Here is a 72,089-nt window from a genome sequence, read left to right on the forward strand (position 1 = left end):
GCCAGTTCTTCTCTTTTGCTCCCTTTACTGCCCATATCTCCGCTCCATACATCATTATTGGTCTTACCGCTGTCTTAAAATCCTTACCTTTAACCTTTACCTTAATTCTTCGATCACACAATACTCCAGGACGTTCTTCCAATTGTTCCATCCATGCTGCACTATATGGGTTATTTCTGAATCTAGTTTTCCAGGGCTAACAATGATATTTAAATTTATCCACTCTTCTCAATAGATTTCCCTGCAGACTAATTTCAAAATCTTTGTTGCATTATATTTCCATTTATCTTCACCCTCTACCTTCCAAAGCCCTTCTACATTCTTCCAACTTCCTCTACACTTCCACTTTTCTGGTGCTGCACAGCACAATGTCACTATCAAAAAGCATGCACTAGGGGGGCTGGTCAACACATCCATAACCAGATAAAAGAGACCGAACCAGAATGAAAGATGATCTAATTAATTATATTGCCAAATTCTTTTGGATATATTTGCCAATTGCCTTGATTTCAGGTCAAGAAGCAGAATAAATCTTCCTTTAGGTGGGGTTGTTCCTGGTAGAAGATTGATGGTGCAATTACATGGATGCTGTAAAGTAAGAATCTATGACTGCTATTTAATAAAAACATTAGGAAATTCTCTGTTTTTAGGAGATAAAACATATAAGGGCTACACATACACTTTTGTATGATAATATTTGAAACAATTGTTTCCCCCAAGCAGTACATTCTTTTTTGGACAATCTAGGCTGGGAAAATGCTTACCAAGCATTTAGGCTCTATTATTCTTCCAAGGGCAAACACCCAAACTTCAAATTCATAGAATAGATAGAATTCTTTATTGTCATTATGCATACACATAATTAAATTTTTTTTGGTAGGACTCAGCTTCAAGACAGAATACCTAAAATACACAATACACTATAAATAATAAAATAAACATAATAAGTATAAAAGACAGCAACAATAAAACATCATCAAGTCCAGACTTTTCCTGAAGTAGTACACCTGCAGAGACCAATGATCTGTGTGCGTGGATCTTCAACTTTTCAGCATATACAGAGTCCAGGTCTAGGAGAGGACTTCCCACGATCCCCTGTGCTGTTCTCACCACCCATGCCATCCTTCCTGTCCTGTGCTGTGCAGCTGCCATACCACACTGTCATACTGTGACAAAGAATGCTTTCTATAGTTTATCTGTAGAAGTTTGTGAGCAGCTGAGAGGAGAATCCAGCACATCCCATCTTCCTGAGGAAGAAGAGTCTTTGTTGGACCTTCTTTACCAGGTGAGATGTGTTCAAAGACCAGGTCAGATCCGATGTGATGTGGATACCCAAAAACTTGATATTGTCCACACACATTACAGCCTTCTCATGTATGAATATAGAAGCATGTTCTGTTCTTCTGGACCTCCTATAGTCCACAATGATCTCTTTGGTCTTGCTGGTGTTCAAGATGAGGTTGTTGGCTGAGCACCATAGTGCTAGGTGTTGTATCTCCTCTCTGTAGTGAGTTTCATCATTGTCTGATATGAGACGCACCACGGTCATATCATCCACAAACTTCACAACCATATTTGTGGCATGGACGGCAGAGCAATTGTGTGTAAATAACATGGAGTGCTGGGCTGAGCACACAACCCTGTTGTGTGCCTGTGTTCAGAACCAGTGTGGCTGATGTACGATCTCCAATTCTAACCACCTGAGGCCTGTTGATGAGAAAGTCCCTGATCCAGAAACACAACGATGTGGACAGACCCAGATTATGAAGCTTTTGTACCAGCTTGTCTGGGATTACACTGTTAAACGCTGAACTAAAATCGATGAATAGCATCCTAACATACAGTAAGTGTTAGGGCACTGCAGATGAGTCAGGGCTGTGTGAAGTACTATTGAGACGGCATCCTCTGTCGATCTGTTCCCCCTGTAGGCGATGGCTTTAGGAGGATTCTCTCAAAACACTTCATTATTACTGTGGTCAGAGCCACAGGGTGGTAATCGTTAAGGCAGGTGACAGCTGATTTTTTAAGTACTGGCACAATAGTGGAGGAATCGAGACAGACAGGGACCGTTGCAAGTTGTAGAGAAAGGTTGAAAATGTCAAGAATGACTCCTGCCAATTGATCAGCACATATTTTTCACCCTGTCTGGTCCTGCAGCTTTGTTGGTGTTGATCCTCCTCAGGGTGGACCTCACTCGGTGTGGTTTCAGGACTATAGGCTGATGCTGCTCCTCCAGCCAAGGGAGATGTACAGTCTCCCTGCTGCTAGATCCATCAAAGTGTGTAAAGAAACAGTTTAAGGTGTCAGGAGACTAGGGTCATAGCTGACCTGCTGATCACTGTGCTTATAATCCGTTAAGGTCTTTAAGCCTCTCCACATGTTCCGTGGGTCATTGTTATCAAAATACTCCTTGATAAGCTGTTTGAATCTGTATTTTGCCAGGTTTATTCCTTTTTTAAGTTCTTTTCGAGCTTTGCTATATGCCAGCCTGTCACCTAACCTATATGCAGCATCCTGGGCTTTAAGCAGGGACCTCACTGTACTGTCCAGCCACAGTTTATGATTTGGAAACTCCTTAAAAGTCTTCGTGGGCAGGACAGCATCAGTACAGAACTGCACATAGGATAGGACAGATGATGTATATCCCTCTAGATCTGAGCCCTCTTTGAACACTTCTCAGTCAGTATGCTCAAAACAGTCCTGTAATGCTGAAGATACCTCCTCAGTACATACCTGTACTGTTCTGATAGTTGGTTTCATCTTGCAGATTATGGGAGTATAGGCTGGGATCAGCTCCACTGCAATGTGGTCTGACATGCCTAGATGTGGAACTGCTACAGCCTTGTATGCTGCAATGAACTTGATCCAGAATGCTATTGTCTCTAGTTGGAAAGTTTATAAATCCTCGAAATTTGGGAAGCACTGCTTTTAATTCTACATGATTAAAGTCAGCAGCCACAATCACAGCTGTGTCTGGATTGGTATTCATTTGTCTGCTAATCAGGCAGTACGGCAATTCCAATGTCAATTTAGTGTTAGCTTGCGATGGGATATAAACAGCCACTACCAGGATGGAGGAGAACTCTCTTACTGTCTTGAATGGTCTGTATTTCACTGCCAGATATTCCAAGTTGGGGGAGCAGTATGTTCCAATAATGTTTGTAGCTGTACACCAGGATTTATTAATATACAGCGCCAGCCCTCCACCTGTACATTTAGCGGAAGCTGCAGCCCTGTCTGCCTGGAACAGAGCACCCCCCTCTAGCTGCACCACAGCATCTGGGATATTATTATCCACCCAGGTCTCGGTAATAATTGCAGCACAGCTGTCCACCCTACGTGAGGCGATCTTCAGCAGAATCTCATCCATCTGGCGTTAGTGAGGTTGAGACTGGGAAGAGTCGGTCTGTATGGGTTAGCATATAGCCTAGCGTGTAGTCCACTCCTTCTGACCAGCTTTTGTTTATGGTGTCTCCTCCTCTGTCTCGGCCACAGAGGAAGGATGGTAAAAGCCTCAGTAGTCCGCTGTACCTCTGATGGAATAAAGTTCAGCCGTGGGGATGCGTGGAGCTTAATCTGCTGCTCTATATTAATGAAATCAGCCCTTCCATACTGGATTAATGCTTCGAGTGGTTTAACTAACAGTAAAACCTTACTTACAAATAAAACAAAGCCATGTTTAACAAACTATTCATAAATTAGTCCAGCACTACAGTAGATGGACAATTGTATTATTATAGGCACCCCAAATAATTGAGCTAAACCTATATTTATAAACGTCTCAGTGAAAACAACATCTATAAAAGCTAGTGCTCCCTTGTTTCCTAATTGTACTGGTAAATATAAGCTGTTTTTAGATAGAGATTGACTCCAAAGGCCCACCCCATTAACCCCAATGTGATTCTGACATTTCAGTTTCCCTGTAACTAAGTGGCTACCAATTGTCCAGATTCTCCACAATAAAAACAAACCTGATGTTGCATACTATGAAGAATTGGTCATGATGGTAGTGAGTCCCATGGTTGAAACAAAATGTTGACATCAGTAAGAGCCAAAATTGTGCTCAAAAAAATATGTTATATTTTCAATAATAAAAATAACATTAAATGCACAAGTATTACTCAAAACAGGACAAGAATGACAAAACTATAACACCTCTAGGTAATTTTTTCCTAAACTTCAGTTTGTGTCTGCCTTGGGGAGTCAATAGTATCATGTGAAATCATGTTGGTAACTCCCATAGTTCAATCCACAAAATCAACTACATGTTCTAATACTTGTAGGAATTTATTTTTTTTATGTTGGAGAGATTTGCTCCCTCACATTTAAGAAGGACAAGTCAGAAAATAAAATTCCAGGGGCCTCATGCATAACGCCATGCGTAGAATTCACACTAAAACAAAAGCGGAAATGTGCAAATGCACAAAAAAATCCTGATGCATAAATCTGTAAATACTTCCCAACTTCCATGTTCTTCCGCTCCATAAATCGCGGTCAGCATGAAAAGTAATGCATGTGCATGCGCCTGCTGCTACTTCCCAACTCCTTCAAGAATTACGCCTCTTTGAATATGCAAATAAATATAAATAGCCCTGAAGCTCAATGTTCTGTGAAAAGAATATGGCAAAAGGTGGAAAACAGAAGAATTTCTGCAAATACCAAGTGGAGGCAAGGAAAATATGTACTATTTGTTGGTTTAAACAGTGGTATAAACAACAAAAGGAAGTTGATCAAGTGACATAGAATGTTGGAGAAACTCGAAAGATCACAAAGTTGCACAGTGCCTGAAATAAAAATGAAGTTGTCAGATATCAATGTCACCGTGAAAAGGAGAGTCGTAGCCCACCATCTGAGTGTCATATGGAAGCTTATTAGGGTACAGAGAAAAGAAAAAAAAATAGGGACACAGTGGGCAAAAAGCTCAAAATGTCAACTGTGATATATGGCCGGCAGTTTATCCCAGCCAATACCCCCATGCCACTAGATGGAGTCCTCCCTGCAACATGGAGGTGCCCCGAATTCCAGCAGGGCATCATGGATCATGGAGTTCAGCTTCACAGCCCTGCTGGATACTGTGGGGACCGCCAGGGAACGCTGGGAGACATGAACATTGTTTCTATTATAGCCCGAAAGTACTTACAAGTCACGGGGATGGAAGAGCTAAAGTACTTCTGGGCTGAAGAAAAGAAGTTTTCATCTGACCCGGAAGTGCTATGAAATCACATGGACTGAGGGATAGAAGCACTTTCGGGTCAAGGACTATAAAATGTGGGAAACCCAGCAGACTGAGCCGGAGTTGGGAGGAAGTGTGACAGTGCTGCTGGGTGGAGAGGAGGATTTATTGTTATTGATTATTGTGTTCATTATTATTATTATTGATTTATTATTGAGTATTGTGGAGGTGGAGGTGCTTTGTGCACAATTGAAGAAATATTAAATTAATTTCTTTATTTTACCTGATGTCTGTTTAATTGTTCTATCCATCTATCCTTCCAGTATGTGGATGTGGATCTAAAAAAGAAAGGGAAACCACACTGGAGTAAAAGCACTGTTTTGACACTGGGTGGTTTCACTTGTGTACTCAAGGGATTGAGCTAGCATGAAAATGTGCGACGGCAAGTTTAGTTTTGATACCTGCTGTCACAGAACTTTAATCCCGTTAAGGATTTTGATAGATTTACGAAAATTCAGGTTAGAAAATGGATGGATGGATGGATGTTTGGGGTTTAATAAATGTTTTGCAAGGTGGTGTAGGTTTTGAGTCAGTCATGTGCCTTACAGTGTTAAGTCCACACTTGACACTTCCATTATAAACTACAGTACCTACAAACCTTGGTAGAAGAGCAGTGAAACTTTTAGATGATTTTATGTGCGTTATTTGGTCAGCCTGGATGCTGGACAGGTGGAGACTGAAATCCAATAATATATATTTGTTTTGAAAACCAATGTCTTAATGTTGCAATCATGCAAGACAAACCTCCATCTCACTCTTTGCTGAATGAAAAACATGGCACAAAAGCAAAAGAAAACTTACCGTTTTAGGGCCCGAATCACTGAATTAACACATAAAAACAGATTTTAGATTTAAAAACGGAAATGGAATTTAGAGACTGAAGGGATGGCTGTTGCAAAACCTCCCAATAAATTAAACAATTGAATAATCTGTATTTCTATCACCTCATGTGAATTAGCCAGCTGTATGACACAGAAAAAGCCCATTGTAAACAAGGAGGCGCACTGCCAAAAAATTAGAGCAGTTTTCATCAAACTCATTTGCCCCGTGTCTTTAAACAACACATGGACGATGCACATAGTTCTCCATTTTGAAAGGTGAGTAAAAGCCTTGTTATTAGTGGTGCATTGGCTCCAGCAGACCCCCGTGACCCTTGTGACACTTCCGTTATAAACTCAGCACACACGTCCACCTCAAAGCCCATCAGGGTGCACCAAGCCTTTGGTGTCTTGTGCACACAGAAAAGTACAAAGGTGTATGCACAGCAGCTATGAAAGTTGCCTGCTTTTTTGGTTCAACCTATCTCTGTGAATCAGCCTTTTCAGATATGAACTTCATCAAAAACAAACACAACACAACTTACTGATGCACATCTACAAGACTCACTCAGAGTTGCAGTGTCAATTTATACCCCAGATTACAGTATACTGGTGAACAGCATGCAATGCCTGGCTTCCCACTAACAGATATTTACAGACAAAGAAAGAGATAACAGATGTTTTCACTGAAAAACCATGGTAACGTTAAACTCAAATATTGCGCAAAAATGTGAAAAATAATTTGTTCAAAAGTATAACAGATGTTATGATTTGTTTAAAGATTTGGTGATTAGTACAAATGTGATAGGTTTCATTTAAAAATGTGAAATAATTGATGTTTTTAAAATCTTACATAACACATAATTTGTACAAACATTGGACAAAGTTCATGATTTGTTCAAAAATGCTACAAAGGTAGTGGTTAGTACAAACGGGACTTGAAATATGAATATTCATTATTATTGTTATTATTATTATCTTTAAAGGTGAACCGTGCAACTTTATGTTATTCAGGAAGTTTGTATCAAACAACTAGCCCTTCGTATTACTCTGTACCCTTGAAGTAGCTCTCAGTTTTGAAAAGGTTGGTGACCCCTGATGTAGAGTTTACTTTGTCGTGAATTCAGTAAAATGGAAATGTTCAGGAACTTTGCTGAACTCCACAAAATGCATTGAAGTCAATAGGGAAGGAGGAACTGAACTAGTTTTGAGATTATAATCATTCAGTGGTGGTTAATTGTTTTTAATGGCATTTTTCACTTTAATGAAGAAGAAAGAACACCTTTAAAAGAGTAATATATCTTTCATTTTTACGATTATTTCACAATGTCACATGTGTTTTCTTTCCTGGGGAGAGTGAAGGCTCCTTTTAAGACTTGTTTTTCAAATTTGAAAATTAGCAATGTGGAGCTGAACTGCCAGCTGACAGGGATCAGTGTTATATATCCAGTGGTGGTACTCATAATATTCTGATTATGGTCAGCTCTTGTACCCCTCAGAATAACAATACTGACATACTGATCGGGTTGCGATATCAAGCCAGAAGCACAATGGCAACAATCTTTCAGTACACATGCATGAAAGTTCTGTGAAATCTGCAGCAGCTCTTTGTAGCTGGCCTTGTGAAGCATCATGGGGCACTGGAAAAAACATTCTTATCTAAGCCAACTATAGAGTGAATTTCCAGAAAATATATTTGCCAACAAGGTCACCAGTGAACACAACATATTCGCTGCAAAATGCTTTGGCAAGTTTTTCTAATCAATACCAGTCATAACTTTCAGTCATAATGGTGCTTCCAGAATGGTGTTAATTCAACAAGTGAAAAATATTTAGAACCTCTAAAACAACCCAAAATAAACAAAACAATTACTGAATTAATTTTTTATATCAAAACATCCAAACAGTAAGAAAAAAAAAACTAGGGAAATGTGCGCATATGAAAACTACAGTAGAGAGGTCATAATGACAGAAGTGAAAGAATTGCAGTAGCTGTCACATCTATTTGGTAAGTGAGGCCTGTGGTTTAGGAGACTGTTGGGGAAAATCATAACAGGCAGCAATAAAATGAGATTCTGAGATAAAGCAGAAGACAAAACCAAACGGGGCACAGAAAAAAGCAGAAAAAACAGCTAAAGCTTCAAGTCCAAGTTCAAGGTACGGCCTTTGAGAAACCGACCTGGAACAGATAGGCAAAAGCACAGATTTCCTGTGACTGGACGCTACTGTATAATCTCTAGTCGAGAGCGAAAGTGGGAGTGATTGTACTAATGAATCGGGCCAGGGTACCGCGTCGATTCCAGAAGATTCATTGAAGCTGAAAATGGCTTATCCTTCTCGTGAGCTGGAACCATTGACTTCAACTGGGCTTGCCACCTCAGCTGCGGAGCATGGAGAGGATCAAAATTGTCTGTCCGAGCTGAAGGTAATGGCCCAAGATATAAAGAAAGAAATAAAGTGGATACACAAGACAAACAAGAAGCTGCTTCAGGGTATTAAAGACCAACAGAAACGTTTAAATAATTGTTTTGAGGCAGCCTTTAAAGGTATGCTAGAAAAAAGTGAGGAACAAATAAAGGAAAATGCATCTAAGTTTGAAAATAAACTTAAAGCACTTGGTGCTCAGCTGGAAAACGTTAAGCAAATATTCACGATTCATATTGATACAGCTCAGCAACTGGGATCTACCGCTGACGAAAAAGTAATGGCCGCAATTTCCGAATGCAAAGCACTCCAAGACAGACTAGCTGCACTGGGAGATGGATGCAGAAGGAATAATGTTAGAATCAAAGGTCTCCCTGAGAATTGTGTAAATCCAAACCCAGTGAAATTTGTAGCTGAAATATTCTCTAAAATAATTGGAAAGGACTTCAAATCAGATACCGAGATAGCAGCAACTTACTGCATACGGGGATCACGGGGGGGTCAAATCCCTCTAAACCTAGGACTCGCATCATGCATTTTGAAAAATTATAATTTAAACTACATTTAATATTACTTTTCAGACAGAAACATGATTATATTTGAAAATAACCAGATTTATATTTTCCCGGATTTCTCACCCTCAACAGCTGCTAAAGATGCAGCATTTTACAACATTAAACAGCGCTTACAGAAAGCCGAGAGCAGATACAGTCTCTTGTATCCTGCTAAGCTAAAAGTGGACATTCAAGGCAATCTCTACTTTTTTACTTCTATGGAGGAAGCAGAAAAAGAGCTAAAAAAAACTGATCCTGACACTTTTTTGAAACACGATCATGGGTCTCATTCTGTCTTGGCATGGCTGTTTAATCCATTTGGAGTGATACCGGTACTGTTATACATCCTATTTACATCTCAGCCACTTTTTGTTTATGTTTTATGTTTTAATTACAATTATATACATATATGTATGTATGTATACTTTTTTTTCTTGTTTAACATCATACCCTTGGTTTATTGCATTAGGGTTTAGTATACTTATTCAGGGCTACTGCTTAACATTATTCCCTAAGTTTACTCTCTCAAGACTGTTTAACACTAGAAATACCAAAGCCAACGAAAAAACTTCCAACCCACCTTAAATCCCTTTGCACCTCTCCATTAGCGTTTTTTGCTTTGTAAATTTGTTAATCAGCACAAGTAGCAAGCAGCCTAGTATCCCATTCCACCTCCCACCACTGCAGTTCAATTTGCAAAGAAGGTTTTCAGTGGTCAGTGTTTATCTTGGAGTGAATTGCCTGGAGTTGTATTGGGTAACATTTTATGAGTGTTCCGTGTCTACAACAATCTATGTAAACACATCATTAAAACAGAAAAGTTTTTCATGTCCCAGCAATAAACAAAACAATGTAGACATGAAGTGTATAATGTGTGAAGCCTGAAGTCCAAATATGAAATAAACACATTCACAAAAGGTAAAAGTATAATATGACAGCTTCCGTGGTGCATCAGTAAGAACTGCTGACTTGTAATCAAGATGTCACCAGTTCAATCCCTGATGCTTCCCACATTTACCATTTTGAGTAGTGAGCTGCTCTTATTGTTAAAATTATACAATAAAAATATACATCTGTAACAGCCAGTATACATTTATAGGACTTGTAAAAGATAGTGTTTTTTTTTCACTTTTATTCATTCAGTCATGATCACCATATAATGCCCCCCCAACCACCCCAGATCTGACACTGTAGAATTCACACTAAAACTTTTCATACGGACAAAAGTGGAACTGTGCATTCACACAAAAAAATCCAGATGCATAAATATGTGCGTATGCCAAATACCACGTTCTTCTGCTCCATAAATCCCAGTCAGTGTGAAAAGTAACACACTCACCCATGATTCCTATCCTCCTTTTGTTTCTCCAAATAACCAGTCGCCACACAATCACCTATTTAATAAATGTCAAGCCATCTGTAAGCTTAGAACGCATATTCTTCAAAACTTTTAAGACACATTGAAATATCTTCGTAGTACATGTTTAATTATTCCATCAATCTATCCATCCAGGTCACGCCAGTCCCAGCAAGCATACAGCGTGAGGCAGGAACAATCTCTGAATGGGGTGCCAGCTCATCAGTACCAATGCCCAATGCCGAGTCCTCACATATTTAATCATTAACAATTTACATTATTTAAATGAAGTTAAACATTTATCTGTATAATGTAACACATATACTTTACTGCATTTCATCTTAAAAATTATATCAAGAACTCCAAGAAGATAGCGCCTGAAAATCTAAATCAACTTAGAAGCCAGTCACCTGTAAATACACGCTCTCAATTGAATTCCTTTATTGTTATTGTATGATACAATAAGATTAAATATGCACTCCTCTCTGATCATATGCTTTTCTTGCATCCTCATATAATTCAAGTTGATACTAGCACTTCTGTTCTTGCCATGTGATGCCCAATCTTTTCCTCAATAATCCCTCTCATTAATTTACCTGTAATACACAAAAAGCTTACTGGCCTATAGTTGCTATTTTCCAGTTCTTAGGAATTTTCCCAGTGTGCAGTGACTATATATGTACCCAACTTCCATAAGCACTCTAGGATAATTGTTATCTTATGATTTATTAGATTTCTGCTTATTTAACCTAAGCAGTACTTCTCCCTCTACAATTTCCATATCCTTAATAATTTATTTTTAGATTATCCCCTTCTTCACATGTAAAAACATCAGAAAATGCAAAGTTTAGAGTTTTTTCTATTTCATTTACATATTTTACTTCTCCCTTTCTGTTTCTAACACGACTCGCCTCCTCCTTGACCACTCTTTTTCTGCTAAAACACTGGAAGGATCTGTTTGGATCATCTTTAATTTTTTGAAATAGTTCTCTGTAAACTGATTCTTTGCTTCTCTAATGTCTTTTTTAATGCTTGTTTTCATACTTTAATACATCCTTTGGTTAGCACTGGAGTTATTAGTCTTATATGCACTATACAGGTGTTTTTATGTTTGTAGCTTCTTTTTCATCTCCTTATTTGCCCTTTGCAGTTTTCTTTAGTTTATTACTTTTCCACATTGTGGGATGAACTTGTCCTGTATTATATGCAAAACATTTTAAATGTGCTCCGCTGCTCTTGAACTGTCCCCACACCTAAAAGCTTATCCCAATTTGTCCTTGTTAGACTTTGATACATCTGCTCAGAATTTGCCCTACTAAAATTATACTTAACAGTTGTAGTTAATATTTGGGCAATTAAAGTTCCCCCATGACTGTAATAACCATATTAAACTTGCTTTTTAATATTATTAAAAAGGTGCACATTGAAATTTTTGGGGGATCTATAACACCCTCCTAAAATAAGGCCTCAATCCCTGACACTTTTTAGTCAAAAATGGAAATCCATGTGACTCCAATTGAAAAAGACATCCATTTAAATTGTTTTACATAAATGGCAACCTTCCACATCTTTTCGTTTTTGTGTATACTTTTAAAAATTTGTACTATGTATTATGTTATACTCATCCACATCTCTGTTATTTGTCCAGGTTTCTATCATTGCTACATGCAGAACAAATTTACTTATTTTATTTTTCAGACTTTTAACATTAAAGCAGGTAATTTTAAAAAAAATGTTTCTTATTATATTTAGAACTAGATAACATTCCATACAGTCAAGTAAAACGTAACAAGGCAAAGCAAAATTCTACCCCTGCCCAAAAGAAAGAAAGGAGAGCCAATAATAAAACTCTACTCTATAAAAGAAAGAAGAAAGGAAATGTATCCTTTTCCCCAAAAAAGAAGCTTATTTTAAAATGTTATTGATTAGATCCTGCCATATTTTTAAAAAGTTTGGAGTTGATCCTCTAAGTGAGAATTTGATTTTTTCCAATTTCAAGTAGTATATAACATCAGTTACCCACAGACATAAAAGTCGTGGGGTGAGATTCTTCCAGTTGAGCAAAATAAGTCTGCATGCTAGTAGTGTAGTAAAGACAATTACAGTTTTTTTGTCCTCCTCCACTTTAAGCCCATCTGAGAGTACACCAAACACAGCTGTTAATGGGTTTGGGTGATTGTGACACTGAGGATGTCTGACAGGCATGCAAAGATTTATGCCCAAAATGTTAATTTGGTGCACACCCAGAACATGTGGCTCAGTGAGGCTAGGGCTAGATTGCAACGTTCGCAGGATGAATTTTGCCCTTGAAACATTTTTGACAATTTTAATCAAGATAAATGAGCTAGAGTAAACATTTTAAATTGAATGATTGAATGCTTTGTGCATATGGAGCTACACTGTATTCTACACATGGCTACCTTCCACTTCATTTCTGAAATATTAAGTGACAGATCCTTTCTCCATTGACCTCTGGGGCCATTGAAAGGAAGGAACTTTAAGATATTTTTATAAATTGTAGAGATGCTATCTGAGTCTTCAAGACTGATCATTATTTCTTCTGGAATAGAACAAGGTAGGAGGTGAGGGAAATTGGGCAGGTTCTGTTTAGCAAAGTTTCTAGCTTGAAAGTAGTGGAAGAATTATGTTAAGGAGAAGTTGAATTTGAAGCGTAATTAAAGCTTCTCTGTTTTAAAGTGCTTCCTACATCCATCCATCTTCTTCCGCTTATCTGAGGTCAGGATGTGGGGGCAGCAGCTTGACCAGAGAGGCCCAGACGTCCCTATTCCCCGCTACTTCTTCTAGCTCTTCCGGGAGAATCCCAAGGTGTTCCCAGGCCAGCCAGGAGACATAGTCCCTCCAGCTTGTCCTGGGTCTTCCCCAGGGCCCCCTCCCGGTTGGACATGCCCAGAACACCTCACCAGGGAGGCATCCAGGGGGCATCCTGATCAGATGCCCGAGCCACCTCATCTGACTCCTCTCGATGAGGAGGAGCAGTGGCTCTACTCTGAGCCCCTCTCGGATGACTGAGCTTCTCACCCTATTTTTAACGAAAAACGCCCAAACACCCTGCGGAGGAAACTCATTTCAGCCGCTTGTATTCGTAATCTCGTTCTTTCGGTCACTACCCATGGCTCATGACCATAGGTGAGGGTAGGAATGTTAATCAACTGGTAAATTGAGAGCTTTGCCTTATGGCTCAGCTCCTTTTTCATCACGGCAGACCGATGCAGAGCCCGCATCACTGTGCATGCCGCACTGATCTGCCTGTCGATCTCACGGTCCATTCTTCCCTCACTCATGAACAAGACCCGAGATACTTGAACTCCTCCACTTGGGGCAGGCCTGGTAGGCCCAAACATGTTGTGTGGGTCTGCTGGGAATGTCTGGCAGAGTCCCCTGTCAGAAGTAGCTTCAACTCCCATCTCCGGCAGAACTTTGACCACGTCCCGAGGGAGGTGGAGAACATTGAGCCCGAATAGGCCATGTTCCGTGCCTCTATTGTTGAGGCGGCTGACCGGAGCTGTGCCCGTAAGGTGGTTGGTGCCTATCGTGGCGGCAATCCCCAAACCCGTTGGTGGACACCGGCGGTGAGGGATGCCGTCAAGCTGAACAAGGAGTCCTACCGGACCCTTTTGTCCTGTGGGATTCTAGTGGCAGCTAATAGGTACCGACAGGCCAAGGGGAATGCGGCTTCGGTGGTTACTGAGGCAAAAACTTGGGCATGGGAGAAGTTTGGGGAGGCCATGGAGAATGACTTTTGGACGGCTTCGAGGAGATTCTGGTCCACCGTCCAGCATCTCAGGAGGGGGAAGCAGTGCAGTGTCAACACTGTATATGGTGGGGATGGTTTGCTGCTGACCTCGACTCGGGACGTTGTGGATCGGTGGGGGGAGTACTTCTAAGACCTCCTCAATACCACCAACATGCCTTCCAATGAGGAAGAAGAGCCTGGGGACTCGAAGGTGGGCTCCTCAATCCCTGGGACTGAGTTCACCGAGGTGGTCAAAAAACTCCTTGTTGGCATGGCCCCGCGGGTGGATGAGATACGCCCAGAGTTCCTCAAGGCTCTGGATGTTGTAGGACTGTCTTGGTTAACACGTCTCTGCAACATCGCATGGACATCAGAGACAGTGCCTCTGGATTGGAAGACCGGGGTGGTGGTTCCCCTCTTTAAGAAGGGGGACCGGAGGGTGTGTTCCAACTATAGCGGGATCACATTCCTCAGCCTCCCTGGAAAAGTCTATTCGTGGGTTCTGGAGAGGAGGGCCCGTCGGATAGTCAAACCTTGGATTCAGGAGGATCAGTGTGGTTTTCGTCGTGGTCGCGGAACAGTGGACCAGCTCTACACCCTTAGCAGAGTCCTGGAGGGTGCATGGGAGTTTGCCCAACCAGTCTACATGTGTTTTCTGGACTTGAAAAAGGCGTTCGACCGTGTCCCTCTGGGAATCCTGTGGGGGGTGCTCCGGGAGTATGGGGTACCGGACCCCCTGATACGGGCTGTTCGGTCCCTGTACAACTGGTGTCAGAGCTTGGCCCGCATTGCCGGCAGTAAGTTGAACCTGTTTCCAGGGCTGTCCTTTGTGATGAAAAACAGTAAAAAAATATACAATATGAAAGCATAAGTGGCTCAGGTATTACAATTATCTCAATATTACAACTATAATGCAAGTTTACAGTAAGGCAATTATACTTATAAGTACAAGCAGTTCTACTGGGAGCTCTATATGGACTGATTGAGTGCATTTATATCTCTTGGGGTAAAACTGTTTCTGAACCGTGAGGTCTGTACAGGAAAGGCTCTGAAGCGTTTGCCGAATGGGAGAGTTCAAATAGACTGTGAGCATGGCTGAGGCCGCGTGTGCTAGATGCTGTACCCCAATATTTCTCCCCGCTCTTGACACAATCTGTGGTAAAGCTTTCCAATCGGCTGCTCTATAGCTGTGATTCCACATTCAGATAAACTTGGTTAAAACATCTGTACGCAACATTTTTGTGCGTATGCACTATTTATACATGAGGCCCCAGGTCACTTTAGTTTGCATATTTAATAAAATTGAAAGTTAGGTAGTGACATAACCACTTCTTCTTAGGTCATTGTAGAGTCGGCTTTTGGATACGTGGATGTTTCAGTTTTCTAATAAATGAAGTTATGATTGAGTCTAATTTCTTAAACAATGATTTGTTAATGTATTTGGGGTTGCTTTGAAATAGGAACAGAAGCTTGGGAAAGATTGGAATATTAACAATGTTGATTCTACCTGCTAAATAAGACTTGTTTAATTTTTCCATGAAGACAACAAAATTTTGTTGAAAAAGAGGTTAAAGTGGACATTTCGAGATTAAAGCCGAAATTTCCACTTTAATCACAAAATACATGTTTTCACCGTGTCCTTTATTTTTTTCTCAGTGGTTCAAATATAACGCTATACATTATGTTGCTGTTGTTAAGTTGCAAAAATAAAAAAGACAACACAAAAGATGGTATGTGAGACTTTTAAAATGTATCGTGTCATTACGTTCGGGTACTATCTACATACCATACCATACCATACCATATTCATTTGTTGAGCGCTTAAAAACACAGCATTACAACTGACCGAAGCGCTGTACAGTTACAACAAGCAGGACTAAAAGCAAAATATTAAAAACAAACATTAAGAGAGAATTAAAACAGAAATACTAAAAACAGATCAGGGGACCAAATAAAATAGAGAAAATAGCAAAAGGCAAGTGGAAAATGAAACAGGTTAAGAATTAAAAGCCAATGTGAAGAAGTGCGTTTTTAGGCGAGATTTGAATGTGACGACTGAAGCGGCTTGTCTAACCACTAAGGGCAGGGAGTTCCAGAGCCTGGGTGCATAGACGGAGAAAGCCCTTTCACCACGAGCTTTAAAACATGCCTTGGGAACGGTTAGGAGCAGCTGATCTGCGGATCTAAGAACACGAGGGGGATTGTGACAATGGAGCAAGACACTCAAATAGGCGGGGGCTAGACTGTTTAATGCCTTATAGGTTAGGAGGAGAATCTTAAAATCGATTCTGAATCTAACCGGCAGCCAGTGTAGGGTTTTTAAAATCGGTGAAATGTGTTGGATTCTGCTACTTCCAGTTAGAAGCCTTGCAGCCGCATTTTGAGCCAGTTGGAGTCTAGAAAGAGTGGCTTTACTGATACCAAAAAGGCAGGAATTAGAGTAGTCAAGCCGGGACGTAATGAATGCATGGATTACTGATTCCAGGAGGTGGTTAGACAGAATAGGCTTGAGTTTGGCGATTCGCCTTAGATGGAAAAAGCAGGATTTTACTGTGCTGTTGACTTGAGCATCCATTTTCAGGAACGTATCCATTAATGACATGATACATTTTAAAAGTCTCACATACCATCTTTTGTGCCGTCTATTTTTTTTTTCAACTTCACATCGGCAACATAATGTATAGTACTGTATTTGAGCCACTGAGAAAAAAAATAAAAGACACGGTGAAAACGTGTATTTTGTGATTAAAGTGGAAATTTCGGCTTTAATCTCGAAATGTCCACTTTAACCTCGTAGTTTACTTTATTATTAAAGCAGACCATCGTAAACGTCATTCCAGTTTTTAATCGCTACGAGCTTCTTGGACCTGACAGCAGGTAAAGTAAAAAAAATAAAAAATAGACAGCACAAAAGATGGTATGTGAGACTTTTAAAATGTATCGTGTCATTACGATCGGGAATATGCAACGCTTGAATATAAAAGCACCACGAATGCATCTGTATGTCGGCATTTTGTTTCACCACTTTGAACCATTCATCAAACAGCAAAGTGCGCACATCGATCCCCGAAGGATCTCCATAGAGGCTTGCTGTCACATGTAGATAGTAAACAGAGACTCTGACGTCACATTCCGACTTTTAGCACACTGCGCCCCCCGAACTTTTGCTGGTACTGCAACTCGCGCACACGTCGCGTTAATTTCTGAGGACCTGCACAGAGGGCGCGTGAAATGAGCGCTGGGAGCAGTGGCAGCCATGATGCGGGCGCGTACGCATTCTGAGCGTGAAGTATAAATCGGCCCTAAGTGTCTGCCTTTAATAAATCCGATTTGGTCTTGTGATATTACAGAAGGAAGCACTGTGATATAGTGGGTCAGCAGTTCTAAATGGATGGCCAGTTTTTAAATAAATAATCGCTGCACTTGCGATTTAAGGAGGGGGCGTGTTAATGTGGCAGGAGCAGTTCCTCACTGAAGTGCACAGGCGAGGGATCATTTGTGTCTATGATTGATGCCGGGAGCTGCAAATCACCACACCTGTGCAACGTCCCCATTATAAATAGGAGAAGCACGATTGTGGAGGGAAGAAATAAAGAAAAAAGAAGAAAAAATAAAAAAAGAACTGAGAAGGGAGATTAGTGAAGAGAAGAAGAAAGTGAGAAGATAAAAAAGCCAGTGTGGGAATGAGCAAGTGAGCAAGTGAGAGCAGGCTTGCTAGAATGCTAGCAGCTGGGAGGAGAGACACTCAGGAGGAGTATTTGGCCAACATTCGGTGGGGGCAGTAGGAAGCAGTTGCTCCACTTGAGCGATCTAAGGGACCTGAAGTGTTCCAGAAGGTGGTTGGCTCACTGCGGAAGGCAGCGGGAGTCAGGGAGGCTTTGGAGAGTTGAGCCCCAACATGAGTGTCCTGGCCATAGGGGAACCTGAGTCTCTTAAATTACATTGACAGCTCAGTAATACAGTTACCAAATTATTATTATTATTTTTTTATAAGAACTCCAAAACAATTTTCATAAATCTAACCTCTGTGGTGCCTGTCTTTTTTGAACTGGGCGTACTTGTGTTACAACCTGTGGTGGAGGTTCAGGTGAGGGCACTTGCATAGTACCGGTTTCCATATTCAGTGTCGGTGTCCGCTACAATGTTCATCTCAGTATCATCGATATCCAGCGATCCTCCAGTTTGACGTAAATCAGCCTTCTCCACGCCACTTTCACCATTCTCTGTTAGTTTTGCATTTAACAATTGGTTTAACACTAGAATTACCAGAGCCTACGAAAAAACTCGTAGGTCCGTCCCACCTTAAATCGCTTCTTAAAACCGTTCTCACCTCTCTGCCAGCGTCTTTTGTTAATCTAAATGTGCTGATAAAAGAAAAGCTGCAAGTAGCCGGCTATTCCATCCCCCCAACGACTTAGAACGTGCACAAACTTCTCCCAGCTCATGCCTTGATTGATTATCTGGGAGTGAAGTGGAGTTTTAGAGTGGAAATAATAGATCATTATTTGGAATACTGTACACGCATTGCACGTGTGTTCCGTTTCTACAGTAATCCGTGTAAACACATTTTGACAAAATGTAAGCATAAACTATATAATGTATGAAGCCTGAAGTCCAAATATCAAACACTTTCACAAAAGGTACAAATATAACAAAACAAGTATGCTTTTATTCAAAAATATAACTGCAGAAAAAAGCTGCCTTAGAATGCCACATTGACACATACATACTACAGCTGCCACGGTAGCGTAATGGTATCAACCGCTGACTAGTATTCAAAAGGTCATGAGTGATCCCGCACAATTCAGTTTTGAGAAGTAAACTGCTCTTATTCTTACTATTTTAGAATGAAAACATACATTTGATTTCAGTGTGTAACAGCCGGTGTAATTTATGATACTTGTAAAGGTTAGTTTTTTTTTTTATTCACTTTTCATTCTCTCAGTCGTGTTCAGGATCCTTCCCTACCCCAAGCCCCCCCCCATCTGAGAATGCTGTTTTCACATAAAGATGCGCTGTAGCTCTGCAGCGTACTTGTGACTGCATTCTCGTACCAATGCTTGCGAACTGAAGTGCCTGTGTGCAGTTTTCGTGGCATTACACATCTATTTTTTTGAGCATGCCCATGTCGCTCAAACACAGGAACATATGTTGGTGTACAAGTATAACAAAACAAGTGCACTTTTATTCTAGACTATAAGTGAAGAAAAAATAAAGCAAGTTACAATAGGCGGTTGATACGACAGCTTGTGTGGTGCAATGCTAAGAACTACTGATTTCCGATCCGTGCTATATAAAATCATCACATTCAAATATTAACAATTCCCACACACCCTTGACATGTGTACTTGTTACAGTGTACACAGCTCTCTGTGCTATGGTTCCTATTACACTGAATGAGCACTTGACATTGTACTTTCTTCCCTATATAAATAACATTCAAGTATAGCGCGTCTCCAAATAAATCACATTTGAGCTATAGCACGTCTCCAAATAAATCACATTTGAGTTATAGCGCGACTTTATGTGAAAACAGCAGTATCAGATGGAGGGGGGGGATCGTGAACACGACTGAGAGAATGGAACTAAATTAAAAAAAAAAGCTAACCTTTACAATTATCATGCATTTACACTGGCTCTTACAGACTGACCGAAATCAAATGTATGTTTTTATTCTAAAATAGTTCAGTACATGCAATATTATTTGAAAACGAACAGCATCAGATAGGGTTTGAATACACGCTGATGCTGTTACAGAAGAAGTCAGCTTATTCAGTGCAGCAGTTTCAACGTACAGTACACGCAATATTATTTGAAAATGAACAGCATCAGATCAGGCGCATATTCAAACCCGATCTGACGCTGTTCGTTTTCAAATAATACTGCATTAGTGCGATGATGTTTTTACATATATTGTCTCTTTCATTCATCTTGTGGTTTGTAATCAGTGACCGCGTGTTTTTTCCCCGATCTTGCCAGTTCGCACATGTTGCTGTATGTTGGTGTTTCTTTTGTACTCCAGGACATGCAGAGGACAGAATAGTACAGAGCAGTAAGTTCAGCGCTATATGCAATCAGACAGACAGACAGGCAGAGAAGGCACTAGATATATAAATAAACAGGGAAGGCACTGTATAATAGATATATAAAAAACAGCTATGGGGATAGATATATAGATAGGTAGGAAGGAAAGGCACTATATGATAGGCAGACAGGGAAGCTCCTATATAATAATAAAATTACTGTTATTACTATATAGATAGACAGGGAGTTCAGGCAGGCAGAACAGCGAAGGTTAAAAATAAATAAATTTTTTCTCCAGCAGGGAATCAAACTCTGATCTCTTGAAGTACAACAAGTCTGCAGTGCTCTAAGTGACAAAATCTTACCAGTACACCACAGAAGCTGTTGTAAAAGTCTTCAACCTTTTATGAAAGTGTTTATTTTCTCTTTGGCTGTCAGGTTTCACACATTTTATAGTTTATGTGTACATTTTGTAACATTTATTACTAAAATATGAAAAAGTTTCTGTTTTAACATTGCGTTTACACAGATTACTGTAGAAACGGAACACACATAAAATGCGTGTGTTCCAAATAACAATCTATTATTTCCACTCTAAAACTCCACTTCACTCCCAGATAATCGAGGCATGAGCTCGGAGAAGTTCGTGCACGTTCTGAGTCGGTGGGGGGATGGAATAGCCGGCTGCTTGCAGTTTGTTTTTATCAGCACATTTACAGGACAAAGGAGGCTGGTGGAGAGGTGAGAACGGTTTTAAGAAGTGATTTAAGGTGGGACGGATCTACGAGTTTTTTCGTAGGCTCTGGTAATTCTAGTGTTAAATGCCTTTTTACACAGTTCCCATCATCCTGAACCATATAAGTAACAGGACCCAACACTTTTGAAATTACACCACTTAACCATTTTTCCCCACCCCTGTAATTTCTTACCAAGACATCTTGCCCCACAACAAAAGATCTAATTTTCTGGGATCCACCTTTTTTGTTTAAACCTTCCAGCTGCATCCTATGTGAAAACTCAGGTTTAATTTGGGACAATCGGGTACGCGCTTGCCTTTTTAAAAACAGCTCTGCTGGTGTTTTGTTTGTATGCACGTGAGGCGTATTTCGATAGCCAAATAAAAACCAAGCAATACAGTGACCAAGCGACATGCCCCCCAATGCCCTATTCTTTGCCTTTTTTAAAGGTCTGAACTAGCCGCTCAGCCAAACCATTAGAGGCAGGGTGACATGCTGGGGATTTGTTTAATTCCATTTATTTCTAAAAAAGAGTCAAAGTCTTTTGATGTAAACTGAGGCCCATTATCTGTGACTACTTCCTGTGGCAACCCATATGATGCAAACAAACTGCTCAGAGCTTCTACTGTCTTAGTTGTGGTTGTAGCTGGCATATGGATTATCCCTGACCACCTAGCGTATGCATCCATAACCAATAAAACATCTGTTTATGGTCCTCAGCAAAATCCAAATGAATTCTCTCCCAAGGACTTGAAGCCCATTTCCAGGTTTGTAGAGGTGCCAAAGCTGGCATATTCCGCGGTTGCTTGCAAATATCACATTGACTGACTTCACTGTCAATGCTTTTGTCTAGATCAGGCCACCAGAACAGACTTTTGGCTAGTGCCTTCATCTTTACAACTCCCCTAATGATGCTCATGCAATTCTGCCAGTAGCCTAATTTGTAACTTCTGAGGTACCACCACTCAAAGACCCCACAGAATACAATCATCTTCTATAGTAAGTTCCAATTTTCTTGTAAAATATGACTTTAAAATGTCATCTGCCAAACAATTTAGCCAACCACATAATACATGCTGTTTTACCCTTCTCAGCACAGGTTCTTTGTCAGTTTCTTGTACAATGTCATTTGCAGTAAGCGGCAATTTATCTACAAAACATACCCTATACAATGGATTTGGTTTTAGTTCCTTATTTGAATCCAACAGAGGCAAACGGGATAATGCATCTGCATTACTATGCTGTTCTGATTTTTTATATTTAATTTCATGAGTATAGGCTGCCAAAATAAGTGCCCATTTTTGCATTCTAGCAGAAGTGAGTGTGGGTATGCCCATCTTGGGTCCCAAAATCTTTAATAACAGCTGGTGATCTGTTACTAATGTAAATTTTCAGCCAAACAAATAATCATGTAATATCATGACTCCAAATACAAGTCCTAAAGCTTCCTTTTCAATTTGAGAGTAATTTATCTTGGTTTTGGTTAGCATTCGTGAGGCAAATACTATTGGCTTCTCAGTACCATCCTTCATTTTGTGAAAAATTACTGCACCTACAGGTGATGCATCACAAGCTAAAATAAGGGGTAACTGTGAGTCATAATGCACTAAGACGCTGTTAGACTGCAACTGTTATTTGCCCTCATTAAATGAACTGTGGCATTCATCTGTCCAATTCCATTTCACATCTTTTTTCAGCAATGCTGTCATAGGTTGTATAATAGGGGATACGTGAGGAATGAATTTGCCAAAGTAATTTAACAAAGCTAAAGAAGACCGAAGCTCTGTGATATTATTTGGAACTGGAGCTTTCACAATAGCCTCAATTTTTTCATCTAAGGGATGAATACCTGTAGTATCTATAGCATGCCCTAGGTAAAAATACACTATTCTGCAAGAAGAAACACTTCTCAAGCTTTACTCTCAGATTGTACCTCTGTAACCGTTTCGACACTTCCTCCAGGTTTCTCAAATGCTCTTCCAAGTCCCTTCCTGTTATCAATATATCATCCAGATAACATATTACACCATCTAGGCCTTGAAATATCTGGTCCATGATTTTCTGAAAAAGGGCAGAAGCACTAGCAACCTCATATGGAAGCCTATTTTACTGTATATGAACAAGCCTTTATGAGTATTTATGGTAAGGTAGGGTTTTTTAGCCTTCCTTCAGCTCCACCTGTTGATATGCTTATGACAAATCACATTTGGTGAACTGTTGACCACCTGACAGTCCATCCATCCATCCATTTTCCAACCCGTTTTATCCTAACTACAGGGTCACAGGGGTCTGCTGGAGCCAAACCCAGCCAGCACAGGGAGCAAGGCAGGAAACAAACCCTTTGCAGGGCGCCAGCCCACTGCAGGGCGCACACACACACCCATACACTAGGGCCAATTTAGAAATGCCAGTTCACCTAACCTGCATGTCTTTGGACTGTGGAAGGAAACCAGAGTACCTGAAGGAAACCCACACAGACACGGGGAGAACATGCAAACTCCACGCAGGGAGGACTTGCCAAGCGAATCCAGGTCTCCTAACTGCAAGGCAGCAGTGCTACCACTGCGCCAATGTGCCGCCCTCCACCTGACAGTCTTGTAAAAAAATCTTGCACTTTAGGGAAAGGGTGCTGCTCTATCTCCAAACCCGGGTTGATCGTTACCTTATAATCTCCACAGACTCTCACAGTATTATCTTTCTTTGGAATGCAAACAATTGGGGCCACCCACTCACTGTAACTAATGGGGCTAATAACACCTTCATCCTGTAATTTAGACAGCTCCCTTTCTACTGCTTCATGTAGCACATATGGCACTGTGCGTGGTTTACAAAATTTTGGTACCACACGATCCTTAACAAAAAACTTGGCTTTTAATCCCTTAAGTGTTTCCTAATTTAGGGTGAAACACTGTGGAGTACCTGTTACACAACTCTGCCACAGTTTCACTGGTGACCTTGTTTACATGAGACCAGTCTAACCTTAAGCAACTAATCCAGTTTCTACCCATTAATGCTGGCCCATTACCTTTAACCACCCGTATGTCTACATTTTTTACACATTCTTTACATTTAACCAAAACAGTGATTTTTCCTTTTAGAGAAAACATTTCATTACTATAAGTCTTTAAATTACAATTAGCAGGGCTTAAGTTTATCTTTTTAAATTTACAATTGTACATTTTCTCAGAAATGACTGATACAGCTGCATCTGTATCAATCTCTGTTTTCACTCTGACACCATTTATACTCACGTATACATAGCAGGGCTTATTACTGTCTCTGGTAGTCTCTAAAGAAAATAATTCAGTTCCCCGTATGTCATCTTCAAAAACCGAGTTGTAGTCTGTTGTCAAATCAGCTTCTTCTCCTTGTATCTCAAACTGCTTGATGGCAAGTCTTTCATCGCCCTTGTGCTGAGATGCCCCACCAACGAGCAGTCCCACGCGTATCCTTTGCGAATGTTCCGACGTTCACTGAAGTGCTGCAGAGGTGGTGTCTGTTTCAGCAATATCCAGGTGTCTTGTCCACTTTGCAGGTTTATTATTTTGGCCTTCCTGGCGTGCATGGCAAATGCGAGCAATATGCTTTTTCTTCTTGCACTTGCAGCTCTCCATGCCTTTATATCTGCAGTTATCAGATAGGTGACCCTTGCCATTGCACCGATAACATGCTTTCTCTACGATCTCCAGTTTCTTTCCAAGACCTTTAGATTTATGGTCAACTTTTCTTTTAACACGTTAGTCTTAAGCATCCTCTGAGCTAATTGTTGCACACTGTTCTTTGTTACGTCATACGCTAATCTCATTTCAATTGCCAGGGCTAAAGTCAAATCTTTGGTGTGAGCTGCATTCAACAACCTGTCCCTCAGCTCTGAGCTTTTAACCACATACGAATCTATCACACAGTGCTTCATCTAAAATAGTCCCGAATTTGCAGATTGCTGCTAACTTTCTCTGAAGAGCGACATACTTGTTCACTGATTCTCCATCCAGTTGATTTCTCGCATGGAACTTGTATCTCTTTCAAATTTGTTCTCGGCATGTAGTGTTTTTTCAAAAGCTCTATAAGCTCCAGAAATGTCTTTTGGGATGGTTTCAATGCTGCACATAAGTCCATCAGCAAACTATGTGCTTTCTTTCCAACTATTGTTAAAAATACCGCTTTCATCTTTTCATTCATGCGTTGGACATCATTAGCTTCAAAATATTGCCCTAGCCTTTCTAAATAGGCTTCAAAACTTTCCTCACTTTCTTCGAAGTGAAAATCTTCTGGTTTATCAAAAGCCATATTGCTCTCGCTCCTATCCGCTTAACTTCGTTGAAAAGAAAATGACGTCTCTATTCAATTGTTCTGTCTGCTGCTGACAAAGTCAGGTAATGCCAGTTCTGTTTATTTTGGCAAAACAAAACCATCCGATACTCATCACCACTGTTCTGTCTTTCCTTACTCACCGAGGAGGTTCTCACGGTTTTTTATGCCAAAAACACGCACAGCAGACCTTTCAGTTAACAAAAATAAACTTTTATTTCTCTCAGACCTCAGAGATGCTTACTCTTCCATTTTCTTATTTCTTCACAACACATAAGCACCCAGGATGCATTGTACATTAAAAAAAACAAAGTTCCTATCCCACTTTTCAGACCAACCACAAAATGAACATTTGCATTCTGGGGTTCTATGCTCAGACACCACATTGTGGACAGTAGGGGGTGCTCCAGCTCCCCAAACCCAACACAATAGACACAGGCATAATTTAAAAACACAGACTATTTTTATTCTGTGGAAAACTCTTTACAACAGTGTTTCCTACCACCACAGCCAGAAGTACAGAATATGAATGGCACAGCACACATTTATTGTTCCTTCTCTCTCTCTCTCTCTAAGTCCTCCTCCGCTCCTCCCAGGATGCTTTATCTGACTCTTGTTTGTCTCTGTGAGGTCATCAGCCTCTTTTATGTTGGCCAACCAGGAAGTGCTTCTGCTCTTCTGCCCACAATGTGTGTAAGCACTTCCAGATAAGGCAGAAATCCAATACCATATGTCTCCTCAGTCCTTGCAGCGCCCCCTGGCCGCACTCACGGTACACAACAGGACTGAGGTAAAGAACTCCAAGTCCCATGATGCCTTCTGGGAATACAGGACATCACTGCAACCCAGGGGAGCTGCCATCAAGCATTCTAGGGGAGGCAACGCCATAAAGATGCTGCCTTACCTCATCCTTCAATCTCTTGGGTATCATGGCCGGGTTGGGCTGCCGGCCATCCTTTATAATGTGCAAGTTATATTGTTATGGGCAATAATTTTATCTCCATCTGCGTATCTCCAATGCAATGCTGTTATTGCATTTTGGACTCCCTGCTTGTAGATTTGTTGGGCTAAGATCTTACTGAATTTCTCTCCATGTTCATAATAATGATGTCACGATTTAAAGATAAGCTATTCTGTTTCTTTAGTGGTCAGGAGGCGAAATTGTAATTGCAAAACCTGTCTTTTCCTATAAAGTGTCTCACTGGGGGATCTGGTGTATTTTAGATCTATTCTGGTAATTTTGCTGATTAACTCAGATGCTTTCTTAGTTTCCAATTTATTTTTGTGAGAATGATATGAAATAATTTGCCCTCTTAAAAACTCCTTCAGAGTTTCCCAGAGTATACCTCTGAGGATGCATTTGTCTAGATAAAATAATCAATTTGCTTGGATGTGAATTCTGCACATTTCTCATCAGCTAATGAAAGGGAGTCATTTAAGCTCCATGATCAGAGGGTCATGGTCAAAGATAACAATAGCATACTTACAAGATTTGATAGTGGATAAACAATTATTGTCTATGAGGAAATAATCAATTCTGGAGTAACAGTGATGTGCAGGTGAGAAGAAGGAGTATGCTGTTAGGTTAGGATTTAAAAACCTCCAAAGCTCTGATAAGTTATGATCTGTTACCAAGTGTAATTATCCTGCAGTGTTAAATGATGTTGCCATTGTAGCTAGGGATCTATCCAGATTTGGATTTAAAACACAAAGTCTCTGGCCATTATAATCTAGTGATTGTTCAGATTAGGGATATATTCAAATTTATTTTGGAAGAAAGCTCTATCATCCACATTAGGTGCATAGATATTAATCAAAATCATATTAGTATTAAATAAATTACCCATCACCATGAAATATCACCTTAAAGAATCAGATATTGCATCCAACACTACAAATGGAGTGGATTCTGCGTATTAAGATTCCCATACCCCTGGTTTTCTTTATGTAGCTGGTCTTTGCTTAATAAGTGAGTCTCCTGTAAAAATACTATCTTGGCATTTAGGCCTATTAAAAGTGAGAATACTTTCTTTTTCCTTAATACGTCATTGAGACCCTTGACACTCCAGCTCACAAAGTTCACTAATTGGTCATAGAAATATTGTTTCTGAACTTTTGTTGACATTCTGTAGTCATGGATTAAGGTAGTACATTGTGATATGATATGTTTGACACATATTTCTTATTATTTCCAAGTCATACAGCTATGGGGTGTCTCGTATTATGTTGGCACTAATGTTTAATGGGGTATATGGGATTAAAAAAATAGAATTACTCTCTTTCTCTCCCAACCCAACCCCCCAACGAGAAGGTTAAAACTGAGATATCTTGTGAAGACACAGTCCAAATACAATTAACTAAGGATATGATCTACAGTAAACAGATCTAATATAATAAACCAATTTTGTGATGTTAAATGAAAAACAAAACACACACACACTATAAAAATACTGTAAAAAGCTGGTTACTTAATTGAAGTTTAACAAAAACTCAATAGCTGGTTGCTTTGTGGTAGCCAAAGTGTGCATATAATTAATGGAAGAAATATTTAGTATGATAAGTGAAGTTTAAGCAAACTGTCAATAGCTGTTTACAATTTGTTAACCAATTAGCTAAGATGTAGCCATAAATAGCCAAAATGAAAAGTAGCCATATAATTAATGAAAGAAATATCAATATAATAATTGCAGCTTAAAAAAGAAGAAGAAAGAGGGAAAGGGATGGCCCAAAGGGAAATAAAATATAAAATAAAATATAAAATAGAATAAACAAGATATAACATACAGTTACAGTAATTGTCACAAATGTTGCATTACAAATGGTCCAGAATACTAACTTCAAGAAGAATCTTCTGTGCCTTGCCATAATGTGGTCTGACTCATGATTGTGTGTTTCTAAAGAATATCAGGATCAGTCTTCATAGATCTTTATCTGCTTCATCTGGAGAATTAAAAATGTAAAACTGATCTTCAATAATCACTTTCAGTTTGGCAGGGTACAAGAGGCGCTGTTTAATACTTCAGCATGCAGCACATTTTACAGCTTTTGCAGTGGAGAAATCTGGGAAAATATAATGTGGTTATTTTCAAATATAATATCATCTTTCTGTTTGAGAAAGAGACGTGAAATTTTGTTTGGCCTGTAGTTTGTTGAAACGGGCCATTACACTTTTTGGTTTCAAGGCATTCGATGCATGTATATGGTTGGCGTATATGGTTGAAGACATTCAATGCTGATGTTGTTCCTTCTATATCTATCTTCCAGTGCAGCCAGTTTGTCAGCGAGCACAGTGGCTGATTTTACAGCTGTTGCTTTTTCATCCATGGCAGAAGGCTATTGTTAAACTATTTCAATACAGGTCATAAACATTTGCTTAACATCTTCAAGCTGAGCAGCAAGCACTTTAATTTTGTTCTATAACTTACTAATATTTTCTTGTATTTGTTCATCAGCACTCTTTGGACACTTGTTTTTCTTTGTTTATTTTAATAAAAGCACATGAGCACTTTTCACCATCCCCTTGCTTGGTGTGTTTGTCCTCATCTGCTCAGCTCATCCCGGTCATGACTATCGATGGAGGCGGGTTGAAGAGGCTACTGGTGGGACCCAGTAGCGTGTGCTTGACCTGCACCATCACACACTCAAACAAGGCGACCATTACCTTCAGCTAGGAGAGTGTGTTTCAATCTTCCCCGATATCTGTAGGTGGAGTTGTGAGTTCAGTAGGCAGATTCACGGGGTGTATTAGCTGAAGTTGACAGTGGGGATGAAAAAGCCATGCCATCGGCTCCAATAGTCCTTCTGGAATCAACGCACACTCCTTACCCTCCACACTTGCAGTTTTTGCTCTTGTCTGGAGCCCATGCTGCAGTGTCAGAGCCAGACAAGTCTTTACTTTCGCCCATATGTTCCAGGTCCATCTTTGGGAGGCCTTACCATGAACTTGAGGCTGGTTTAGACATTGATGAGGCTTTTGCTGCCTTATCATTTTCCTTTTCCTCCTAAACCCTTTGTTTGCTGCTCATGTTTATTTGAACTTGCGTGTAGTATTATTAAATCCTTTTGGGATGAGTAAATACGTGATATCTCTGAATTATATTTTTGAAAAAAGGCATAAAATAACACTGCTGCTAACTGAGCTCCCCCTACACGTCATCATCTCCAATGATGCATGAGACCAACATCCAAAGCAACCAATTTTTAACAATTTTTAATGTATTACTTTTTTAACTTTTGCACTTTAACTTTGGGCTAGAAATTAAGTCCCTATGCATATTTTTATTACTCTCCCTTCAGTAAAGTTCTAAACCTGGCCTAAAATCTCTCATTCCCTAGTTTAAACAATTTCAATTAACCTACTCGTTCAACTCCCCAAAACACTGATGCCACTCTGGTTCTAATGTAAGCCATCTGTTCCAGAAAAAGTTGCAATGTCCCATAAACCTATGCCCTTCAGTTCTACACAGAGATTTGGCCCAGGCATTATAACGCTGGTTATTTAATAATTGACTTGCCAGTTTTTACCACTGCTTGATCTGTTGTTCATAACTGTTATCCTAATACAAAGGTCCTCTTTTTATTTTTTATTTTTTAAACCGACAATGCATTCCTTCTTATGAATGAACACTTATGTTCTTGCTCTATTAGTGCTAATGCTGCCCTGTATGTAGGGTTATTTCCAGTTATTTCTTTTACACTTTACTTTCTTTCCACAATGTCAGTAGTTCTCAACTACTTGCCCCACTTTTACATTGTGGGCTTCTGTTGGTGGGGCATGTTGCTATTGTTTAAAATAGTAGTGGGTCGGGAGTGGGTGGTTGCACTAAATAAGGGGGAGCAGTTTGATGGTCAAACTTGATTCACCAAAGGGAAGTGCTCTGATGTTTGAGCTCTATTGACTGGGGGGGCAACCCGGCTGGGACACCCAGGAGGACCGGAACAGGGCTTATGCCTCCCCCAGACCATGTGGGGACGACCACCCTGGTTCCTTTGGGAGCTACGGGTACAGAGCTTTGAAGCTCAACCCTGTAGGCGCCCGTGGTCACCGCCAGGGGGCACCCCAATGCCTTGGTAGCCCTGAAGCTCAACACTAAAGCCACATCCAGAAGTGCTGGGGGGAAGAGGAGCAGGGACACCCAGAGTGTTTCCAGGGATGCATCCGGCACTTCCACCACACTGGGGTGTGTCAGTGGAAGATTGCCAGGACACACCTGGAGCACATCCAGGGAAGCATAAAAGGGGCCTCCTCCCTTCATACAATGACTGGAGTCGGGTGGAAGAAGGACGAGGTCTCTGGAGGAGGCAAGGAGGCGGCCTGAAGAGAAAGAGGCATAGTGTGTTGTGGCCTGCACTTTTGGGGACTTTGGGGTTGTGTGGCACTTTTTGTACATAATAGAATGAAGAATAAACGTGTGTTGGGTGACATTAAAGTGTCCGCCTGTCTGTGTCTGGGCCAGCTACCACACTTATACATGCATCCCCTGCATGAAATTAGTGCTCTGTTCACTAAGGGAAACCCTCACTCTTACAATTGTCCTTGATTCACTAAAGTGGACCTTGGTGATCATGAAAACAGTTACATTGGAAAAATTGGGCTGTGACTCCAAAAGAAATTGAGAAACACTGGATTACGGAATTATAGTAATTTTAATTTATTAGCCACTATGATACTGGTTATTTACTCACTATTTTGCTGTGTTGTGCCTTTTTTCTGCTCTGTGCCTATATGCAGTACATCTAATTCAGAGATTAATTAATACAGCATAAATAGTAGTAAGTGGAGTAACAAATTTTATTTTTTACAGCTTCTATACTGGTATAAAACTACCACATTTAGAAAATGTGCATATTATACAGTAATCCCTCGCTATATCGCGCTTCGACTTTCGCGGCTTCACTCTATCGCGGATTTTAAATGTAAGCATATCTAAATACATATCATGGATTTTTCGCCGGTTTGCGGATTTCTGTGGACAATGCGTCTTTTAATTTATGGTACATGCTTCCTCAGTTTGTTTGCCCAGTTGATTTCATACAAGGGACGCTATTGACGGATGGCTTAAAAGCTACCCAATCAGAGCATGTATTATATATTAACTAAAACTCCTCAATGCTATAAGATATGCATCCCTCGCGATGCTTGATTGTTTGCTTGTCTCTGCCTCTATCTCATCCTCTCTGACATTCTCTGCGCCTGACGGAGGGGGTGTGAGCAGAGGTGCTGTTTGCACAGAGGCTGTTTGCTTAAAAGATACTGACGCTCCTCTAAAAAATGCCGCTTTATTGCGGTGCTCAGCATATTTAAAAGCACAAAAGCACAGATATTGATTTTTTGATTGTTTGCTTTAATCTCGCTCTCTTTCTGACATTCTGTGCGCCTGACGGAGGAGATGTGAGCAGAGGGGCTGTTTGCACAGAGGCTGTTTGCTTAGAAGATACTGACGCTCCTCTGAAAAATGCCGCTTTATTGCGGTACTTCGGGCAAACTTAAAAGCACACGTATTGATTTTTTGATTGTTTGCTTTTCTTTGCGAGCGCTCGCTCTCTCTCTTAAATTCTCTGCTCCTGATGCAGACACTCCTTTGAAGAAAAGATATATTTGCATTCTTTTAATTGTGAGAAAGAACTGTCATCTCTGTCTTGTCATGGAGCACAGTTTAAACTTTTGACTAAAGGGTGTTATTTCATGTCTAGAGGGCTCTAATAATATTAACAGTGTGGGAGAGTTTATATGGGCTTAAAATATATAAAAATAACTATACAAACATATGGTTTCTACTTCGCGGATTTTCATCTATCGCGGGGGGTTCTGGAACGCAACCCCCACGATCGAGGAGGGATTACTGTATATTTTTTAATTAAACCTTCTCATCCTCACCCTTAAAGGTGAGATTTAACAGTTATCCTTAGTGGTATAATGTCCCTTGGATTATCCAACATGCCTGTCACTGTTCTCACTCCTCAACTATAAAGATTATACAGTGGAACCTCGGTTCATGTACAACTCGGTTCACGACCAAAAAGTTCGCCAAACGTTTGCCTCGGTTCACAACCACACACTCAGGATACGAACAAGCCAGTTTCCATTTCGGTTTGTGCGAGCGTGTTGCATTGTTCTCGGTCAGACTGCCTGCCTGCTGCAGAGAGAGAGAGAAAGAGCGAGCGAGCCTCATGCCTGCTGGGGAGGGGTAGGGGGAGATTGCTACACATGTTTGTCTGCCTGCCTGACTGCCTGTGCCGGGGGGTGGAGTTGGGGGATGGTTCGCGTGCACGTACTGCCTGCCTTCTGCCGAAGGGGGGGTGGGATACAGCTGAGAGAGAAAGAAGGCGAGAGAGCGCGGGCCGCTCTGTTCATTGTTCTCAGTCAGACGTGCGTGCTTTACCTGCACTCTCTTTGTGCTCTACAGTATTTCGTGTGCTTTTGCAGTTAACTATGGCTTCTAAGCAAGTGAAGAGTGGTGAGAAGAAAGTTTTGAAAAAAACTGAAATCAAAGTAAAGAAAGAAATTATTGAAAAGTTTGAGCGTGGCGTTCGTGTTACTGATCTTGCCGCCGAGTACAAGCAGTCAAAATCTACGATTTCAACTATTCTAAAGCAGAAAGAATCTATTAAAGCAGCTGATATTGAAAAAGGAGTTACAGCGTTAACCAGGCAGAGGCTTCAAGTGCTGGAAGAGGTGGAAAAACTGTTTACCAGTTTACTCATTTACCAATTTGAGAACCCTCGTGCTTTCAAGCAGCACAATGTAAACAAAGCCAGACTGCCAGTAATGTGGGGGGCAAACATGAAGGGTTGGGTCACAAGAACTTTCTTTTTGGAATGGCTGTATGAGGCTTTCGCTCCCACCAGCTAAACAGCTAAAAACACCAGAAACCCAAGAAATCACAAGAGAGAAAACACCTGAAGGAAAACATTTCATGCCAGAACTCGACTCATGCAAAGTTAGTTTTCTTGGTGGTTTTTGTATTTTTCAAAAGTTAATTTTTCTGTTTGTAGCGTGAATTGTTGCAATGTTACTTTTCTCTTTTTTCAAATGTTCGCTTTTTTCCCTGTGCTTAAAACTCATTAAAATGTTTACAGATGGAGTTGTTCATAACGTGATTAGTTGCAATGTTACTTTTCTCTTTTTTCAAATGTTCATTTTTTTCCGCTGTGCTTAAAACTCATTTTAAAAAAGTGTTTACAGCGATCGGGCCGTAAGGCTAAAATAGCGTGATCTTGTTACTTTTTTGGTTGCTTTTTAAATTAAAGTTTGGATTTGTTCTAATGTTCCTTTTTTTCTGCAGTGCTTAAAACTCATTTTAAAAAAAGTGTTTACAGCGATTGGGCTGTAAGGCTATTAGCATGAACTCCTGCAATGTTTTTTGGTTGCTTGAGGTTAGTTTTTAAATTAAAGTTCGGATTTGTTCAAATGTTCCCCTCTGTTCAGAGAGAGAGAGAGTGCGAGCGAGTGAGCTCAGAGAGAGAGTGTGGGCGTGCTGCTGACAGAGGGGGGCAGGGGGTGTGTGCGCTACAGAGAGAGAAACCACGCGTGCTGCTGACAGGGGGGTTGTGTGTGTTTGCTACAGAGAAAGAGAGAGCGGGAGCGAGTGCATGCCGCTGACAAGAGGGAGGGGCTGACAGTGGGGGTGGGGTTGTGCTACAGAGAGAGAGAGAGCACGAGCGAGCCTGCTCATGTAGCTGAGCAGGGATCCTGGGTGTTTTGTGTCAGTGTTATTCAATGTTTTACATTAGTTTACTATTACACTGTGCATTCTATGGTGTAATTAACTATATTTGTGCTTAATCTTTACATATATTTACATATTTACATACAGTTCGTACGGTCTGGAATGGATTAATTGTATTCACATACAATCCTATGGGGGAAATTGCTTCGTTTCACGACCAACTCGGTTTACGACCAGAGTTTTGGAATGAATTATGGTCGTGAACCGAGGTTCCACTGTATTTAGATTATTTCTCTTTAGTTTACTGTTTAAACTTGGACAATTAGAACAATTAGAACAATCTAGACGAGAACAGGCCATTCAGCCCAACAAAGCTCGCCAGTCCTATTCACTTGCTTCCTCCAAGAAAACATCAAGTCGAGTTTTGAAAGTCCCTAACGTCTTACTGTCTACCACACTACTTGGTAACTTATTCCAAGTGTCTATCGTTCTTTGTGTAAAGAAAAACTTCCTAATGTTTGTGCGAAATTTACCCTTAACAAGTTTCCAACTGTGTCCCCGTGTTCTTGATGAGCTCATTTTAAAATACAAGTCTCGATCCACTGTACTAATTCCCTTCATAATTTTAAACACTTCAATCATGTCACCTCTTAATCTTCTTTTGCTTAAACTGTAAAGGCCCAGCTCTTTTAATCTTTCCTCATAATTCAACCCCTGTAGACCTGGAATCAGCCTAGTCGCTCTTCTCTGGACCTTTTCTAGTGCTGCTATGTCCTTTTGTAGCCTGGAGACCAAAACTGCACACAGTACTCAAGATGAGGCCTCACCAGTGCATTATAAAGGTTGAGCATAACCTCCTTGGACTTGTACTCCACAGATCGTGCTATATAACCTAACATTCTGTTAGCCTTCTTAATGGCTTCTGAACACTGTTTGGAAGTTGATAGCTTGGAGTCCACTATGACTCCTAAATCCTTCTCATAAGGTGTACTCTCGATTTTTCGACCGCCCATTGTGTATTCAAACCTAATATTTTTACTTCCTATGTGTAATACTTTACATTTACTGACATTAAATTTCATCTGCCACAAATCTGCCCAAGCCTGTATGCTATCCAAGTCCTTCTGTAATGATATAACGGATTCCAAATTATCTGCTAATCCACCTATCTTGGTATCATCTGCAAACTTAACCAGCTTGTTACTTATATTCCTATCTAAATCATTTATATATATTAAAAATAGCAGCGGCCCTAGCACTGACCCCTGTGGAACACCACTCTTAACATCAGCCAGTTCTGATGAGGTTCCTCGCACCATCACCCTCTGCTTCCTGTGTCTGAGCCAATTCTGCACCCATCTAAAAACATCACCCTGAATTCCCACTTCTTTTAACTTGATGCCCAACCTCTCATGTGGCACCTTATCAAATGCTTTCTGAAAGTCCAGATAAATAATATCATAAGCTCCACTTTGATCGTATCCTTTTGTTGCCTCCTCATAGAATTCCAACATGTTAGTAAAACACGACCTCCCCTTCTGAACCCATGCTGACTGTTCAGAATAACTCCTGTCCTTGTCATGTGTTGCTCAATCTTATCCTTAATAATTCCTTCCATTAATTTTCCTGTGATGCTTGTTAAGCTTACTGGCCTATAGTTGCTTGGATCTGCCCTGTCACCCTTTTTATATAATGGGATGATATTTGCCATTTTCCAGTCCTTTGGAATCTCTCCAGTGCACAGTGACTTCCTAAAAATGTGTCAAGGGTTTATATATGTACTCACTAGCCTCCTTAAGAACACGAGGATAAATATTATCTGGGCCTGGTGATTTGTTTGATTTCATCTTATTTAATCTGAGCAGCACTTCTCCCTCTACAATTTCCAAATCCCTCAGTACCTCCTTAGTAGTTGTGTTTACCTCTGGCAGGTTATCCACTTGCTCACTTGTAAACACCTCAGAAAAATGTAAGTTTAGGGCATCTGCTATTTCATTGTCTGTATCTTTTAATTCCCTTTACTATTCCTGATGAACTTGACCTCCTCCTTAACTGTTCTTTTACTACTAAAATACTGAAAGAATCTCTTGGGGTCTTCTTTAGCCTTATCTGCTATATTCCTCTCCAACTGTCTTTTAGCCTCTCTGATATCCTTCTTAATGGTTGCCCTCATGTTCTCATACGCGCTACGGTTCTCTTTGCAGTCATTAGTCTTATATGCCTTATACAGCAGTTTTTTCCTTTGCAACTTCTTTTTTAAATCTTTATTAATCCATCGTGGAGATTTTTTAGTTTCCTATTACTTCCAAATTTAGGTATGTATCTGTCCTGCATTACATGTAAAACATTTTTAAACCTGTTCCACTGCTCCTCGACTGTCTCCACATTTAAAAGCTTATCCCAGTCTATCCTACTTAGACTTTGTCGCATCTGCTCAAAATTAGCCCTACTAAAGTTCAACTTAACAATTTTAGTCTTTGCATCTGTACTCTTACAAAATACTGAGAATTGTATTACATTATGGTCACTTGACCCTAGTGGTTCAATCACCTCTACACCCTCAATTCTATCCTGATTATTACAGAATACTAAATCCAGATAGGCTTCACCCCTTGTTGGTGCTTTAACATGCTGTGTTAAAAAACAGTCGCCGATTACTTCTAAAACTCCTGCTCTTGTGCTCCTCCATCTGTAAGGTTATCCCAGTTAATATTTGGATAATTAAAGTCCCCCATGACTATAATATCCCCCTGTAAACTTGCCTTTTGATAATACTAAAAAGATGTGTGTTGAAATTACTGTCTGAATTGGGTGGTCTATAACACACTCCTAAAATGAGACCTTTTTCCCTAATATTTTCCAGGCGAAGCCACATGTCCTCACTAAGATGGGGCTCATCATCCAACTGAAGATGACTTACATTTAATTCCTGTTTGGCATAAACAGCAACCCCACCTCCTTTTCTGTTCTGTCTATCCTTCCTAAAAAATGTGTATCCCTCTATGTTACACTCATCCCCATCTTTGTTATTTAGCCAGGTTTCCGTTATTGCTATAGCTGTCACCTTAGATAAAGCATGTAAAATCATGCCAGTCACAATTGGACTTTGTGACATGTCTCATTGGTGCTTTTCAAATTCTAAGATGTGTTGAATATCTTAAGTGTTGATTGCAAAAAGCATGTGCAGGTCGACACAAACCATAGCTAGAGAGGGATGTAACTAGTCTACTGCTAGATGATATGTTTATGTTAGCCATTACTATATTCTGTACAAGGTAGGTATGGTCCTGCTTCACGGCTCCATAACTCTGAACTGTAAATATGGAGTTTACACTTTGGAGGGTTTTTCACAAAAACTCCTATTTTCATTCCTCTTTCCTAAGACATACATGAATTGGTGACTCTAAACTTGCACTGCATCAATATGGGTGCCTTGTAATAAAAGTGCCTATAAAAAGTATTTCCATGTATTGTTATACATTGTATCACAGTTGATTTAATTTGGCTTTCTAAATACTGATCAAGAGAAAAAAAAACATGTTGTCAAAGTGTAAACAGACCTCTGTAAACTGATCTAATGTAATTACATCAATAAAACATAAAATACTTGATCACACAAATAATTTGGCAGTAATTACAGCTATAAGTCTGTGAGACTGTGTCTATCAGCTTTACACATCTGGACATTGCCATTTTTCTTCAGTTCTTCTTCTTTGCAAAACTGTTCAAAGTCAGTCAAGTTGCCTTGGGATTGATTGTGAGTGCACAGCCATTTTCAAGTCCAGCTGCAAATTTACAGCTAAATTGAGATCTGGATACTGAATCGATTACAACTAAGACCTTAATATTGTTGTTTTTAGACCATTTCTGTTTTGCTTTATCAGGTCTTTGTCATGCTGGTAAACAAATCTTATCCCAAGGCATAGGTTTCTTGCTGTGGTGAAACATCCCCATAGCATTATGTTGCCTACACCATGCTTCATGGTGGGAATGATATGTTTTTAAAAATGTGCATTGTTTGGCTTATACCAAGCATGGCATTTAGTCTGAAGGCCCGAAATTTTGGTCTAATGAGATCATAGAATCTTCTTCCAGTTGACTTAAGAGTCTACCATATTTCTTCTGGCAAATTTTACTAGATATGATGTGCATTTTTGTAACAGTGGCTTTTTCTTTGCCATGCCACCATAAAGCTGTCGCTATGAATTACGAGAACAATAGTTTTAGTATGAACAGTCCTTCCAATCTCACTGCTTTCTCTTTTCACATTCTCAGAGGTCTCTTGGTCACTTGATGTCTTCTTGCATGATCAGTCAGTTTTTTAGCCCTAGCAGATTTACAGCTGTGGAATACTCTTTCCATTTCTTAATGATTTCACTTGCAGGAATATTCAGTGACTTGAATATTTTCTTCTTTCCTCATGGTGTAAGTTATGCTAAACCGCAAACGTTACCATCCAGATGTAGTGCATTTATATTCCGATCAATTCAGACTTCTTGCCTACAGATAGGGGAGCTCTGCTTAACCAATTATGTCACTTCTGAAAGCAACCGGATGCACCAGTGATGTTCCAGTTGTGACATATGGGGGTAATACTTACGCAATAAATTATTTTGTGATTTTTTAAAGGATTGAGTACTCTTTATAGGCCTTATATGTAGAGCTGGGTCTTGTGTGTGCCCAGGATTAGACTTGGCTCCTACAATTCTGAGGTAAATTGTGCAGGTTCAATAATTGATGTTTGTATACTGTGTTTTGGATAATACTAGGATAAATACTTGATTGAGATAGGTATGGTGTTCACCTATTTAAGACAAAAACTCCTTTTAAACTAATTTTAGATTATTTAAAACAAAAATGATACACATGCAATTTTAATGTTACTAACCATTGTGGCAGGAGGACCAGAGGAGGGCTTGTACCTCCTCCAGACCGCGGGGGGCGTCTGCCCTGGTTATGTTGGGGGCCACGGGTAAAGGGCTTGGAAGCCCAGCCCTGTAGGGACCCGTGGCCACCGCCAGGCGGCGCCCCAGTGCCTGAATATCCCTGGAGCCCAGCGCTTCCACCACACCAGGAAGTGCTGGGGGGGAAGACGACCGGGGACACCCGGACGGCTTTCAGGTGCGCAGCCGGCACTTCCACCACACTGGGGCGTGTCTATGGAGGAGTGCCGGGAAGCAGCTGGAGCCAATCCGGGTTCCTATTTAAAGGGCCGCCACCCTTCAGTCGATGGCGGAAGTCGGGTGGAAGAGAGACGGAGCTGGAGAGAGGATTGGAGGCGGCCAGAGAGGCATTTTGACTGTGTGGCCTGGACTTTGGGGGAACGGTGCAGGAGGCACTGGGGAGTGCACATGACTAATTGTAAATATATTGTAAATAAACAGTGTGTGGTGGAGCCAACGATGTCCGCCTGTCTGTGTCCGGGTTGAAGTCAACACCATATAATATAAAATTCATAATTTGTAATATTTCATTTCTTTTAATTGTTATATTGTTCCTAATGCTAATCGCCTACAGTCACATTAACTTTAGTAATGATATATGATAATAATGTTGCAGAGGCACAATTTCTCATGGAAGAATATTTTGTATTATAGGTATTAATGATTCCTTCATGATAGTGGACAGAAATGCTTTCAGGATAATAAAAAGTCATTAGAAATGTGGGTACTTATTAAAGGGCCATTATAATTAACTGACATAGCAAGTAGAACATAAATAAAGTAAAATAGTTCATACTGTATGTGTTTCAATCCATGCATTTTAAAAAGAACTATTCCAGCAGCAGTAGATAACTTTGAAAATATATTTCCTGTACCAAAGATAACAGTGTTACAACCCATCCTTGAAAAACTGGAATTATTAGGAAAGGAAGGAAAGCAAAGGTGTGGCACTCTTAATGTTGTCACCCTGGGGGTTTCACCTTTTTATTACATTAAAATAATGAGTAGGAAACAAGAAGTAGTAGTAACAGAAACAATATCTATATAGCTAAATATACAATTTGCCTTGTTGGATTTCATTTTTTGACTTTTGTTGTTATTCATTGCTTTTAATTACGAAAGCAATTTAATTATGGTAAATATTACATTATAATACATGCATGAGTTGATGTTAAAATGCAGTAGTACAATGTAATCAGCATAGTAATATCCATAGAATTTAAATGCATACAGGGATGCATTTTTGTAAATATTTTTTAAATAGCAAATTACCACACAAGTACAATTTTCAGTGCCAATTATTATGGATTTTACCTCATAAATGAATTATGAAACATTCTACAATCAAGAGTGTAGATAAATGTTTATTTTCATCTATTTCTTAAAACATATTGCATGGTGTTACCTACAAAGTATTGTGTATTACTTCATGTAATTTTCGTACTATTTTATATTGTATTTGTAGATGTGAGGAGTGTTTTTTACTTGTAAATTGGCATATTCTATTCTAGAATCAAACTAATTGAATCAAAGGGTGTGAAGATGAATCTGGTCAGCTATGAACTGGCTGCCAGTCCAGGGTTGGTTCTTACCTTAGACCAATACTGCTGGGATTGACTTCCATATCTCTGAATTAGATTAGACTAGTTTGATAATTGATGGAAGGAGGAAGTAAAAGATTATCACTTGCCTTTATCCACATTTTTTTCATATTTGACATTTAAGTAATTGAAAATGCATATATTTGTCCTCAACAGAATTAATGCATGTATTCATCCAGGCTAGAAGTTTAATGGAAAATGTCAGTAAAGCATAGAAACACAGGTAGCAAAACACATAATCCTTTTCCATTCAGTAAATATGTATTTTACAGATTTCTACTTCTTATAGCTTCCCAGTCCACATTTGAACCTTGACCTAAAAATTTAGTCCTTTGCTTGCCATATATATTTACTAACACCACATGGGCAGGAAGTGGCCAAGTATTTGAATATTCTGCTGCAATTCTGTAAATAACTAGAAAGCTGTACAAAGCATCACAATTTATTTAACTAGTTATTTAACTGATCTTTTTATTTCATTTACAATTTTTAGTTGCTACAGCTTACAAGTAACTCAAATTAAACATTCATCCATCCATCCATTATCCCACCCGCTATATCCCAACTACAGGGTCACGGGGGTCTGCTGGAGCCAATCCCAGCCAACACAGGGCACAAGGCAGGAAACAAACCCCGGGCAGGGTACCAGCCCACCGCAGTCATATTAAACAGTTCCTAATATTACAATGAAATATGAAGAGTTATTTACAAACACAATGGAAGAAAATATATATAATATATCCATTCACAGGTTAAAAAAGTCTAATTATCTAAAAGATGCCAGATCCACATATGCTGACATTGAGGGCTAGTTGATAGTTGTTGATAGGTCAGATATCCCAGGAAAATTATGGCCTGCATCTATTAGAACACCAGAGGTGTTGCTAGAGGTGGAAGACACTGAGTGCAAGGTCAACAGTTTCCTCCAAAGATTTTTAGGATTGCTGCACAGCAATCAAGAGTAATGTTACACTGTATGGGAACAACAAGAATTTCAGTGTCCCTTTAGCTCAGTCAGGGAGGAGTTTGGAAGAATTTACTACAAGTATGTGGAGTCAAAAGACCTTCTAAAGTGGTCGGTGCTGGTTTTACAGTAAAAGAAAGCAGTTGATGCAATACAAAAGACTGCAGCACAAGGTTCTTATGTGTAGAGTGACACATGGCAGAGCCAACTCTGAGATTGAGATAACTTCTTACAGTAATACTAGTGTGAAAGAGAGAAGAAAATTAATACAGGAGGATGTGCAGTATGCTCTGGAGGAGGAAAGGATCTGCAAGACAGTAGCTATGAAACAACAAGAAGTGGGAACAGACTGTAGAGCACAGAATCACCTATTTGGAATTCTGTCAATGTAATCCACATAGGATTAATCTTTTAATCCTGGAAGTCTATGATGTCCTCTCAAATCAATCCAATTCGTTCACATGAAACATAGCTGAAGCCCTGGCATGTCCCCAGTGTTTCAAGAAATGCACCCTAGAACACATAGTAAGCAGTTGCTCCAAGGCTTTAGATACAGGGCGATATAATTTCTGGCACAACCAAGTCCTCAAATCTGCTGACAAGAACATCAGCAAGGGGATAAGAAATAGCTGGACGATCAATCCTCCAGTGAAATGTATTTCTTCTGTTAAGGAGGGAGAGCAGCTGAAACAGAGGGGTAGCACTACCTGGCTGGCCAGATTTACTTGCTGTGGGACTGGGTGCTTTATGTTGACCTGGAAAGGCATCTTAAATTCCCAGCTAACATCAAAATGAATAAATGGAGACTCAACAACATCCTGATTTCAGAAACAATGAGACAGGTTATCATGCTAGAACTAACTGTTCCATCGGAATAGAGGATAGATGAGGCTCAGGAAAGGAAGGGTATGAAATACATTGAAGTGTTGGACAATTGCTCAAACTCCATGCCTTTTGAGGTGGGCTGCACAGACTTCGTAGGACAGCCCTTCATTAGAACATTAGAATAATCTAGCCGAGAACAGGCCATTCAACTTAACACAGCTTGTCAGTCCTATCCACTTAATTCGTGTAAAATAATATCAAGTCTAGTTTTTAAGGTCCATAAAGTCATACAGTCTACCACGCTATTTGGTAGCTTGAAAGGGCTGAGCTCTTTTAATCTTTTCCTCTAATTCAACCTGTAGCCCTGGAATCAGCCTGGACTTTTCCTAACACTACTTTGTCTTTTTTGTAGCCTAGAGACCAAAACTGTATGCAGTACTCCAGAATGGGCCTCACCAGTGCTTTATGAAGCTTGAGCATAACCTCCTTGCACATATGCTATATAACCTAACATTCTGTTAGCAATCTTGATGGCTTTTGAACACTGGCAGTTGATAATGTTGAGTCCACTACAACTCCTAAATCCTTTTTATACGGTGTACATTTGATTTTCATACGTCCCATTGTATATTCAAACTTATCATTTTTACTTCCTACATGTAATCTATACTAATAAACGGCAAAGCCCTCACTGACTGACTGACTCACTGACTGACTGACTCACTGACTCATTACTAATTCTCCAACTTCCCGTGTAGGTAGAAGGCTGAAATTTGGCAGGCTCATTCCTTACAGCTTACTTACAAAAGTTGGGCAGGTTTCATTTCGAAATTCTATGCCTAATGGTCATAACTGGAAGATATTTTTCTCCATTAACTGTAATGGAGTTGAGCTGGAATGACGTGGGGGGCGGAGTTTTGTGTGACATCATCACGCCTCCCACGTAATCACGTGAACTGACTGTCAACGCAGTGCGTAGAAAACCAGGAATACCTCCAAAAAGCGCTTAAGAAAACATGCATTTTATAATTGAGAAGGCAGCGAAACAATAAGAAGTGAGCGAGTGACATATACTACCATATTCATGAGTGCTGCCAGCTCGGAAAGAAAGCAAGGTGTAAACCTAAACTTTAAATTAAGTTCATAGACAGGCTACCGCTGGCGTTTCACATGCCCACAGGTAATGCGGGATACAAGTTTAATGAGAGGGCGAGGATATAAGCGAGAGTTTTGATCACTTTGTAACTAAGTTAAAATTGTAGGTGAAGGGGTGTGCTTATGCAAATTCCGAGACTGTGTTTGTGGGGATTGACAGTTAAAGGCGGGTGGGGGGGAGTCACGTCATCATCTCCCCTCCCACCTCATTTTGTTCTGAGCTGAGCTCCGCGGCTAACGCCGTCTTCCGATGCAACTTCGTCAGACTGCCACCAAATACTCACAGAAAAATCCACAAGTTAATACACACGCTGTCTCTAGAGTTTCTACACACTGAATCCTCCAGGCACTACTTACAAAAGGTCACATTGACAATCGTGTTACGTTATTTTTAAAATCTTTCCTTTTCTTAGCACAAGCACAGCTGAGAAGCTTCGATGCATGTGCTCCATAACGCGTTAAAAATAATGCATTTAATCACACTTTGCATTACAAGCAAAGGGAGCTTTTGTCAATGCATGATTTCCTGGTACACGATTACATTGATCAGCATCCCGATTCATTTTACCCTCGCACCACCTTAGTTTGAGAAGAAGTATGAAAAATATGAGGTTAACACAGAAAAACAGATCACCAATTCAAGCTTTATGAATAATCGATTAGCCATCAATAATTGTTTTGGTAAAGCCATCCTCCTTCCATTTTATAATTTTTCCGCCACTAGCCATGATTAAATGAGCGGTAAAAAGTAAGAGCAAAGCGAGGGTGACTTATTTAGGCAGGCATATATATGACAGCAACACTCATGACAATGTCAATCATGTTACGTTATTATTAAAATGTTTCCTTTTCTTTTCATTACTTCTTTAACACACTACTTCTCGCTGTAGGCGGGTATTTTGCTATATATATATATATGAATGACCTCCAAAGAGCGCTGAGACTTTTGATATCATGAGCGTGTCTGCAAAACTGGGGTCTCCTGCCCAGCAAAAGTCGAGCAGCCAGCGCGTGCATAGCTGTGCCGGCCTTTGAGACGCTGACTGCGCTTCTGCCTTAAGTCAAAGTGAGCACTTTTAATTTTTTTCATCCTCCCCCTGAGCTATAGCCCAGACAAGTGCAAACACGGGACCCCTTTTCTACACCACGGCAAAATAATATTAAGGCGATTCACACTTTCTTTTGCACGATATCGATTATCAGGTCCTCACCTCGAATTATGAAGACACGCACACGAGTGGAGGACTGACAGTGCCATCACAGCCGATTAATGGCGAGGACGTCTCACCAGTCTACACAAGACCCACGCGACTGTCCCCAAAAGGCGATCATAACGTCAGCGAACACATCTCTCTATACTATATAAAAGAAAAAGGCAACTTTCCTTTCTTTACACCTTTTTTCCTTTTATCCCAAACCAAAGCCTTTCTCTCTTAACACTGCAGAGGACACAAAACTAATTTTCTTTAAATGCCGGTAAGGCACATTACCAGAGGCACAAATTTGAGCGTTCACATAGAAAATGTAATTTCAATGTACCTGTACTTCTTAAAACGTTAATGTTTTACTGTTTAATAACTTATAGACTATAATTTATTATTTTTCCCTTGCACTCAGTGACCAAACCTATACACACACATATAGACACATACAAACATACACACAAGTATATGTATGTGTATATATATATACACACACACATACATACATACATACATACACACATATATATAATTTGTGTGTATGTATGTATGTGTGTGTATATATGATGTAGATAGGTATGTATATATATAAGTGTATATGTAGATATGTATATAGATATGTAGATATGAAGATATGTATGTGTATATATGTATATATATATATGTATGTATGTATGTATGTATGTATGTGTGTGTGTGTGTGTGTGTGTGTGTGTGTGTGTATATATATATGACAGCAGCAATCCAAGCTGTGAGAAAACAGTAAAAAGGAGGCGTGTCAGACGTCGTGGTACATTTTCTGATGCAGCTGCGAAAACAACTTTGTGACGCTGCCGCCAAATACACAAAACAATTACTTTGACAATCATGTTACATTATTTTTAAAATGTTTCCTTTTCTTTTTCATAACTTCTTTAACACATGACATCGCTGTGAAGCGCGGGTATTTTGCTATATATATATATCACAGTGACACTCATAACAGTGACAAAACAATTACATTGACAATCATGTTAAGTTATTTTCAAAATGTTTCCTTTTCTTTCTCTTTCTCTATTTAACACACTACTTCTCCGCTGCCAAGCGCGGGTATATATATATATAGATAGATAGAGATATATATATATAGATAGATATGAGAACAACATATATATATATATATATAGATACATAGATATATATATATATATATATATATATATGTATATATATAGATAGATATGAGAACAACACTCATATCAATGACAAAACAATTACATTAACAACCATGTTACGTTATTTTTAAAATTTTTCCTTTTCTTTTTCGTACCTTCTTTAACACACTAATTCTCCGCTGCGAGGCGCGGGTATTCTGCTAGTGTATGTATATATATACAGTATATGTAGATTTGTATATATATATGTACTGTATATATAAGTAGATATGTATATGTATATATATATATGTATATGTATGTATGTATGTGTGTGTATATATATATGTCTGTATGTATGTGTGTATATATATATATGTATGTATGTCTGTATATATATATATATATATGTATGTATATATATACACTGCTCACAAAAATTAAAGGAACACTTTAAAGAAACACATTAGATACATCAGATCTCAATATGAAGTTGGATATCTATACAAATAACATCAGGGCAATGTCTTAGGAACAAAAGGATGCCATGTCTTTTAATGGAAATAAAAGTTTCTGCCTACAGAGGGCTCAATTGTGTAGACACCCTAAAATCAGAGTGAAGATGTGGCAGGATAGTCCATTTTTTCAAAAACTTAATTTCTGCTACTCAAAATGCTTTTCAGTATCTTGTGTGGCCCCCACGAGCTTGTATGCATGCTTGACAACGTCGGGGCATGCTCCTAATGAGACGACGGATGGTGTCTTGTGGCATTTCCTCCCAGATCTGTATGAGGGAATCCCTGAGCTGTTGTACAGTCTGAGGAGCAACCTGGCGCCTAATGGACCGAAACATAATGTCCCACAGATGTTCTATTGGGTTTAAGTCAGGGGATCGTGAAGGCCATTCAACTGTTTCAGTTCCTTCATCCTCCAGGTACTGCCTGCATACTCTTGCCACATGAGGCCGGGCATTGTCGTGCATTAGGAGGAAACCAGGACCTACTGCACCAGCATAGTGTCTGACAATGGGTTCAAGGATTTCATCTCGATACCTTATGGCAGTCAGAGCACCATTTCCTACGCAGTAGATGTCTGTGCGTCCCTCCATGGATATGCCTCCCCAGACCATCACTGACCCACCACCAAACCTGTCATGTTGAACGCGTTGCAGGCAGCATATCGTTCTCCTTGTCTTCTCCAGACTCTTTCACGTCTATCACAGCTGCTCAGGGTGAACCTGCTCTCGTCTGTAAAAAGTACAGGGCGCCAGTGGCGGACTTGCCAATTCTGGTGTTCTTGAGCAAATGCCAGTCGAGCTCCACAGTGCTGGGCAGTGAGCACAGGGCCCACTACAGGACGTCGGGCCCTCAGGCCATCTTCATGAAGTCTGTTCCTGATTGTTTGGATAGAGACATTCACACCAGTGGCCCTCTGGAGGTCATTCTGTAGGGCACGAGCAGTGCTCAGCCTGTTCCACCTTGCACAAAGGAGCAGGTATCGGTCCTGCTGATGGGTTGAGGACCTTCTACGGCCCTGTCCAGCTCTCCGAGAATAACAGCCAGTCTCCTGAAATCTCCTCCATGTTCTGGAGATTGTGCTGGGAGACACATTAAACCTTCTTGCTGCAGCACGTGTGGGTGTGCCATCCTGGAGAAGTTGGACAACCTGTGCAACTTCTGTAGGGTTAAGGAATCGCCTCATACTGCCAGTAGAGATGATTACTCAAGCCAAAACTAGCATGAGTGGACAACCAGCCAAAAAAGATCAAGAGGGAGAAACTTGAAATGACCTCCACATGTAAAACCAGTCCTGTTTTGAGGGTTTTCTAATTGTTGCCACTTTAGTGAACCTGTCATTAAGTCCATGAACACCAATACAGCTGAAAGTGATTAACAATGACCTCAGCTGCTTAACCAACCAGAAAATTATCAGACAGGTTTAATTGATTTCATGCCAGGCCCAATAAAAAAGTGTTCCTTTAATTTTTGTGAGCAGTATATATGTAGATATGTATATATATATGTATGTGTATATATATATGTGTACATATATGTAGATTTGTATATATATATATATATATATATATATATATATATATATATGTAGATATGTATATATATGTACTGTATATATATGTAGATATGTATATGTATATACAGTACAGGCCAAAAGTTTGGACACACCTCCTCATTCAATGTGTTTTCTTTATTGTGATGACCATTTACATTGGTAGATTCTCACTGAAGGCATCAAAACTATGAATGAACACATGTGGAGTTATGTACTTAACAAAAAAAGGTGAAATAACTGAAAACGTTTTATATTCTAGTTTCTTCAAAATAGCCACCCTTTACTCTAATTACTGCTTTGCACACTCTTGACATTCTCTCGATGAGCTTCAACAGGTAGTCACCTGAAATGGTTTTCACTTCACAGGTGTGTCTTATCAGGGTTATTTAGTGGAATTTCTTGCTTTATCAATGGGGCTGGGACCAACAGTTGTGTTGTGCAGAAGTCAGGTTAGTTGGACGATCATTTATTTTTCAACAGGACAATGACCCCAAACACACCTCCAGGCTGTATAAGGGCTATTTGACCAAGTAGTTTTGATGCCTTCAGTGAGAATCTACCAATGTAAATGGCAAAGAAAATAAAGAAAACACATTGAATGAGGAGGTGTGTCCAAACTTTTGGCCTGTACTGTATATATGTGTATATATGTGTGTGTGTGTATATATATATATATGTGTATGTATGTGTGTATATATATATACACCCATCCGGGTTCCGAAAAAACCCTCCAGTCATTAGTGGATGTCGGGTGGAAGAGGACAGAGCTGGAGAGAGGACGGGAGGCAGTCAAAGAGAGAGAGGCACTGGAAGAGTGAGGCCTGGACTTTGGGGAATCGGTGTAAGAGGCACTGGGGTTTGTGGTGCACGTGATCTTTGTAAATAGACGTTATAAATAAACAGTGTGTGGGTGAAACTATGTTGTCCGTCTGTGTGTGTCCGGGCCAGCGTTCACAGTGTGTATATATGTAGATATGTATGTGGATGTATGTGTATATATATGTTTACAGGGTATACAGTATGTGCGTGTGTGTAAATATATACAGTATATGTGACAGCAACACTCATAACAGTGACATAACAATTACATTCACAATCATGTTACGTTATTTTTATAATGTTTCCTTTTCTTTTTCATTACTTCTTTAACACACTACTTTTCTGCTGCAAAGCGCGGGTATTTTGCTAATACTTTATATTTACTTACATTAAATTTCACCTGTCACCAATCTGCCCAAGCTTGTATGTTGTCTATGTCCCTCTGCAATGATTCAACAGATTCTAAATTATCTGCCAATCTTCCAATCCACCTAGCTTGATATCATCTGCAAACTTAACCAGTGTGTTACTTATTTTTCCAACCTAAATAATCTACATACTGTATATTTAAAATAGCAGTGGCACTAGACAATTCTGATAGGGTTCATTGCACCGTAACCCTCTGCTTCCTGTATCTGAGCCAATTTTGCATCCATCGACAAACAACACCCTGAACTCCTGCTTCTTTTAGTTTGATGCCCAACCTCTCACATGGCACATTTTTAAATGCTTTCTGAAAGTCAAGATAAATAATACCATATGCTCCACTATGATCATATCCTTTTGTTGCGTCCTCATAGAATTCCAAAACACTGAGAACTGTATTATATTATGGTCACTTGACCCTAATGGTTCAATCACCTCTAGACCCTCAATTTTTTCCTGACTATTACAAAATAGCAAATCTAGACAGGCTTCACCCCACATTGGTGCTTTAACATAATTTTTTAAAAAAACAGTCACTGATAAAAAAAACCCTGCTCTTGTGCTCCGCTATTTGTAAGGTTATCTCAGTTAATATTTGAGTAGTTAATATCCCCCATGACTATAATATCCCCCCTGTAAAGTTTTATTATTACTAGCTGGCATACTACCTATTACTAGCTGGCAATATTACATAGCTAGCACGTGTTTCACGAATCTGTGTCATCGATTATCATAGATTGAGGATGGACTGGGCAAAGAGGACACCTAGCAATATAGGCTGGTGCAAAAGTGATGAGTTCTTTGTACTATAGATGTTAACATGCAAATAAATAAATAATCAACAAACAGTTAAAATCAGTTAAAACAGCCCTGATCAGTCCCTTTAGAAATTCAGCATTTTCTTCTTATTCCATATCCCTGTTGATCATTCTTATGGTCTGCTCAGCAAGTCAAATCAACCCTTTTAATCGGCTGGTGTCCCCATGGCCATCCCTCAACATCCACAGGTTTCTCATATGCTATGCTCCCTTTTCCCACCACCATGCCTTGCCATCTCTCTCAAAGTGGTTGGTTGCTCCTTCTCCCTTGGACACTCTAAAGGAATGACCCTAATCTGTGAGCATTGTCCATTAGGGGCTCTGTTCCCAACCGCTTGACCTCTCTCTGTAGCAGCATCTGCTCAACTTTGATCCTGTTGCTCTTCTCTACTGTCCTTTACTTTTAACATCCTGTCTTTCTTTTTTTCTCAATCTTGTCCCCTTTCCTTCCACTTTGGCACCCCATTTATTCTCCTGTGGGCACAGCACCCTAATTAGGACCTCCAATGGGCCGATGTAGAACAGCTGTACTGATCAAACAATAAGTGGGCCACTACACCTAGTGTTTACACAGGTCCACAGCTGCAAGCACCCAAAGAGCCAAAGACAAACTGCTTTTATTTAAAAACATACATACTGCCATGAACTCTTAAAATGCCTCATCTCTTTACTTCGCCTCATAAGCCACCATTGTCTGGGTTGCACAGTATGACCAGCCTGTGCAACCGGTGGCCAGGGTCCATGGCGTGGCCCACACACACCTAAATTAAAACAAATGCACATTAAAAAATACCTTTAAAGCACAAGCAGTGATCAAGCAATTAGCTCACCACCACACCAAACAGTTTTGACTTTAATGCATTTTCATGGAGTTGCAAGAAGTTCCTAAACATTTCTGTGATTTCACTAAACACATCGCGAAATGAACTCCATGGAGTTTGCTCATCACTAATGATAACTGTCTCAGCAAATTACCTTCTTATTCTGGAGCTTAAATTACTATGCTACACTAATATAACACACCAGTGGCAATTAAACATATCAGTAATATTAAATAAAGACTTCAATACATTCATTTGTACACAAATTGTTTTTCCAATTGGAGTATTGGAATATGAACCCATAACTTTAACGTTTTTTGCAATGCATGGCACAATAGTAATGTAGTCACTGCATGTATAGATTTGGACACAGCAGCCTTGGTGAGGCTATGGTATACAGGAGGATGATATTTTCATAGAGATAAATACATCTCTAGAAATAACAGTAGGGGCTCTTTGGGAAACACTCAATTCACATCTGAGAGGACAAAGGTTTTTGAATCTTTAGTATAAAAATATATTGTGAATTAGGACATCAAAACTAATTTCTGACATTTCGAAGACTGAAAACTCAAGAATATGAAAATTTTCCTGGTGATGTGCTCAAAAAACATTGTCATTCAGTGAATGTCAGTCAAATTCAATTTTCTGAATATGAAAAAAGAGCAATTATTTTTCAAGGTATGTTATTTTTATTATGACCACCGGAAAGCTAATAAAGATTTTATCTCTATAAAAATATACAAAGAAAGTATGAAACTCAATTTTAAAGATTAACTGTGCTGTTGGAACAAAACTTATTGAGTATAAAAAATTAATATAATGTATTTGAGGAAAATTATAAATCTTCATACCTGTTGCAGCACGATGAAAGAGGGCCTTTGTGAATGAAAGTAAGGGACCCAGATGGCTATCCAGCAGATTTTTATAAATAACTGCATGCCTCTATAAATAACTGTAAATTAGCCTAATTAATGGTAGATATGTTTTACATTTCACCCCCCAACAATTTGCCTCCCACAGTTAGCCCTCACATTTCGCCTTTACCACATTTCACCTTCCACAATTTTCCCCCTGTAGATAATGAGTAGGTTACAGAAATGTAAATAATGCACCTAATTTCTTATATCTTCTAACTAATTTTGGTTTAATAAATGCACGTGTTAAATTTGCCAAAAAATTTACCAAATATGTGTAATGCAATTAAGCTTAGAAATAAACCTGGAATTTTAAGGATAACAAAAATATATTTAAGTAGTGCTCATTAAGACAATTAATATGTATGGAAGAATAAATTTAGGGTAACATTCATCTTAAAGAAATAGCACACCAGGAAAGCAGATATTGTCAAGTGAACAACAAAATGTACATTGATGGTCAAGTAAATAATGTACCAGAAGAAAGGCTGATGTAATATACAAATTGCAGGATGACTTAGAAATCAGCAGATGTCCTATAAACAAGAATGGACAGTTGTTATATGCACAGAAATTTAAAAGGTGGTAGCGCAACTCAAAGGTGTAAGAAGAATCAGAATATAACAGACTTTTATTTTATATAAATTGTTTGGGTGTAAGTCATTGAACCAACCAGCAAAATGTATGCATATCGGCTAATTGATCATTTTTTTGACATAGTAAATTCATCATTAGATACGGGGGTTTTCCCAGACTGTCTTAAGACTGCTGTAGTTAACCCCCTACTTAAGAAACATAATCTCGAACCCTCAGCTCTTGAAAATTTTAGACCCATCTCTAACCTGCCTTTCTTAAGTAAAATTCTGTAGAAGGCAGTCATTATGCAGCTAAATGACCACCTAAATAAACATGCTATTCTTGATAAATTTCAGTCAGGTTTTAGAACAAATCACAGCACAGAAACTGCACTCGTTAAAGTAGTAAATGATTTGTGGGTGAATGCAGACAGAGGCCATTTATCTGTTCTCATCGTCTTAGATCTGAGTGCTGCATTTGACACCATTGATCATAATATTCTTAGAAATCGCCTTAGTCAATGGGTGGGCCTCTCTAGCAGTGTCTTAAATTGGTTTGAATCCTACCTGGCAGGGAGAAAGTTCTTTGTTAGTTGTGGTAATTACAACTCAAAGACATATGATATCCTATATGGTGTTCCACAAGGCCTTATCCTGGGTCCGCTGTTATTCTCAATCTATATGCTTCCGTTAGGTCAGATTATCTCAGGGCACAACGTGAACTACCACAGCTATGCTGATGACACATAACTGTACTTGTCAATAGCACCTGATGACCCCGATTCTCTTGATTCACTAACACAATGTTTGACTTGTATCTCAGAATGGATGAATAGTAACTTTCTCAAGTTAAATAAAGAAAAAACTTAAATCTTATTGATTGGCAATAATAGATACAATGAGGCTATTAGAAATAAACTGGATACATTAGAATTAAAAGTCAAGACGGAGGTAAAAAGCTTAGGGGTAACTGTTGAATGTAATCTGAATTTTAAATCGCATATTAATCATATCACTAGGACAGCATTTTTTTACTTAAGAAACATAGCAAAAGTAAGACCTCTTATATCACTGAAAGATGCTGAGAAATTAGTTCACGCGTTTGTTTTCGTCGACTAGATTACTGCAACGCACTCCTCTCAGGACTACCCAAAAAAGACATAAATCGTTTGCAACTAGTGCAGAATGCAGCTGCTAGAATCCTAACTAGGAAAAGAAAATCCGAGCACGATTCTCCAGTTTTGATGTCACTACACTGGTTATCTGTGTCATTCAGGATTGACTTTAAAATTCTGCTTATAGTTTATAAAGCCTTAAATAATCTCACCCCATCTTATATATCGGAATGTCTGACACCTTATATTCCAAATCGTAACCTCAGATCCTCAAATGAGTCTCTCCTTAGAATTCCAAGAACAAAACTTAAAAGTGGTGAGGTGGCCTTCTGCTGTTATGCGCCTAAAATCTGGAATTGCCTGCCAATAGGAATTCCCCAGGCTAATACAGTAGAGCACTTTAAAACACTGCTGAAAACACATTACTTTAACATGGCCTTTTCATAACTTCACCTTAACTTAATCCTGATACTCTGTATGTTCAATTCATCATAATACTATTCATGGTGGCTCTAAAATCCATACTGACCCCTACTCTCTCTTCTGTTTCTTTTTCCGGTTTCTTTGTGGTGGCGGCTTACGCCACCTCCAACTACTCAAAGCATCATAATGCTCCAAAAATGATGGATGGATTAAAAGCCAGAAGTCTACATGACCATCATTATCAAGTCCTTCCATGAGAACCCTAAATCCAAAGAGGACTGTTTCATTTATGTTAGGTGGAATGCCCAGAGGGGACTGGGCAGTCTAATGGTCTGGAATCCCTACAGATTTTATTTTTTCTCCAGCCGTCTGGAGTTTTTTTTTGTTTTTTCTGTCCACCCTGGCCATAGGACCTTACTCTTATTCTATGTTAATTAATGTTGACTTATTTTATTTTCTTACTGTGTCTTTTATTTTTCTATTCTTTATTATGTAAAGCACTTTGAGCTACTTTTTGTATGAAAATGTGCTATATAAATAAATGTTGTTGTTGTTGCATTGATTGACACTGTACGTAAATTCAACAGTTTATGAAATGAGCCCCTATTCCTTATTTATCTGACCATTCTGACCATGCTGTAATAGACTGCTTTTGAAGAATGCTCCCTCCATGGCTCCCTCCTAGGCATTTTGCAGAGGAGTAATTAAAAGATACAATGAACAGCTTTTCCCCTGCCTGATTACTGAATTGTCATGCTAGAGGATGTTTCTTTCTTTAATAAGATGTTCAATTTCTACCACATATGACATAATATATCAGAGTTTCAATAAAAATTACATTCCCATTTTTGATTAAGTCCACAGGCCAATTGCACCAGCTATACGTTAAAGTCACTGTTATCTCTACAGTCAAATTTTATAAAATCATTGTTTAAAATCTGAAGTTGTATGCAATGCCTCTAAGGTAATCAATCACATTATGATGCTGAAAATTTTGGACTATTTCTTTGATTCGAGTAGAAATTGTAGCATACTTCTTGTTTCTTTGATTGCCTGAATTACTGGTAGTTAGTTGTATAATTTCAAAATTGTGTAGCCCTTGTTGTTTCTTGAAAGAATCAATGAATCGGTAAATATTTGGGAATAAAATAGCACAAGTTTCCTGAAATCACCTGTGCCACCCGTCCACGTAGTTGTTTGTATGTTGCTGATCATTCAGCATTCGTTCATAAACATTCCATAATTCGATATCAAAAATGGGTAATTGCTGACCTCACCATTTTCTTCTTCCAATATATGTTTCTTCAAAGTAGTTTGCAATCACCATGGCTTCATTGAGGAAGCCATCAGCTTCAACTAAATCTTCAAATGCTTGAATAACATTAGCAGGAGGAGTCAATGCCAATGCCGGAATCATGAGGATCCAACAAACAAATTCATGGTGTTGTTCGTATCAGGCTTCATTTACCTTTATTCTGTACCTTTCACCAAATACTTTGTGAAAGATGGTAAAAACAACCGGTTTTTACAATTCTTGTTAGAAATTCTTGTTAAAGTGCATGGCACTTTATTAAAAATCTGTCATAAGTCACTGGGTTTGGAGACCCAGATATATATTTTTAACTTCTTGAAGCAATTTGACATATGTGGCATGAGTTTTGTTTGGCAGAGGCGCATAAACCACCAGAATAACTGCATTGAATTGTGTAAAGCTGCTGGGTACAGTACTAAATGTTCCATCAGAAAACAACTCCTGGCTACGCGTTGTCAAGGATGCCAGGGGCGATCACGTGGGGGCTGCCACCCTGGTTGCTTTGGGGGCCACAGGTTGCGGGCTTGGAAGCCCAACCCTGTAGGGGCCCGTGGTCACCGCCAGGGAGCGCCCCGGTGCCTTGGGAGCCCTGGACCTCAGTACTTCCGCCACACCAGGAAGTGCTGGGGGGAAGAGGAGCAAGAACACCCAGAGGACTTCCGGCTACACAGTTGGTGCTTCTGCCTCACGGGGGTGTGTCGGCGGAAGCTCCTCAGGAAGCACCTGGAGCCCATCCAGGCGTGCATAAAAGGGGCCGCCTCCCTCCAGTCGATAGCAAGAGTCGGGTGGAAGTGGACGGAGCTCGGAGGAGAGGAGTGGAGGCGGTCTGAGGACTGAGCAAGGCATTGTTGTGCGGCCAGGACTTTAAGGGGTGATTGGTGCTGCGGCACTGGGTTGTGCATTTGTAAATAGTGTATACAAACACGTGTGTGGAGAAAGAACATGTCTACCTGTCTGTGTCCGGGCTGTACCCCACAGTGTCAATAATTGAAGATTGATGTTATGAGTAGAAAAAATAGTCATGCCACCCAGGAGCAGTTTGTCTTGAGAATCATACATCAAAAACTGTTGTGCAAAGCCAACGATAATAATTTATTGATAATTTTGTGGAATTACTTCGTCTTGGACATTGCTCAGTAATGTTGTTGTTGTTTCGAACATGACAAATGGTTAAGTGAATTCTTTCTAGGAAGCAATGCTGAGCATTGGCATGTGTGTCTGCAACTACTTTTTTTCGTTCGTGCTTATTGCATGTTGCCGGATTTGACCAATCAATGGCAATACTTCCCACATTGCAGCTTGAGCTGCATGGTTATGTTTAATTACAACTTTTACAAAATAGCCTTCCAAACCTGCTGTCCAAACACGTCCTTTGCAAGTGGAATGTTTTTCACAAACCCAGATTCCATGTCGTTCATCCACCATTCTCTTTGAAAACATATAAAAGTAGTTGTCCTCATCTACTAGTTTCTTTTTGCCATTGTTAATTTTTATAATACTGTATATGGTGCAGTGCATGGTGGTGAATATTTTGATATTGCACTGTCGGTGACGCACTGCTTGCTCTTCAGCATCATGATGCACCACCGATAGCCAGCGAAAACAGTGCATTTCGCAACGGCTGTAGTGTGTTTCTGTGGAACGCTATTTTGATGTTTAAAATAAAATCAAAGTTAAAAATGTTGGGGGCAAAGTGTGAGGATCGAAATGTGGAGGGCAACTTTTCCATATCCCATACTCTAGACCCCGTGCCATTTACTCATAACTGTTCTTTTAAAGAAGAATAATGACCTTCTTAAGCAATCTTATAAACCAGTCTTATTACTAGATAATAATGTTAAGATTCTTGTAAACATGTTAGCTAAAATATCAGAGAAAATGCTCCTTTAAATAATATATCAAAATTAAGTTATCTTTGTTAATTTAGACATCTGTTATTGAATCTTCAACAATGGTTTGATATTATCTATTCTACAATTTTTATACAACCTTCCAGTGGTCTTGCCATCTCTGGAATCACAGATAGCTTCCAGTAGAGTGGATATTACTGTAATTGAATATGTAAATTTGGGAATGGCCCCAATATTTGTGATTAAGTCAAGGTAGTATATTTCAGGCAGAAGTTGCTGTTTATGTAAACAATATTAATTCTGATAACTTCTGATTATTTCATTATTTCACAGAACCAGACAAGACTATCAATTATTGACAAAGTTTTTGGTAATTGTTATTGAACCACTGAAAGTGAACATAAAACACCCTTCTGCTTACGAAATGGTTCTGGGGTGTGCTTCCTGAAAACAATCAAGCATAGTGAATAATAAAAGAGATAACAAATAACTAAAGAACAAATAGGTTTTGTGAGTGTTTGAAATTTAAAGATGAGTTTGAAGTACTTATTTTTTGTACTCTTCCCAAGTTTCCATGCAGGAAAATCAGACAGTCAATAACAGTAACATTGATGCCACATATTTCATTGGTCAAATATATATTATATTGTTCATAAATGTGAAAATGTAAAAAAAGTAATAAAATTAATAAAACACACAAAAAAGCACAAAATAAAGTTTAAAATTTGACTAACAGGTACAATGAAGTCGAAAATCTATAAGAGTGTGGAAGCATGACCTGGCATCCTTGCAAAAAAGAACACTGAGAACAGTGGTGAGCAGTTATAGGAAAACAAAGCTACATTTCACAAAAATGAGGTTAAAACAACATACTGTATATAGGAGATGGCAAAAATTAAGAAATGTTGTTTTCCAAAGTTCATGAAAATCCCAGAGAACTCGTGCAGTCATTCTTAGGCTAGATTTATACTTCACGCGACACATGCTCCAGTGGACGCTCCTGTTATGCAAGCGTTTTACTGTTTATACTTGCGTGTGCACTTTATGTAAATCTGGAAGAATCCACCAGGTGGAAGTGCAAGAATTCATCACGGTGAAAACAGGTTCAGCTTCGCTGTGTTGTGAATTGCCTGGAACATCCATTAAATTCTGAGGACACCTTACCGCAATATCCCTGAAAAGGATATTTAATGATTAAATCCATCAATCCAGGGATGTATTCATTCCAGCTGGCACTGGGCATGAGGCAGAAACAATCCCTAGAAGGTAAATACAAGCACTCATATACACTGGTGTCATTTTAGTGTCACCAAATCTGCATGTCATGGTAGTGCTGCTGCCTCGGAGTTAGGAGACCTGGGTTCACTTCCCGGGTCCTCCCTGCGTGGAGTTTGCATGTTCTCCTCGTGTCTGCGTGGGTTTCCTCCGGGCGCTCCGGTTTCCTCCCACAGTCCAAAGATATGTAGGTTAGGTGGATTGGCGATTCTAAATTAACCCTAGTGTGTGGGTGTGTTTGTGTGTGTCCTGCGGTGGGTTGGCACCCTGCCCAGGATTGGTTCCTGCCTTGTGCCCTGTGTTGGTTGGAATTGGCTCCAGCAGACCCCCGTGACCCTGTGTTCGGATTCAGCGGGTTGGAAAATGGATGGATGGATGAAATCTGCATGTCTTTGGAAGGAAACCGGAGCACACCGCGGAAACCCAGAGGAAAAAATGTAAACTCCAGGCAGGGAATACCAGTGACGTGACTCCCTGTGAGACAGCAGTGCTACTGCTCCGCCACCGTGTCACCCCCATGTGTGTAATTATTAACAGTATTCATTATTTAAATGAAATTAACGATTTATCTGTAAAATGTAACATACATATGTTAATGCATTTCATAATGAAAGTGATATCAAGTATAAATCTAAGGATTCTAAATGAGCATACATTTAATGTGTTTGTGTGGTGATCTATTGCTGTTTGTCGCTGCTGTTGGGTCAGGAGTAAGGCCCAGGAAAAGAAGATGGCACAAAAGATGGTACGTGAGACTTTTAAAATGTATTGCATCGTGTCATTACGATCAAGAATATGCGGCGCTTGAATATAAAAGCACCATGAATGCATCTGTATGTTGGGATTTTGCTTCACCACATCGAACCACTCATTAAACATTGAAGCACGCACATCAATCCCGTAGGATCTGCATAGAGGCTTTCTGTCACATGTAGATAGTAAACAGAGACTCTGACGTCACATTCCAACTTTTATCACACTGCGCCCCCCGACTTTTTGCTGGTACTGCTACTCGCGCACGCGTCGCGTTAATTTCTGAGGACATGCTCAGAGGACGCATCAAATGAATGCTGGAAACACGTGGCAGCCATGATGCGTGCGCATACGTGTTCTGAGCTTGAAGTATGAATGAGCCCCAACACTTCCACCTGCCCAGAGCGTGCTGTACAACAGTGCATCAACTTTGGTGTGCAGTGTTCTCTCTCTCCTCAGCGTCAGTTTAGGGATTCAGCACTGCAGTTAGCAGGTATTCACAAGTTACTGTTTCCCAGTAACTATCCACCAGCAAGTGCATCACCCCATGCAATCTGAAACATTCCAGAATTGGATCAGATTTAAGCACCATGTGTACTCCCATGCCGTAAGGACACTAAATCTGCAAAAAGCAGATACAAATAAATATTGTAATATACAACATAATAAAACATAAACAAGTAAAAGGGTTGAGGCATCAAATGGTGCTCCCTGTATATTGTTGCACACACAAAAAATAAAGTGGTTGACAAAATTTGTCTTTACAGATGGGAGTCTCCTACCAGATTGAGGAAAGATGGTAGTGCTGCAGGTTATGATGTCGTTAAGGTAAAAGGGGCAGGTTTAGGCACCTCAAAATCAGAAGTGATATCATGCATCATCAAACAGTAATTGTCTTGATCTCCAGATCAATGAGGAGGAGAGCAGTGCCATCCCATGACTTGGAGTAAAACTGTAAGTCGACAAGCCCTTAAGTTATCTCTCAGGCCTGTGTGCGTGACAATATATAGCAAAGAGGTGCTGTATCATTATAAGGAAATTGAGGTTTGCATTGTGTTGTTCCCTACATGGACTTTGCATATTCTCCCCCAGGTCCTTTCTAGGTGCTCTGATTTTCTTCCACAGTCCAAAGACATGTTGGCTAGGTGAACAGGCATTTCTAAATTGTCTTTAGTGTGGCATGGGGATGTGTATGTGTTCACCCTGGAATGCCCAGTAACCATGCCTTGGATAAGTGGGTTAAGAAATTGGATGGATGGATATATACACATTTTTTTGTTAAAGAACAAAATGCAGTAGGAAAACACAAACCAAATAAAAGATAGCAAATTCAATACTGTAATATGTTCAGAAAAAAACCCATGACACAGCACCCATACCCAGACAGCTATACTGTAAGTGAGCCCTCTTTTAAGCAGTTCTTGATATTCAATGAAACAACCAATAAAATAGTTACAACCCAAGCCTGTCATGTTTACTTTAAGATTTCATTAATGAATCTTGGCTCTATTGTGAACAAATTCTAAACAGATCCTCATAAAAATAATTTTATTTTTTTCCAAACTGAGATTACACAGAACATCACTTTCACATGGAGTTATAAAAGGTGGATCAGGATTCTTATAGTCTGTCTGTTTCTCTCTCTCTTTCTCTCTGAGCCCACACCTCTTCTGAGCAGCAGCAAGCGGAAGCACAAAGCAGAGGTGTCTCCCATAGGCACTTAGCTCCTCGCAAACACTCGAGTAAGTTCCACTGGAGTAAAGCCGACAGCCAACCAGGAGAAATAACCGGCATGAGAAATCGAAGTTGATTGCTCAGTGGGTGGTGCAAACTTAAAGCCAACAGTCTCCTAGTGATTCAGCTGAACGCAGAAAGCGCCGAAAGCACCAAAGTTACTGCAGAAACAGAGAAGATATCAGTGCTAAACGTAAGTTCCTTAAGTTCTCTGCCTGTCAAGGGCACATTTATATGTTGTGTGTTCGGCAGCATGTACAGTTCAGGTTTTCCTTCTGACAATGCAGACAGCTTTACTTGCCAAAAGTGTTTAATTAATTTAGAGTTGGTCAGGAAAATATGTGAATTGGTGGACCGCGTTTGGAATCTGATAGCAATTAGGCTAACCGAAAATTGGATTAACTCAGTTTGTTTAGACAATTTGGCTACTTCTGATTTGGCTTCAGTCTGTCCAGGTCCAACTGTAGTCAGTGCGCAGTCAGCCACAGGGCGAGTAAGTAACAGTAAGACTGGGTCTAAGAAGCCAAAATTTAGTCCCTCTGCACCCTGGTCACCAAGTCTGACCCAGAACAGATTCTCAGCACTCTGCAGTGCGCCTGTGGATACTAAGAACAATAAAGTAATCATAATTGGCAATTCCATAGTGCGGAATGTTAGAATTCCAAACTATGTTAAACCAGCAGTTAATGTTAAATGCCTTGCAGGGGTGAAGATTTCTGACATAGAGGCTGCATTAGATTGTATCACCAACGATGAAGTATGTACCTTATTGCTGCATGTCGGTACTAATGATATTTACTTACAGCAATCTGAGGTATTAAAAAGGAACTTCATCTCTCTATGCACCAAAGCTAAAAGTAAATGTCGGAATTTAGTTGTACCAGGCCCCAAGATTATATAGAGGGGGTGTGATTACGTTCCATCCACTGCTGGCTAGAAACCTGGTGTGCAAATAAAAGCAAAGCCTTTGTGAACAATTGAGATCATTGTTGGGAAAGGCTTGGAATTTTCAAAAGAGAGGGTTTTCATCCTAACTGGAGGGGATCTTATGTATTATCCAAAAATATGGCAGCAAAACTACCTGGCTGACTGATTAGAGCACTATCCAGGCCACAGTCATGTGATCTTAAATCATAGGCTGTTGTTTATCCCACTTGTTACTTTCCTGAAGCTGTTACCCATAATCTCTGTTATGGGCCATCCAGTAAATTCAGTCATGATGCAGTCCTTAAATTCCTTGATAACCAAAAAATAAGGTGTATAATTAGACCAAGAGGTAAAACCAGACCCTCCACATTGGGCATGTGGTAATGTGCCTTACTGGCATTACCAGCAATTAAATAAAATTAGTTAAGTGTCCTCTGCAGTGTTAAGAGAGAGGCATTTGTTTGGGAAAAAAAAGTATAAAGAAAGGAAACTTTCCTTTTTCTTTTTTATATAGTGCAGAAAGACGTCTTAGTTGACCACATTAACGCCTTTTGGGGAGTGTCATGGTGGGTCTCGTGTAGACTGAAGAGACGGCCCTGCCATTGCCCGGCCGGGATGGCATTGTCGGTCTTCCCCTCCTGCGCGTGCCTCCCGCGACCTCATAACTCTATAAGAGCAAAAGAAAGTGCAAAGCGCCTTAATATTAGTTTGCTGCGGTTTACAAGAGGGATCCCGTGTTTGCAGTTGTCTGGGCAGTAGCTCAGGGAAGGAGGAAATAATTAAAAAAAAAAGTGCTTACTTTTAATTAAGGCAGAAGGGTAGTTCGCGTTTCAAAGGCTGGCACAGCTACATCCACGCCGGCTGCTCGAATTTTTATAGTAATTGTACAGGGCAGGGGATGACACTTTTCACAGACGTGTTCACGTCATCGCGTGCCCGCAGAGGGATGACATAGAACAATTTAATTGGTCGGCGCGAGGGCGCTGATTACAAAATGGAATTAATCCCTCTAGAGGGTGTCTTCTGGCTAGATCTTGTTAACAGAAAGGTACTTGGTAGAACTCCACTTTGACTTTACCAAGCACTACGGCTTGTGCCTGGATTATTGTAAATATTTTTTTTCTTGTATATATATATTTTGATAAATATCTCTGAATTAACTTTATTTATTGGGTTGTGCTTATTTTTGCACTGTTTATTTTTGTATATACATTTTTTCTGTATTTTGAATATTGTTGTTTTTGGTGAATCCTGTACTACACACTTTTTGAAGGAGCAGCTTCCTGACTTGGAGCACTGTGGAGGAAGACCGCTTCATATTGGTTTGTGTATATATGGGTTTCACTAGTTTGTGTGCATTATTCCTTTTCATTTGGGACTTTCAGTCAACACTGTAAATACTGTATATGGTAACTATTTTGGGCTTCATTTAATTACAGTTTTTGGTATGTCCTTTGCGGTATTGGAGAGTGTATTAATATATAAATTGTGCAGGACATTATTTTTGTTTTCTTTAAGTGCACCTATAAATAAAATGTAACTTCCTTTTTCACCATCATCCTGGTCACACTCGGTCCCACATACTAGACACCTAGAGTGCAGACTGGTGATCCCAATTCCCACTACACAGTGTGTCACAGGGCACCAGTGATAGCAACTTAGTTCAGATTAAAACAAAAAATATATCACCAGTTAAGAAAGAAATATACACTTTTAAATGCTGCTTATTGAACATTTGCTCTCATGGAAGTAAAGCTGTTTTCGTAAATGATATTATATTAAGTACAAAATTTAATCTGTGTCACTGAAACCTGGTTAAGAAATTCTGACACTGTTCCCCTAGCTGAGGTGTCATCTGATGGATGCACATTCCTTCATAAATCTAGAGATTCTGGTTGAAGAAGAGGCCTTGGAATAATTCATTGTAACAAAATTCAAATCACTTCTAAAAGCAACTTCACATCCTTTGAGGCATCCATTTTAAATATTAAAACAGATTCCAGCAATTGTAGTGCTAGTCTACAGATCACCAGGGCCATATTAATTGTTCTTGACTTAATTTTTCAACCTTTGACCTGTGTAACCGCCGAAGTATAATGTGAGATCAAGCATGGGTAAAACGCGTGCCTAAAGAAATCTCCCAGTCCAAAAGTTTGTTTTAAAACTATTTAGTGAAAGTTAAAAGCAAATAATCCACACAAGAATAAAGAAAAACGTAGTTACACACATAGAATAAAAGGCAAAAAAAAAGAAACATGTATATTCTTTAAACTTAGGTTACTTGAGAAACTTTAGTTATTTCTGTACTTAAGATATCTTTACTTCTTCTATACTTAAGATTTTTAACTTCTTCTATGCTTAAAGATTCTTAGATTCTTCTTCTGTACGCTTTAAACGTATGGCGCAGCACTTAAGTGCTGTTTTCTTACGTTACTTCACACACTCAAAAGGCCCGTAGGTATGGGCACTGTTTAAAACCATGTGCCCTCTACACCTTACACATGGCAAGGCTGGTTACTAACTGAAGAATAATGTTTAGTCAAAGCAGATAGATATAGCTAGAATATACCAATTTTACTCAACTTATGGGGGTTATAGGAACCTCCCATAGATTATGCATTGTCATCTATTAAAATATTTATGAATCTTACCGAACTAGGAAATGGCTCTTACAATCTGATTTGGCTATAAATTATAATCACGTAGTACTGATGGGGGATTTTAATGTACACATTAATGTGGAAACCGACACATTTAACATATGTTTTACTTATTTGATAAATTCAGTAGGATTTTGTTAGATTGTCAAAGGTCCAACAAATAATCATAACCACACATTAGATTTAATTATAACTTACAAAGCTGAAATTCAAAATGTAAATATTACTCTATTAAATTAAGTTGTTTCTGATCACAACTTAATTACATTTGATTTGGTTCTGCCCTTACCAATACACTGACAGATTAAAACAAAGACAGTTGCGACATCTAGACTGTAATTCTGCTTCAAAATTTATAGATACTTTAAGTAAGTCAAGTGTAATTGTGGAAAACTATTTAGATCTGTTAATATTGAATGTAAACATGGAATCCTGTAAGGATCTTGCAGGAAGTCTTGACTTTAATTTCTAAAATGAAACCAACTACAGTGAAACCTTGGTTCACGAACATCTCGGTTCACGTACTACTCGGTTCATGTCCAAAAAGTTTGCCAAACTTTTGCCTCGGTTCACGACCACACACTCGGTATACGAACAAGCCAGTTTCCCTTTCGGTTTGTGCACACCGATGATTTCCGCACGTGTTGCATTGTTCGGTCAGACATGCCTGCCTGCTGCTGAGAGAGAGAGGGAGGGGGAGGGGGAGGGTGCTGCATGTGCGTGCCTGCCTGCTGCTGAGGGGGACGGGGAGGGTGCTGCACATGCGTGCCTGCCTGCTGCTGAGGGGGTCGGGGTTTGCGTGCCTGCCTGCCTGCTGCTGAGAGAGAGGGGCAAGGGTGCGTGCCTGCCTGGCTGGTTCATACGCGCCGATTATTGTGTTTAAGCAGAGCCGCTCCCTGTTCATTGTTCTCAGTCAGACGTGCGTGCTTTACCTGCGCTCTCTTTGTGCTCTACAGTATTTCGTGTGCTTTTGCAGTTAACTATGGCTTCTAAGCAAGTGAAGAGTGGTGAGAAGAAAGTTTTGAAGAAAATTGAAATCGAAGTAAAGAAAGAAATGACTGAAACGTTTGAGCGTGGCGTTCATGTTACTGATCTTGCCGCCGAGTACAAGAAGTCAAAATCTACGATTTCAACTATTCTAAAGCAGAAAGAATATATTAAAGCAGCTGATGTTGCAAAAGGAGTTACAGCGTTAACCAGGCAGAGGCTTCAAGTGCTGGAAGAGGTGGAAAAACTGTTTACCAGTTTACTCATTTGCAAATTTGAGAACCCTCGTGCTTTCAAGCAGCACAATGTAAACAAAGCCAGACTGCCAGTAATGTGGAGGGCAAACACGAAGGGTTGGGTCACAAGGACTTTGTTTTTGGAATGGCTGCATGAGGCTTTCGCTCCCACCAGCTAAATAGCTAAAAACACCAGAAACCCAAGAAATCACAAGAGAGAAAACACCTGAAGGAAAACATCCCTCCATTGCGGAGCCAGACTCTCCCTTTTCTCCACCCAGTTCCTCCACACTTCATGCCAGAACTCGACTCATGCAAAGTTAGTTTTCTTGGTGGTTTTTGTATTATGGATTTTTCAAAAGTTAATTTTTCAGTTTGTAGCGTGAATTGTTGCAATGTTACTTTTCTCTTTTTTCAAATGTTCCTTCTTTTCCATTGTGCTTAAAACTCATTTTAAAAAAAAGTGTTTACAGCGATCTGTAAGGCTGATAGCATGAATTCCTGCAATGTTTTTTGGTTGCTTGTGGTTGGTTTTAAATTAAAGTTCGGATTTATTCAAATGTTCCCCTCTGTTCAGATAGAGAGAGCGAGCACGTGCTGCTGACGAGGGGGGGGGGATGTGTGTGTGCTACAGAGAGAGAGAGAGCACGAGCGAGCGAGCGCGTGCTGCTGACATGTGGTGTGTGCTACAGAGAGAGAGAGAGCGTGAGCGAGCCTGCTCGTGTAGCTGAGCAGGGAGCCTGGGTGTTTTGTGTCAGTGTTATTCAATGTTTTTACATTAGTTTACTATTACACTGTGCATTCTATGGTGTAATTAACTATATTTGTGCTTAATCTTTACATATATTTACATATTTATATACAGTTTGTATGGTCTGGAAAGGATTAATTGTATTTACATACAATCCTATGAGAGAAATTGCTTCGGTTCACGACCAACTCGGTTTATGACCAGAGTTTTGGAACGAATTATTTCCACTGTACTTGTTCCCTAGACCCTGTGCCAACAAAACTAGTAAAAAGTGCATCAACGCACATTTTAAAAAAAGAAAGAGTCAAATATATGTGACGTTTTGAAGAAATCATTTTATGACACGATTTACCTTTATTTATTTACTTACTTCCTAAAGCCTAAAGTCACAAGTAGTGTGCAGAGGGCATGGTCAAAAATGTGTGTAATGCCACGAAAAGTGCCTGCTGACACTTTAGTATGCAAGCAATGGTATGTGCATTCTTGCTCCGATGTAGGAGCTGAGTTTACCTCTGTTACAGCGCGTCTATGTGAAAACACCAGTGTCAGATGCGGGGGTGGGGTGTGTTTCGGCTCGTGAACGCGGCTGAGATAATAAAACTGACTAAAAAAAAAAAAACAAAACAAAGCAAACCTTTACAAGAATCATAAATTACACCGGCTGTTACAGACTGAAATCAAATGTATGTTTTATGAGCAGTTTACTTCTCAAAACAGAGTGATGCAGGATGGAACTCACAACCTTTTGATTCCCAGTCGGCAGCTGATTCTACTGCACCACGGAGGCAGTCATGATAAAAAGGTGTCAATGTCGCATGTTAAGGCGGCTTTTTGTTTCTGCAGTTATATTCTTGAATAAAAGCGCAATTGTTGTGTTAGATTTGTACCTTTTGTGAAAGTATTTATTTGATACTTCAGGCTTCATATATTATATAGTTTATGCCTACATTTTGTCATCTACTACTAGAATATAAAAAACGTTTCTGTTTTAACAATGTGTTTACACAGATTACTGCAGAAACGGAACAGACATGAAATGCGTGTGTGCCAAACAACAATCTATTATTTTCACTCTAAAACTCCACTTCACTCCCAGAAAATTAATCAAGGCATGAGCTGGGAGAAGTTTGTGCACGTTCTAAGTTGGTGGGGGGGATGGAATAGCCGGCAACTTGCAGCCTGATTTTATCAGCACATTTAGATGACAAAAGACGCTGGTGGAGAGCTGTGAACGATTTTAAGAAGCGATTTAAGGTGGGACAGATTTACAAGTTTTTTCGTAGGCTCTGGTAATTCTAGTGTTAAACCACACATTAATACAAAGTTGTCTAAATCATGTTTCTTCCATCTTAAAAATGTTGGGAAATTAAGGCATTTTATAAATAAGCAAGATTCTCAGAAATTAATTCATCCAATTATTTCTAGTAGGATTGATTACTGCAATGCAGTGATCACTGGATGTTCAAACTGTTCTTTATACAGCTTTCAGAATCCAAAATGCTGGTGCAAGAATTATTACAAGAACAAGAAAATAGGAACACATAACTCCATTTCTTAAATCCTTACACTGGCTCCTGGTTAAGTTTTGGGAAGTTTTTAAAATCCTCCTTTTAGCATATAAAGCCTTAAATGGCCAAGATCTGGCTTACTTGTCTGAACTTATCATAACTTACAGACCAGAACGTACCTTAAGATATCAAGATGCCAGTCTGCTTATGATTCAAAGGATTAATAAAATAACAGTGAGAGGTTGAGGTTTTAATTACAGGGCCCCTAAACTCTGGAATGGTCATCCAAGCAACTATAGGCCAGTAAGCTTAACATGCATCACAGGAAAATTAATGGAAGGAATTATTAAGGATAAGATTGAGCAACACATGGCAAGGACAGGAGTTATAATGAACAGTCAGCATGGGTTCAGAAGAGGGAGGTTGTGTTTTACTAACATGTTAAAATTCTATGAGGAGGCAACAAAAGGATATGATCAAAGTGGAGCTTATGATATTATTTATCTGGACTTTCAGAAAGCATTTGATAAGGTGCCACTTGAGAGGTTGGGCATCAAATTAAAAGAAGTGGGAGTTCAGGGTGATGTTTTTAGATAGGTGCAGAATTGGCTCAGACACAGGAAGCAGAGGGTGATGGTGTGAGGAACCTCATCAGAAGACTGGTGTTCCACAGGGGTCAGTGCTAGGGCAGCTGCTATTTTTAATATACTGTATTAAAAATGATTTAGATAGGAATATAAGTAACAAGCTGGTTAAGTCTGCAGATGATACCAAGATAGGTGGATTAGCAGATAATTTCGAATCCGTTATATCATTACAGAATCAATCAATCAGTCAATCAACATTTATTTATATAGCACATTTTCATACAAAAAAATGTAGCTCAAAGTGCTTTGACGCAATAAAAAATAAACATAAGTCAACATTAATTAACATAAAATAAGTAAGGTCCGATGGCCAGGGTGGACAGAAAAAAAAAACTCCAAAGGCTGGAGAAAAAAAATAAAATCTGTGGGGATTCCAGACCAAGAGAACGCCCAGTCCTCTCTGGGCAATCTACCTAACATAAATCAAACAGTCCTCTTTATATTTAGGGTTTTCATGGAAGGACTTGATGATGATGGTCATGTAGACTTCTGGCTTTCAGTCCATCAGTGTTGGTGCATCATGATGCTTTGAGTAGGTGGTGGTGGCGCAGGCCGCCACCACAAAGAAACCGGAAAAAGAAACAGAAGAGAGAGTAGGGGTCAGTATGGATTTTGGAGCCACTATGAATAGTTATTATGATTAATTGAACATACAGAGTATCAGTATTAAGTTAAAGTGAAGTTATAAAAAGGCCATGTTAAAGTAATGTGTTTTAGCAGTTTTTAAAGCGCTCTACTGTATTTGCCTGGCGAATTCCTATTGGCAGGCTATTCCAGATTTTAGGTGCATAACAACAGAAGGCCGCCTCACCACTTCTTTTAAGTTTAGCTTTTGGAATTATAAGGAGACACTCATTTGAAGATCTAAGGTTACGATTTGGAATATAACGTGTCAGGCATTCCAATATATAAGATGGAGCGAGATTATTTAAGGCTTTATAAACCATAAGCAGTATTTTAAAGTCAATCCTGAATGACACAGGCAACCAGTGTAGTGACATCAAAACTGGAGAAATGTGTTCAGATTTTCTTTTCCTAGTTAGGATTCTAGCAGCTGCATTCTGCACTCGTTGCAAGTGATTTATGTCTTTTTTGGGTAGTCCTGAGAGGAGTGCGTTACAGTAATCTAGTCTACTGAAAACAAAAGTGTGAATTAATTTCTCAGCATCTTTCAATGATATAAGAGGTCTAAATTTTGCTATGTTTCTTAAGTGAAAAAATGCTATCCTAGTGGATATTAGATTATAAATGTTGTGCACTTTAACGGAAGACTGTGTTAAGCCATTATGTCCTATCAAAGCAGTAGCATTACGGAAGGGGTTAAAAGTAGAAGTAGACAGTCAAGATAGACGAATTACCTTAGCGATGTTTTCGGAGAGGACCCGGGCGCCAAATCTATTCGGATGCAGTCCATCCCGCTTGAAGAAGCGCAGCCTTTCCCAAAAAAGATCCCAGTTGTCAATAAACCCGATGTCTTGAGTCTCACAGAAGCCACTCAGCCAGTTGTTTAAACCCAGCAGACGACTGTAGTATTCATTCGATCCTCTGACGAGAGGTAGTGGACCCAAAATAAGGATTTTTGCGGATGGGGTCCTCTCCTTCGTGTCTTTAACTAGTGCTGCGAAGTCAGCCTTGATAAACCTCCAACTCTCGGTGGACTTAGATAGCATACAGGCTTGGGCAGATTTGTGGCAGATGAAATTTAATGTCAGTAAATGTAAAGTATTACACAAGGAAGTAAAAATGTTAGGTTTGAATACACAATGGGCGGTCGGAAAATCAAGAGTACACCTTATAAGAAGGATTTAGGAGTCATAGTGAACTCTAAGCTGTCGACTTCCCGACAGTGTTCAGAAGCCTTTAAGAAGGCTAACAGAATGTTAGAATATATAGCACGATGTGTGGAGTACAAGTCCAAGGAGGTTATGCTCAACCTTTATAATGAACTGGTGAGGCCTCATCTTGAGTACTGTGTGCAGTTTTGGTGTCCAGGCTACAAAAAGGACATAGCAGCGCTAGAAAAGGTCCAGAGAAGAGCGACTAGGCTGATTCCAGGGCTACAGGGGTTGAATTATGAGAAAAGATTCAAAGAGCTGAGCCTATACAGTTTAAGCTAAAGAAGATTAAAAGGTGACATGATTGAAGTGTTTAAAATTATAAAGGGAATTAGTACAGTGGATCGAAACTGTTATTTTAAAATGAGTTCATCAAGAACACGGGGACACAGTTGGAAGCTTGTTAAGGGTAAATTTCACACAAACATTAGGAAGTTTTTCTTTACACAAACAACCATAGACACTTGGAATAAGCTACCAAGTAGTGTGGTAGACAGTAAGACGTTAGGGACTTTCAAAACTCGACTTGATGTTTTCTTGGAAGAAATAAGTGGATAGAACTGGCGAGCTTTGTTGGGCTGAATGGCCTGTTCTCGTCAAGAGTGTTCTAATGTTCTAATAAGAGATACAGTACAGGCCAAAAGTTTGGACACACCTCCTCATTCAATGTGTTTTCTTTATTTTCATGACCATTTACATTGGTAGATTCTCACTGAATGCATCAAAACTATGAATGAACACATGTGGAGTTATGTACTTAACAAAAAAAGGTGAAATAACTGAAAACATGTTTTATATTCTAGTTTCTTCAAAATAGCCACCCTTTACTCTAATTACTGCTTTGCACACTCTTGACATTCTCTCGATGAGCTTCAACAGGTAGTCACCTGAAATGGTTTTCACTTCACAGGTGTGTCTTATCAGGGTTATTTAGTGGAATTTCTTGCTTTAACAGGTAGTCACCTGGGGCCTCATGTATAAACGGTGCGTACGCACAGAAATGTTGCGTAAGAACTTTTCCACGTTCAAATCGCGATGTATAAAACCTACACTTGGCGTAAAGCCACGCACTTTTCCACGGTACCTCATGTCTTGTCGTACGCAAGTTCTCCGCTCGGTTTTGCAAACTGCCGGCACCCAGCGTCAAAGCAGTGCTACTGTTCTTGTGTGATTACTCATTATTTTCATGACGCGGCTTTATAAATACACAGAAACTAACCGCATATTGTTTATTAGTGTAATGCATCTGATTGTAATTAACTCGTAACAATATAATGGTCCAGGGAACAGCCATAGTATTCCAAATGCCATAACTGCTTTAGCGTTGTTACTCTCCTTCTTCTTCTTCTTCTTCTTTCAGCTCCTCCCTTTAGGAGTTGCCACAGCGGATCATCGTTTTCCATATTTCTCTCACTGCACCACTCGGAGTATTTATATCACTGTATCTGAGTGTGAGTCACAGCAGCAGCTGATCGGAAAGAGAATTATCGGTATACGCATTAAGCACACGCTGTCTCTGCCACGGCAAAACGTTTCAAAGCCTTTCCTGTACGGACCTCGAGGTTCAAAACAGTTTAATCCCAATAACTTTAAATGCAGCCAATCAAGTGCTCCTTGTAGAACTGTTTGTACTTATAAGTACAATCACCCCACTGTAAACTTGCACTATAGTTATAATATTGCACAACCTGAGCCACTTTATAAAGCGCGTATTTACATATGATGACGATATCATTTTTAAGGTGAAATGCAGCAAAATATGTTTGTTAAATTATACAGATAAAACTTTAACTTCATTTAAATAATCTATATTCTTCACTGGGAGTGTCTTTAAGGATAGAATAATTAAACATGTACTACGAAGATATTTCAATGTTCTTTAAACGTTTTGAAGAATTGGCGCTAAGCTTACAGATGGCTTAACGTCTA

The sequence above is a fragment of the Polypterus senegalus genome, chromosome 16 (genome assembly GCF_016835505.1).
Source record: "Polypterus senegalus isolate Bchr_013 chromosome 16, ASM1683550v1, whole genome shotgun sequence".
Classification (NCBI taxonomy): domain Eukaryota; kingdom Metazoa; phylum Chordata; class Cladistia; order Polypteriformes; family Polypteridae; genus Polypterus; species Polypterus senegalus.